Below are 55,959 nucleotides of genomic sequence, written 5' to 3' on the forward strand. Positions count from 1 at the left end.
TTTTAAATATAGTTATTCCACCTTGGGCAAGCACCGCCCTTGTCTTCAAACACACTTGAGAAAAAAATTCACATTCAACAAGGGTGAACTACATTATAAAGGCCAGTTTTCAGGACTTCAACTTATTCAAGAGGTTTTAAAGTCGTAAGCCCAACATACAGTTTATTTATATAGCACCAATTTACAACACGTCACAAAAATGTCAATTTAATCCAATCATACAGAAAGATTCTGGGTCAAGTATATACATTCAGTCTACACGACAGTTAATACGGTCCAGTTTTGGAGAACGAATACACATTTTCTCCTAGATGTTTCCCAAATACTTTTCTTTATGTTATATAAGAAATTTCTTTTTGTAGACCTCAGTTTTAGTTTCTTCAGTATAAATTTTTGGGAAAAAAATGCATTTTCAGTTGAACAAAAAATGGTTAATTTTGTAACTGTAATAGTTGCAAAAGGTTTGTTAATTTAGAAGATTAGTAACCTGACATTGAGTTTTTTTTCAAATTACATGTTTAAGTAAATAAAGTCAGTAATGACTTCCCCTCCCCTTAGAGCATGGGTCCTTATTTGCTATAGGTCTGCATAACACATTAAGTGTGACACACTATATTTACACCTTACATATGCACTTTACATAGACATAGACACACTAAAAAAAAAGTGCCTGTGACGCTTTTCTCACAATGCAGAAACTGCAAGAAAACATCTTAATATTGAAGGAATTGGGCAGTAATTGACAAATATTAGGATTAAAGATGTGATAAAAGACAATTGTGACACAAAATAAGCATATTTCAATGTTAAATTTTGCAAGTCCAAAGTTGCCCGGAAATGACGTCAAAAGGGAAGTCTCCGGTCATTCATCGTGTGAGCGTCAATGATAAACGGTTTGCGCAGAAGCCAAGTTGCGTTAAAAACAGCATTAATATGGTGAAACGGTACATTGATGGTGGTGGCAGCAAAACTACCACTGCAGCCGTTAGTCTGCACTACTTTCCTGAAGTGAAGAGGATCAGAGCTGCCTGGATCAGATCTGGATGTGAGATCTCTGCTGGCTGGTTCTGGCACTTCATTGTTCTCAGCTGCAACTCATCCAGCTAATGAGGTCATGGCTTTTTAAGACAGCTGCTGACACAGTCTGTTGCTGGAACATAGTCTCTGTTATGTGGACTTCTGTCAGCCTGCCTGATCGCTTGTTGTCCTGCCTTCCTGTCGATCTGCCCATCTGTCTGCCTGCCTGTCGCCATATGGAACTCTTCTTCAGGAAATCTGCACTGTAAATATTTCCACCGCCAGAACACTCTCTCTCTGCTCGGATCCTTGGGGCTTCCTCATCCTCTGGCTTCTAACAACTCTAATCAAGGTCTACCTAAGTTGGAACAATAAAACCTCATTTCAATCTAATTCTGTACATCGAATCTGTGTCATCTTCTGATTTGGTTATATTTCGACAACCTGAGTAAATTAATGATAGTATGTTCCAGCCAGCAGACATGTCGAAAAACAAATCAGATGAAGATGAACAGACCTCCTGGAGGGAACGCCTCCAATCCACTGAGACCATGCTTCAACAGTTGCTACAACAACAAAGGACGACAGATGCCCATCTCACGGAACTTGGTGGTATGGTACATGCCTTAAGTGAAATATTAACCAAACTCTCACCCGCTCCTTCCAATCCTCCAGTTCGTTCTGAGAATCCTCAGCCACCCACAACCCACTCATCCGGAATCCGAGAACCTGATTTCCGTCCGTCTGAACTTTTTGATGGCAACCCTAATAATTTTGGTGGGTTTTCTCTCCAATGTGAGTTGGCTTTTAGTCGTTCCCCCTCTCTGTTTCCGACTGCTGCTTCCAAGATCACTTTTATTGTTACCTCCCTAAAAGGATCTGCTTTACGCTGGGCGCACGCTTTTCTCACAACTAACCCTATTGAGTCTCTGAGTTATGCTGTTTTTTTCAGTCACTTCAAGGAAGTCTTTGATCAACCACTCCAACAGGAGACAGCTGCTAAGAAGTTACTTACCCTCAAACAGGGAAAGAGGGCATTGGCGGAGTTCGCCATCGACTTCCGGGTGGCAGCACAGGAGGTGGGTTGGGATGAAGCGGCACTCAAGGGTATTTTTGTGAATTCCCTTACAGATCAGATAAAGGACCAGTTGGTTTTAAGAGATCAACCTGCGAGACTGGATGATTTAATCAAACTGTCAATCCGTATTGACAACCGCCTAAGAGAGAGACAAGCAGAGAGGAATCATAAGTCAGAGTGGCAGCACTTTATGGCACCTCGGACCGCTTACCTTGATACACCCACTTCCTCTTCGGAGGGATCTGTGGAACCTGAGCCTATGCAGGTTGGTCACACTCGTCTCTCTCCTGAAGAGCGACAACGTCGTTTTGGGGCTGGTCTTTGTTTGTATTGTGGACAAGGTGGACATTATGTTGCAAGATGCCCTAAGAAGGGAAAAGAGGGGGCTCGTCAATAGGTCAGGGGACTTTGATGAGCATGTCCCATTTTTCCCCTATATCTCGTCTGTGTTTTCCAGTCACTATTATTATTGGCCAAGAAAAGTGTCCAGTGGATGCTTTTATTGATTCTGGTGCAGAACAGAATCTTATTTCCTTGGATCTAGTTGACAAACTTAAGATACCTTCTCAGTCTCTCAACCACCCCCTTTCTGTTTCGGGCATTACTGGTCAAACCATATCTCAGGTGAAGTTTAAAGTGCCCCACCTTCACATCATTACCTCAGGTAACCACCATGAATGGGGTGAGTTCTTTGTTGTCTCCTCTATCTCCCCACAATTGGTTCTAGGATTTCCGTGGTTGCAGAGACATAATCCCGCAATTAATTGGGTGGAGGGCAGAGTAGAGAAGTGGAGTGATTACTGTCTCCAGAATTGTCTAAAGACTGCTGTCTCTCACTCTAGCAAACAAATTGAACCACCTGAGCCTGTTGATCTGTCTAAGATTCCTCCTGAATACCACAATCTTGCATCTGTTTTTAGTAAACAGGGGGCTCTTTCTTTACCCATGCATCGCCCCTATGACTGTGCTATTGATCTCCTTCCAGGTGCTCCGTTACCATCCAGCAGACTATACAATCTCTCTGGACCGGAGAGAAGAGTCATGAAGGAGTACATTGAGGATTCCTTAGCATCCGGGATCATTCGGCCATCTACCTCCCCCGTTGGCGCCGGCTTCTTCTTTGTGGGGAAGAAAGATGGCACGTTAAGACCCTGCATTGATTATAGGGGGTTGAATCAAATCACAATCAAAAATAAGTACCCCTTACCACTCATTGATTCTATACATGACCAATTACACACTGCCAAGATTTTTACCAAGCTCGACCTGCGCAATGCGTATCATCTGGTTCGGATCCGAGAGGGTGACGAGTGGAAGACAGCTTTCAAGACTCCCCTGGGACATTTTGAATATTTGGTGATGCCTTTTGGATTGACTAACGCACCCGCTGTTTTTCAGGCTCTTATAAATGATATTCTCCGTGATTTCCTCAACCTCTTTGTGTTTGTTTATCTGGATGATATTTTGATTTTCTCTCAGAACATTGATCAGCATCACCAGCATGTCAGGACCATACTCCAGAGGCTTTATGAAAACCAACTCTTTGTAAAAGCCGAAAAATGTGAATTCGGTGTTTCTTCTGTGACCTTCTTGGGTTTTATTTTTGAAGCAGGCAGGTACAGAACGGATCCTGAGAAGACCAAGGCAGTGGCAGAGTGGCCTACTCCAACGGATCGCAGGCAACTCCAAAGGTTCTTAGGTTTTGCAAATTTTTATAGAAGGTTCATAAAGAACTACAGTCAGGTCACTGTGCCTCTCACTCAACTTACCTCCTCTCTGAAGACATTCCATTGGTCCCCTGAGGCAGAGAAAGCTTTTTGCAAATTGAAAACTTTATTTTCTTCTGCACCCATTCTGACTCATCCTGATCCTAGTGCGCAATTCGTTGTGGAGGTTGATGCTTCTGACATTGGAGTAGGGGCCATCTTGTCTCAACGTTCTCCTATAGACAACAAGGTGCATCCTTGTGCTTATTTTTCTCGTCGTTTGTCGTCAGCAGAGCAGAATTACGATGTGGGAAATCGAGAGCTTCTGGCTATCAAGTTGGCGCTTGAGGAGTGGCGGCATTGGTTAGAGGGGGCGGAAGTCCCTTTTCTCATTTGGACTGACCATAAAAACCTCTCTTACATCCAAAATGCCAAGAGACTTAACTCCAGACAAGCCCGTTGGTCCCTGTTTTTTGCTCGTTTTAATTTTTCTATCTCTTACAGACCCGGCTCCAAGAACATCAAGCCCGACGCTCTCTCTCGCCAATTTTCTCATTCTGAGCAATCCAAGACTGAAGCTTCCATCTTACCGGAATCCTGCATTGTGGGCGCCCTCACCTGGGCCATTGAAAAGGACATCAGGGAGGCACAACAATCTGAACCAGACCCAGGTACTGGTCCTGTAGGCAAACTGTTCGTTCCGAACTCTGTCATCAATAAAGTTCTGGATTGGGTTCATAATAATAAACTTACCTGTCATCCGGGGATTAATCGTATGATCACTTTTACCAAGAGGTATTTCTGGTGGCCCACTATGAATCCCGACATTAGAGAGTTTGTCGCAGCTTGTTCCACATGTGCCCGTAACAAGAACTCAAATCAACCTCCTGCCGGTCTTCTTCAACCTCTGTCTACCCCTAGTCGCCCATGGTCCCACATCTCTATTGACTTCGTCACTGGTCTCCCGCCATCTGACGGAAACACAGTCATCTTTACCGTTGTTGATAGATTCTCTAAGACTGTTCATTTTATTCCCTTAACTAAGCTTCCGTCTGCATTGGAGACTGCTCAACTTCTGGTTCTTCATGTCTTCCGTATTCATGGCATGCCCTTGGATATTGTCTCTGACCGAGGCCCGCAGTTCATTTCACAAGTCTGGAAGGAGTTCTGTAGGGCTATTGGTGCTACCGTAAGCCTTTCATCTGGTTACCACCCTCAGTCTAATGGGCAGACTGAGAGATGCAATCAGGAACTGGAAGTAGCATTGAGATGTGTGATTAATGACAACCCTTCTTCCTGGTGTAGACATCTCACTTGGATAGAATATGCCCATAATATTCATACTTCCTCTGCTACTGGTTTATCTCCCTTTGAGATTTCTCTGGGCTATCTACCTCCATTATTCCCCAGTATTGAATCTGACACTGTTGTCCCCTCTGTTCAGCATTATATCTCCAGGTGTCGTAAGATCTGGCGTCAGACCAGGAGGACACTTCTACGCACTTTGGAACAGAATAAAAGGTTTGCTGACCGTCACCGTTCCACCGCACCGGTCTACTGCATTGATCAGAAGGTCTGGCTCTCCACCAAGAATATTAAATTAAAGGATACTACTCGAAAGTTGGCCCCCCGTTTCATCGGTCCTTTTGTCATAGAAAGGATCATCAACCCTTCTGCGGTGAGACTCAAGTTGCCAGCTTCTATGCACATTCATCCTACCTTTCATGTTTCACAGATCAAGCCAGTCTCGGAAAGTCCCCTGAATCCACCCACCAAGCTCCCTCCCCCTGTTCGTCTCATTGATGACCATCCAGCTTACACGGTCAATCGTATCCTGGATGTTCGACGTAGGGGGCGTGGTTTTCAGTACCTTGTGGATTGGGCTGGATATGGACCTGAAGAAAGAACCTGGGTACCTCGTTCTCTTATCCTGGACCCTGATCTCATTACATCTTTTTACAGACGTCATCCGGAGAAACGTTCGGGATTGCCTGGAGGCAATCGTTGAGGGGAGGGTACTGTGAGATCTCTGCTGGCTGGTTCTGGCACTTCATTGTTCTCAGCTGCAACTCATCCAGCTAATGAGGTCATGGCTTTTTAAGACAGCTGCTGACACAGTCTGTTGCTGGAACATAGTCTCTGTTATGTGGACTTCTGTCAGCCTGCCTGATCGCTTGTTGTCCTGCCTTCCTGTCGATCTGCCCATCTGTCTGCCTGCCTGTCGCCATATGGAACTCTTCTTCAGGAAATCTGCACTGTAAATATTTCCACCGCCAGAACACTCTCTCTCTGCTCGGATCCTTGGGGCTTCCTCATCCTCTGGCTTCTAACAACTCTAATCAAGGTCTACCTAAGTTGGAACAATAAAACCTCATTTCAATCTAATTCTGTACATCGAATCTGTGTCATCTTCTGATTTGGTTATATTTCGACAACCTGAGTAAATTAATGATACTGGAAAACTGAGGAGGGACAGGTTGGCTGGTCCCACCAAGCACAGCCTAGTTGTGATCGGAGGACTTCTCGGCAAACTGCTTCGAATGAGAAACCTCTGAATTTGCAAGAGAAATGTTGGAAGTCGAGATATCTGACAGACCAGAATGTTGAATGCAGAGTCTATAGCCACATTGTTCAGAGCATCTGATGGAAAAAGATCACCAAAGAAAAGGTTGTTGCTGCTGTTGCCAAACAGATCAAGGCTCACCAGGTAAGAATACTTCCTTGTTGCAAAAGTACATATAGATATTGGCCCAAACACTCTCGGAAGGCAGAGAAAGGTTTAAAGATTTATTAAATACAATGATGATGAATATGAAGGAGATCTTGGTCCAGCAGGGTTCTTTCTGAACACAGAGCAGCAGCATCACTGAGGAGGAGAGGAGAGGGGAGCAGAGAAAATATAGCAGGGAAATAATGGTGAAGGAATGGAGAAGGCTTACTGATTGATGCAGAGGATGAACACCAGGGCGAATGAGAGGAATCCAGGGAAGAGGTCCAACTGGTGGCTTAGATGGTAAAAGGAGGGTGATGGTGTAGTGAGGAGCGGAGGTTTTGATGCAGGCAGAGGGTAAGGGGGAGCCTTGAGGATGCCAGCCGTGGAATGGTAATCAGAGAGTTATCGTTTGTAGTAGTTGATTTGTAGCTTAAGATCTAGGAGCACCCAGAGAAGCAACTTTGTGTCAGCTTGAGGATTGCCTTGAACAAGGAAAAACGAGAAGAGAATTTAACAATGTGAAACAAAACAAGAATCACTAAGAAGCTCGGAGGACTTAGGTTAACACTCAAGCATCAAAGGACTGGCAGTCAACTTCTCATATGCTCTCACAGGTGTCAAACTCCAGGCCTTGAGGGCCGGTGTCCTGCAACTTTTAAATGTGTCCCTGGTCCAACACACCTGAATTAAATTCAGTCTAGTTCTCCAGAGTCCTGCTAATCACCTAATTGTTTGACTCAGATGTGGTGAAGCAGGGGCACATCGAAAAGTAACACGACACCGGCCTTCAAGGCTTGGAGTTTGACACCTGTGCGTCTAGCTGATGAAATTGAGGATGATAATGAACTGGTGTGCAGAAGCACACCTGCTGCAGTCCATCCTTCAAAAAATCTAGTCACTCCAGTCTAACTGCACCCTCCAGTGGAGAACCTAAAACTCCACAAATATCTAAAACCAACCACTAAGACACAAAGCCCCAGATTCCTGACATACTTGTGCCCCTTTTCCACTGGCTCCATTCCACGGGACCAGGAGAAATGGGAAGGTTTTCGCGAAGTAGTGCAGAGAAAAGTTCATTAAATTCAAGAGTGACTACAATAATATTAAGGACCACAATGGCCAGAGGGGGTCATACCTAAATATAATATTACTATTTACAAATTATAAACCATTCCTGAAGGTTGAAAGAAAAGAAAAATAGTCACCATGTCAGCGATCTGAATTACACACAGATGAGGCTCTGTATTTAATAACATCCTAAATCAGCTGATCACACATAAAATGAGCTGTTCAGACGCACAAACATTTTCCCCATAACACACAAAACAAAACCACCATGAAACAGCGTGTTTGGTACAGAAATTTATTGACTGTCTTTAAGCGAACCACCGTCTGCAGGAGGAGGGAGCAGGTAGAGAACAGCTGCCCGTAATCAGACTACCTGCATCGGGTCAAACAGGAAGAAAACCTTCCTTGTGATCATGAATATGAATATATTATTTAAAATTTAATATTAATACTTTAATATTTTATTAAATAATATTGCGGTCTGTTAAGGGTTGTCCTGTGAAAACCAGCCAGATAAGGTGATGGTATCAGGACAAAATCAAAAGGGATGAGCCAAGCTCTTACATTATTCAACAGCAAAACTCTGCACACAGAATGAATTCACACAATTTCTTAAAATACAAGAATTTATTAACAAAAATAAGTCAACTCAAGTCAAACATATTTCAATCAACAAACTCTTTACAATGCTAAAACAATCCAACTAAACTACCAAGAATAAGGAAGACTAATGGCTATGTACAATATAAACAAGTTGATTAAAGATGGTTGAAAACCATGACCAAAAGAGTGATGCAACATTACCATGCAATGTTTATGTTTGAGAACCAAGGATTATCTTGAAGAATCTGGAATTGAAGTTAAGTTAGTCTTGGAACTAACTTAGGCAATAATTGGTATATCTTTAAACAACCATTCACAATGCAAGATCAGATAAAATTATATTTTAAAGAATGATTTGCTGAATAAAGCCAACCTTCTGGATGACTAATTCTAAAGGGTGTTTAATTAGGTGCCTTTATTTATAAAAATTATATTTAAAGAAATATTAAGGAAATTGTTAAAATAAGAACCAAATCTTTGAGAAATTGGGCTTAATGGTGTTTACTTGGTTATCAAGTTTAGTAAAATAATATTTAGGGAAATATTATTACCAAGATTGAAAACTAACAACCTTTTTGGGTAAATGATCTTAGTAGGCAAGCAGGTGTTCTTAGCTGTTAGCGATTAAAGCTAACAAAAGAAACTCGTAGCTTATCATCAGAATCAAACACATACCTTTAAAATACCATTAATATAAGGGTTAAAATGCATAAGTGCGGACGGAGCCGATCTTCTGTGTTTAAAATCACCCTTTAAATAAAGTTTGTCTTAACTGAAAATAAAACACAAACACAGAACACAAACTGAGCACATGTGCTGAGCAGATAATCTGCTAGCACTAAAATGGCTGAGTTTTCAACACCAACAAAACCAAACGTCATACAACGAAGAATGTTTAGATTATTTCATTCTAAACTACGTCTTTCTGCCCAAAACACAACTTCTTACGTGAACCGTGTTGAGAAAAAGTTGTCCGAGGCAACGAAGTTGAGGAAAGCATCCACAGTGAACAAAGGGTTAACTGCAGCTAACCTCCGTAGCTGTGGGGTGGGACGGCTTGTTCTGCCGGGCCGGCCAAACTGCACGTTACAGCTGTAACCACGGTGATGCCGTCCCATTGTCCTTCCTTCAGACCGGGAAAAACTGCTTCATTCGGCGTTGTAGAGACAGGGTCTCTGCTGGGAACTCTCTGGAACACAGTTTGCTTCGGTAGACCTCAGAGACAAAAGTCAAGCATTCGTACTTAACTTAGTGCATATGATCACGTGATCGTATGACACTCTTGGATCCAGTTTGAAGAGTTATGTCTATTTGCCAGCAAAGAGACATTAGCGCGCTGTGTCCCTCCGTCCAGTTCTGCTGGGGACCTGCGTGGAAGAGGTCAGTTTGTTGCAAAAGCGGAGTTTTTAGTTAGACAGTGACGTCACGGGAAGTCTGCTGTTATTCCCTGTTCCTGGCTGTGCTGGAAGTAGGTTAATGCGATTTATTTAGAAAGTTCCAGAAAAGTTCTTACTGGCCTTTCATGTTGTACCCATGGCTCTGGTCCCAATACCTTGCTGCATCCGCCGAGCGTGAATATCCAACCTAAAACTAACTTCACCACGGTCAAACGTTTGCAGTTTTGAGTTTTAAAGTCTGTAGCCTTGTTATTGCCATGGCTGAGACAAAAACTTCCTCATAAACCCCAAAATTATAACTTCTTCAGGCAAACTCTGCAGCTTCACCAGTCCAGACAGTGGGGTCTCTCCTCTGCTTCTTCTGCCATCCCCCCCACATTAGAACCCCTGAGCCTTATTTAAGAAGTTCTGGCTGGGCTGTGGTCCAGATAATTATCTGTGGATCATTTTATTCGTGAACAAAAAAAGAAAATATATATATGTATATAAGACATTCTTGCATATCCAATAATGCAAACATTTTTAGTATTTACTTTATTATATTTTGATTTTCTATTCATGCATTTATAATGTCTCACTCAGATTTCTTTAATGTGATAATGTCACTCATTAATGTTAATAGTGCCACAGCGAACGCACTACATTTACGGCTGGAGGCGGATCTTCTGCCGCCATAACTCCAGCCATCAGTGGGTCAGTGGAAACACAACAGGTACCATACCGAGAAGAGCGAGTCCGAGTAGAGCAAGTTCGAGTGGAGAGGAGCCGCACCGGCTACAACGAGCCAGTGGAAAAGGGGCATTAGAATCATGCTGCAGGACACTGATCTGAAGCACCAAAACAAAATGAAAGTTTTGAAGTGACCTAGTCAAAGTCTGGAATTAAATCCAGCTGGGAGGCTGTGGCATGACCATTGAATACCCATCAGTGTGGCTGAAATAAAGCAATTCCACAAAGAAGAATTGGCCAAACGTCTTTCACAGCATTGCTAGCAGTTTTTGTTGCTAAGGTTTGGAGTTCAGTTATTAGCTTGAAGGAGTAATTACTGTTTCACATAGGGCTGAGTCTGCATAGCTAATTCCTTAATGATGTAAATTATCACTTAAAAATTGCATTTGGTACCTACTCTGGTTATGTTTCTGTGATATTAATATTTATTTGATGATGTGAAACATTTTATTGTAACAAAAAAGCAAAAACAGACAAAAATCTGTTAGAAGGTAAACCAGTTCTCAGGGTACTGTGTATAGCATTGGCTATATGGACACATTATAGCCAATGCTACCAATCGATGTCCATTAAATTTGACTGACGTTTAGAGGGTTACGAGAAAGTGTTAATTTTTACATTTGTCAGTTGCTGGATTACATAGGCCCATAGACTCACTACATTGGTTGTGTGAGTTATGGAGAACAATATTCCTAGAAAGAGATTTAATTATATGTGGCCACAAAGTGCTCAAAGAATTACCATGTTAACATTTTCACCGAACAGTGACAAACAACCCACCTCCCCCATACAAGCACATGCACACACCTTACCCTAATGGCTGTTTTTTCCTTCTATAATGCCTCCTCTGTGCTCCAAGTTCATTTTCAGCTCTGACCATAGCTGTAGGTCTGGATTCACATAAACAGATCCTCTGTCAGCTGGAAAGCAGAGGAGGCCCACAGCAACCATTTTACCAGCTCTGCTCCAAATTCATCGACTGGGTGTGACTTTGTAAATGTACTTGTTGGTCCAAAATGTGTGTCCTAATGTTCTGTCATTTCTGAAGCTCAGGGAAAAAGAAGGGATCAGTGCTCCTTATAGACAGTTAAAAATAGTTATAAAACATTAACTTATATAACTTATTTCAACTGAAATGAGACTGTCGCTTGAGAAGTTGATGAAGGTTGACTCTTTTCTGCTTCTGGATTAAATGAGAGATTTTTCAGTACACTGTTCAGGTAAGTTTGCTTAAGATGATTTAAATTCTGAATTCTTATATCTGGTTTGTATATATAAAGAATACACTGCTGTCACTATGATATTGTCATTCTGTGTGTTTTTTTTATGCAGCTCAAAGCGTATAGTGAATTTAGCTCAATTAAAAACAGCAGTTTCTGTTTTTTGACCATTTGATCCTGTGGAGTACAGTACAAAGAGTACTTAGCAAAAGTTTAAAATAATTTTCTCATTTTTTTATATTTTCTTTTTCATTGACCTACAGCTTTGTCTCTTTGAAATCTTTGTAATTTCTATCTCAAAGATAATTTGTTCTCATTTTTTTTGAACCAATGACAAATATCACCTATAACTTAATTTGAAATACATAAAATCAATTAAATATGACAGGTTACGAGTCAGATCTTCTTCTGTTTCCATCTGTCAGCTACAGCATTTGCAAAGGTATTATGGCTCCGATCCAGTTTTCATTGTATTTGTTTTCTATTTTATCATTTTGAATTTTTTTGTGTATTTTTTAATGATTTTATCTGACAGTCAATATAAAAAAGCATATATTTGTAAAGTGGAATGTAAATGGAAAATTGTTTCATGTTTTTTTTTTTACTACTGAATCAATGCTTTGTAGAACAAGCTTTCTTTGCAGTTACAACTGTAAGTCATCAAGTATATCTCTACCAGCTTCACACATCTAAAGACATTTCAGTCAGATTGGATGTAGAGCATCTGTGAAAAGCAAAGGTCTAACAAGATATTTAGATATGTGATGTGCAGTTAGCTCTCTGCTACGCAGTGTTTTGCATTTAAGCCAGAAAATATACAAAAAGTTCTAAATACAAACACACACCATTCTATATTTCTGTTTGTAGCAGATTTTGATAACCACACATAATTTCATTATAATCATTTACATGATTATAATAAATTACATGATAATTACATCACATAAAATCTCATAAAATTATAGTCATCTGCTTTTCAGAGTTATTTTGGCCTGACATTTTTAACCAAATACTGCACAATGTGCTGCTAAGGTCAGGTTCAAAGACCCGACTCAATGCAGGTAAAGAAAATACCCAAACTTCACAAAGAGAAAATAAAATGGCCTAAATTTTTTTTACATATTGTGAAAGATTGAAAAACGATTTATAGCAACCACTTTAAAACATTACAGGGAAGCATGTCTTTTTCCGAAGATGACTGTAAAGAAACTGCAGATAAAATCCAATGCTAAACCCTTTACATTCATTTACTTCCAGAAAATTAGGACCTGAAGGCAATAAATGCCCCTGCTTCCATTAGAGATATTCAGTCTCACCCTAACAGATGGCATTTACACAGGTTTGGTTGAAATATTTCTTTTCTTCAAATGAACATTATGAATTAGATTTTTCTGCTCTTAAACACAGAATACTATTTGTTTGGTAACATTTTCAAAGAAACTGAGATAAAACATTCTTGAATCTGAAAGAAAAGTATCTGATCAGCTTCATGGTAAAGGTTTCAGACAACCTTTCTGTTAAGTATGTCTGAGCACAGTTTGTTGTTTCAGAGCCATTTGACAGCAACACTTCTGACCTCCATCCTGGGAGCAGTGCTCGGTCCCCTGCAGATTGGCTACCATACTGGCAATGTCAATGCTCCAGCCAAGGTAAAAGTAGAACACACAGGTGACAGTATATGTAGTAGATGTTCATTAGCATCTGTACATTACAATTCATTGTTATGAGTAAAGTCAGAAGTGAATGAAACAACAAACAAACAAGAAAAATCTGATCACATTCTTTTTGCATTGAAATCAAGCTTTTGTCATGATTCCCCTAAACAAAACATAGATTTAAAAGGACAAATAATATAACAAGCATTTTAGGACAAATCAAATGCTTTAGCCTTACTTAAAAATAATAATAATTTCAAAAGGAGATATGTAACAGTATGTAAGGTTTGTATCATTATCATTGTGAGCTATTTGGTTAGTTTAACTTCATTATAAATATTAACTATTACTATTACTACTAGTTGCAGTAGTTGTAGTGGTAGTAGCAATAATACTTTTTCTCATTAGTGTTTTAGCAACACACAGAGGGCATTCTGCATTACAGTACATCTGTCAGGGTAGCCAAAACACACAATGCACCCATCATTGAGACTTGAAAATTACTTTTCAGCAGTGTAAGCTTAAGACTTTCATTACAAAAGTCTAAAGAAAGTTGTGTTACAGTTCATTAGCTGTATTTACCCTTTAAAGTAGATGCTGACCTCGCTGTCTCTGACAAAAAGCCTTGTTCTGTATTAACAGACCCTCAGATAAAATGGCAGTAGTCCCATAAATATGACAAACTGGTAATAAGTTTAAAAGGTGAAACCAGACGGACCAGACGTAAGCATTAGCCGCTAGGCAAGCTAGTATTAGTATATTCGTGCTTCATTTTTAATGACTTTTGCTTCCATCTGCAGCAATACATTTGAGTTGCTGCATTTTATCAAAAATTAAAAAGACCTGGAGTTTTTAATAGTGTGTCATCAAATACAGCTTTATTGTTTAATCCATTTTAAAATAGTATTACTAACTAAATTTGTATGATACATTTTACCATTGTAATCATGAAAAGTAATAACTGCTTCATTCCCACTACATTAAAGTTTCTGAAAGAAAACATTAAAAACTAAACTGCTGCGCCTGAGCAAGAGCATAGAACAACAAGGCATAGAATGTGATTTACAGATGATCCCACAATCTCTATACATTGTCAGACTGTCAACATGCTCTAATCCTTCCTGATCTAATATTGTTACATCTCCGGCGCCATCTTTATCTTTGAAATAGTCCATGTAAATTATAATATGCAAAAGAAGTAGAGCACAAGTTAAAGTCTATTCAATGAAAAAAGTGATTATCCCTAGAAAAACCCAGATGGTACGACAATGGTCAGGGTCTTGGGAATATTTCAGAAAAAATCTAGGCAGCAAGCAGACTTCAAACAAAAATCCCACAACCTTGTGAAGTTTGTGGCTGAGGTCCAAAAGTGGTTCACTCAGTGAGCAGAGTTTCACTCTACTAAACATACACCATTGCCACAAACGTTCTTCATATGTTTCATAGCTTTTCTTTTATCACTGATCTTTAGATCATTGAAGAGTTTTTCAACTGCACATGGAGAGCCAGACACAACCAGTCAATGACAGATCACAGCCTGACTCTACTGTGGTCACTTTCAGTCAGTATGAAGGACTTTGGAGCTTTGCTGGGGTCTCTAGGAGTTAAATACCTGGCAGATTCATATGGCAGGTAAGAAATTTAGATTTCCAACATAATAGAAGATAGTAGAGTTTCTACAATCTAGATGAATATTTGTTTTTGTTCTCCCTATGCAGACGTAACTCCATCCTGATTGCTAACTGTCTGTCGGTGGCAGCAGCGTGTATTATGTTTGCCTCAAAAGAAAGTGAATTGTTTGAGGTTCTCATCCTGGGACGGATGGTGTTTGGCCTGTTCTGTGGTCTTGTAATGAGTCTCAACCCCCTTTACATCCAGGAAGTGTCCCCTACCAATCTGAGAGGAGCCTTTGCCACACTGAACCAAGTGTCATTAGCCTCTGGCACACTGATAGGGATGGTAAGGATAGTGCCAGTTATATTTTGTTTGGATAGCTTAACTTGTTCTGTGAAGCTTGCTGTACACCAATTTATGAGTTTTGCCAGTTCCTTAAATTCCTCACAAACTAACATTTTGATAGAGCGCGTGAAATAAAGTATGTGCTGTTTGCTACAGGTGGCTGGTCTGGAAACAACACTGGGCACAAAGAGTAACTGGGCGATGATGCTGTCCCTGTCTCTTATCCCAGCCCTGACACAGTATCTGGTACTGCCTTTCTGCCCTGAAAGCCCTCGCTACCTCCTGATAAACCAGGGAGAGGAAAGGAAAGCAGAGTCTGGTGGGTCCCACCACAGTGCTTCTTCTTCATTAGTCTCTCTTAGTAAATCACAGGAGAAAAATTCAATCTCAGAGCACCAATTGTTAAGGACAGATATTACTGTCACAGCCACAGAAAAAGTGCATGCACCTTTCACAATTCTGTTTTGTTTGTTTATATTCATTAACTTTTAGTTCCCGTGCTATGTTTCAAAATTGCATTGCAGATACTTTTCGAGTCTGTTCACATGCACAAAAGTGTAGAAAATGAAAGTTGTGTGTACAGTTAAAGATTTATTAGTCATGTTAAAAGGTTATGGGCAGAGAACATTTTAACATTCATATCTTACTTACAGTGTGGCGGGGCGGTTGTGTTAGGGTTGAAAACCCAAATCTAATTGAGGTGGTCCTGAAAGACGAGGCTTACAAAAACTCAGAGAAGAATCATTGTCATATTTGCATTGATTGTTTACTTACACGTGAACCACTATACTATTTTTTTCTTGTTACATCACTTTACTTTCCTTGTGGCGCACCACCCTCAACCTCCATTTGCTGTGTATGGAAATCTCCAACTTCTCTGTAAAGGAACTTCCAGCCCAAACCTGATAATGGTTTCAAAAAAGATTCATAAAAGAGCTTGAGCATTGTGAAGTTTTTAAAATTAAGTAGTTCCTAAAAGTCAGCTTTGGTCTTGACACTCTGCAGTTGCACTCAGGGACAAAGACCTTCACATTTGCCAAAAAATGGAATCAGCAAGCCTGAAAACACCATCGTAACAGTGAAGCATGGGGATGGCAGCATAATTTTGTGGGGATGAAGGGACTTGGGCTCTTCACAAAATAGATGACATCATGAAGAAACAACATTTTGTGGAAATGTTGAAGAAATATCTTAAAACATAAGTAAGGAAGTTCAAGCTTGGGCTCAAATAGGCCACCCAAATGCATAATGAACCTAATCATGAAGCCAAAGCAGTTACAAAGTGACTTAATATCAACAAAGTCAGTGTTTTGGAGTGGCCATAAAAAACCCCTGATCTCAATTCTATTAAGCATTTGCAAGCAGGACTGAAAAGGTATACTAAGGAAATTTACATAAATTCTTAATTTGAACAAAGGAAAAAGGGCAAATGCCAAATTGGCCAAATTTTAGAAAATAGAACAAAAATGTGTAATTTAACTGACCTAAAACAGGAAAGGTTTAGCCTGATTTAATTCCAGACAGTGAGGAAAAATGATTATGTGTCGATGTATTTAAATATCTGGTTTCAACTGTATATGACCTCAGCTAAATATAAGAAAAATAAATGGTGTGCAACAAAAATAAATATATTCTTTTGGTTTCCATTTTGATTAGCAGTGCAAATGGTTGCAAGTGAAACTGTTGCTTCATAGCAAGGGTTCAAATCCCTGCTTGGTGTCTTTTTGCATGGAGTTTACAGGTTCTCCCTGTGCATGTGTGGCTTCTCTCTGGGTTCTTCACCCACAGTCTAAAAACATGTATGCTAGGTTAATTAGTCTTTCTAAAATTAGCAGTGAGTATGTACGTGCATGATTGTTTGTCCTGTTTGTCTCTGAACTACCCTGCAATTGACTGACAACCTTTCCAGGGTGTACCTCATCCTCTCACCCAAAGATCACTGGAGATAGGCAATGCCTGGATGGGCGAGAGTAGCTGCTTTGTTCTTGTGAGAGACCGGGCCGGTCAAGCCTGAGGACACTAATAATTTTCAAGGAAAATGGGTTTTATTTCCTCAAAATAACCAAACTCAAACAATGGGTACAGGGCACTTAAAAAAGGTCCATTGAAGAAACTAAACTCAAGGCAAAAAAACAAACAAGGTTTAACGTAACAAAACCTCAAACTAACTGCTTGAAACGCACAAACTGACCTCCCACACAACAAACAAAGGGGACTTAAATACTGGCTGATCAGACCAGATTGACACACTGAGGAAGAGGGAAGGAAAGCATGTACACAAATTTAACTAACAAAAATAACTACACACAGTTGGCTTAAGAATGAACTTGAATGACTAATAACTAAACAAAATTGACAACATAAGCAAACCACAAAAGCAAAAATGAGAATAAAGACTCCTTGGTTTTCCTTGGTTTTCCCCCATGATGGAACTCCAGATGGTATCACCCAATCAATCAATCAGTCAATCTGTCAGTCAATATGGGATTGGAGCATGCCAGCCAGAGTCAAGTGCTTCAGTTCAAGGTACTCCCCCACAGCACCAGCAAAGAAAGCACAAAAAAATATTAAATATTTGACTAAATGAAATATACAAAAGTTAACCAAATGTGCACGCTACAATTAGAACTAATGTATTTCAATATTGCCAAATGAAAATATGAACAAAAACCCATGTATTTATGCTGCAGTGGATGTGTATATGAAAACTCAAAGTGAAAAATTGTTGGTGTGTGGGGTTACCAACTGTGTGGCTGCAGGTGTGGCCATCACAGTTCTGCTAATCAAATTTGAAAATGAATTGATCATTAGTAAATGTGACCACCATTATGTAAACACAATGCCAATATAGAAAAAATATCTGTAATGATCTTAAAGAAGCAACAATTGCTGGGCATTAATCTGGAAAGGGATTTGAGGGCACATTTCCAAATAATTTGGGGTCAGTCATTCTGCTCTGAAAACATAATAAACAGTTGCCAGTCTTTCCAGGTATACATGTCAAGGCAAGTTCAATGTGATTTCAAAGTGCAAAGAGGAATTTTAAAAACCCAACAGTTACCTGACAGACACCACAGTAACTATGTTAAATATTTACTATAACTGTCAGAAAAAGACAGAACAAGCAAGGCTTGTTTGTAATGTTTGTCATGAGCTCAACCAACTTTGGAGCAACTGTACAATGAACAAATTTACGACTGTGTGGCTAAAAAGTGTTGAATTAGGATGTTGTAATATTCCAAAGTCCAGTTTTAATTTCAGTGAAAATTGTGTGCAGAAACAGATGGCTGCAGACTTTGAGAAAATAAAGTAGCTCGGTGAAAACGTAGGGGAGGGGAGTTCTTACCTAATCTCAAGCAGTGGCTACCCAAAGTGGAACTACAAGCAACTAAATCATTCAGTGGTTCAGCTTTTTTCTTACTGCTTGTAAAGATGAGTTGAGCTTTTTTAATGGAGTCAAATCAGGGGATTATGCTGAAATGTTGTTTACCTGAGATTGCATTTACTCAGGTTTAGGATGTGGAAATATTTTTTTTTATGTCTTATGTTATGTCTTAATATGTAAAAGAAAATCACTTAGGGTGGGTTGTTACATTTCTTGTGATTGTAGTTAGGAGTTAGACAAACTAAACTGTTCTGAGAGAAGATTCTTATATAATCAAAACAACAGAACATGCCTCTAAAATATGCTTGCACAACATGTTTAGCTCTATAAAAGAACAATGTTGGTCATATCCTGCAGCCCTGCTGAGACTGAGAGACCATGCTGACAAGGTGTCCTGTGAACTGGAAGAAATGAAAGAAGAGGCTGCACACACCCAGACTGGGGTCACCATCTGTGATTTCTTCCAGAAACAGAGCTACAAGCAGCCAATCCTTATTGTTCTCCTTGTCAATTTAGGAAGCCAGCTTTCTGGATTCAATGCAGTAGGTCACCGTTGGAAAACACCTTCTCTTAACATAAAGACATTAAGTTCTAAGACATTTTTACAAAGGGAACATTTAAGATTAAATTGGATTTTATTTGCTAGATTTGCTCATAGTAAAAAAAGAAACTTCTATGATCCTGGGCAATTTTATTAGTTCAATTCAAAGAAACACATACAAAACTCCAATGTAATTCTGCTATTTTTTTTTCCAGATTATCAACTACTCCACTAAAATGTTCCAGGCCAAGTTTGATGATGCCAAATATCTGACTTTGGGTGTGGGAGTTGTCAATGTCATCTTCACTTTGGTTGCAGTGAGTACAAATGCCTGGTGTTCTGTCTGTTAATAAACCAGAAATCATTAAACTTGTGCAGAATATGCCAGTTGCATCAGAATTTGGGATAAAACTGACTTGTTGCCGCCACCAAATGTCATTGTTTTGACAATTTCTTGAATAAATTATTGTTGCATTTTATTTAGAAGTAATGAATCTAAAGTAAGCACACTGGGACCAGTGATCAGAAATTGATGTTGAATTAGGTAAAGACATCATCATAAGGCAAGTTCCACACTGCAGAGTATCAGATTAAAGCTGTGCAGCAAACTATTGTGCAGAAGTAAGCAGAAGTTATGTCACGTACTATCTCAGGCATGTTCAACAGAGTTCCTCCAGTTGATTCAGGGTCAACACATCTGTCATTTGGTACTCAAGACCGGTGGTTTTATAATGGCTCCTGTCCGAATGCACACAACCCGATCTCCCGCTGAAGAGCTGGATTTTGGCATAATAAAAATCTGTTTCATCCTGGAAACCCTTGCTTCTGTGCACAACTAACCATCAGAGATCCAGTCCGGCAGCCTGTTTAAATCTCTTTACATAACAGTCTTGGTCTTCTGGTATTTAATGTTCTACCTAAACAGTCACCAGTTAATCACACACAGACCACATTCTTACAGTAACATCGTTTTAAGCTAAACTGCCATCCTCGATTAATCTTTGCTGAAAATTGAATGAAGAAAAATCAGTATTCACATACAGTATTACAGTATAACCCACAATAAACATAACAACTGGAGCCTTCTGCTGTAAAGCATGATTTTGCTCTAATATGAACTAATAATTCTTCAACATAGCTTAAGTTCTCTGCTGCACAGACCGACATAAACTTACATGCACAATCTCAGCCTTAAATTGAGATCTGAACGTATCCAATGCTCATGTCCATTTGTATACATACTGAATTAATTACAAAATGACAATGCAGATTAATGAAAATCAATGTCCTTCTTATTCATCTCCAGTTCTACTTCATGGAGAGGGCAGGGAGGAGGAAGTTGTTGCTGATTGGTTTCCTCTCCATAGCAGTGTGCAATTTACTTATGACCATAGTTGATTCTGTTCTGGTAAGTCCATCATAGTTTGGTTACTTTCATGCTTGTAGAATGTACCTTCAAAAGGAAGCGGTGAATAGATAAAGGTTTCTTCTTTTCCTTCCAAACACTAAAAGTCCTCAGACATCTTTTTTATTGCTTTTTAAGGTTCACCTACACTTATCTTTGGCTTTATCCAGTCTACAAGTCCTATCCAAATTTAGCCAAAACAAAGTAATTTAAGGACAGTCTTAGTCAGCCCATTTGAATAACAGACTTCAATAGAGGTCTCCTTCTGAACTGGCTGTTAGCTTTGGCCTCTGGAACCAACTTATTTCTATACAATGAACATCCTTTTACATATATTTATGGGTCGTTTAAGGGTGGTCAGTGCTTGTCTTCATTGTGGCTGGAAGAACATGTTAAAATTTAGAGTCCACAGGTCCAGTCCACATTTATCCTAAATAACAATGTTGAAGGGCTGTCTTTGCCCATTTTAACCCAAACACATTAGACATAAGTTTATATGTTTGTTGATACCCTTTTAGCTCCCAACCAGAATTTCGCACTGTCCAGATGGAAGGCAATGATTTGTAATGTATGTCTAGCCAACACAACTTTGCACATTATGGCAAGTCAAGTTTATTTATATAGCGCTTTTCAGCAACAAGGCACTCAAGGTGCTGTACATCAGAAAAAACATTACAATGATACAGAAAACCAAACAACAGAGGTAATAAAAAAAAAAAAAATAAAAACAAAGAATAGAATGATGGATAAGAAAATGAAAGGTAAATTGGACTGAAAACTTTACTAATAATGTTTAGATGACACAGTCAAAGGCCACTCTAAACAAACAAGTTTTTAATCTTGATTTAATGCAACTTAGGGTTTCGGTGCTTTTACAGTTTTCTTGGAGTTTATTCCAGATTAGTGGAGCATAAGAACTAAAAACTGCTTCTCCATGTTTGGTTCTGGTTCTGGGTGTGCAGAGTAGATTTGAGCCAGAAGACCTGAGAGGTCTGGGTGGTTGATACACAAGGATGAAAAACTATATGTGAGCCATTACAGTCACTTCAAGAATAACCTTTGCTTCCTCCATACAGCATCTGGTCCCAGTACTGCGGAGCCTGCAGGTCCTGCTGGTGTTTTGTGTCATCTCAGCTTACGAACTGGGCCCTGGTCCCATCTCCTGGTTCATTGCTGCTGAACTGTTCGACCAGCCTGGGAGACCTATAGCCATGGCCTTTACCAGCATGGTCAACTGGGGAGGGAAGTTTGTCCTTGCACTTCTCTTTCCTCCTTTACTGGTAAGTTTTTATGGTTGGTTTACATGCAGCATGACCAAGCCAGACATCCGAGGAAACTTTGAGAGGCGAATGTCTTATTTTTGTTAGTCTTCTTGCACCTTAGAAACATTGCTCTTGAATACAGACTATAAACATGTCCAGCCTGCTTTATACTAGACATATATACTCAAAGTGTAATATAAATAAATTCTGTACAGTTAATGTTTAATACATATAAATCTCTCTCTTAAAGTCTAAAATATGATCATTTATTTAGTGATTGAATTGGGTGTTGGGGGAAAATGCATTGAAGATAGAAGTTTAGCAGCCTGTTTGGTTTTATGGCATCAGGTTTAATTCCTTCAAAACACATCAGGTTATTTAAAGGTAAAATGAAAAGCAATGAACATTGTAGCTTTGTCTTTTTTTGCAATCTCTTACAGAAACTCTGTGGGGCATACGTCTACTTGATTTTCATGGCTGTGGCTCTGCTCGCCTTTGCCTTTACGTGGCTCCGCCTCCCAGAGACAAAAGGCCGCACGTTTGATGACATTGCAGAGGAGTTCAGAGGAGCGGACGGAATCCCGCTACACAATAGCAGTGGATTCAACACTTTCACCTGAAGAGCCACTCATTCCTTCTTGATGATAAGCAGCCTAGCCTGCCAAAATAAAAAAAATAGATTTCTCAAATATTGCTGAAATACTACAATAACATTTTCATGTTTTTGATTTTGTTTTGTGTGGGATTTATCATTACCTTAAATTGCATTTCTCCTTTTAATTAAACATATAGCAAAAAGAAATGTACAGCTGTTATCAGTGCAAGTCGCCATTATGTAAGCAAAACAAAACTAATTTGACTCCAGGTGCACTGCTGGTTTTTATTCTTGCTGGAAAGGTCTGACATAATCAGAATTTCCAACAATATTATTCTGAAATATACATAACAGCTTAAATTAAGGATGTCTTCATGGTTTTCTTCGGCCCCCAATGCCAATCTGAGTCATTCACAAACAGGCATCCGTCTATACGGAGTATAGAACTCCGTATAGACAGTACTCATTTTGATACTTTATTAAAGTAAAATCAGTACCATATATACCTTGTAAACTCTATAACTTTAAAGTTCTGTAAAATAGCGTACTATATTTAATCTTTATACTGAACTCCCTCACCACTGACATCCTAGTTGTTTTATCTTGACATTTTATCCCAAACAGGAGCCCGTGCAGGACAGCGGTAATATCCTTTATATACATTATTAAAAAAAAAATGCCAAAATAGATATTGTTATTACATCCAATTAGAATATTTAGAGTACACAAAAAACATTTATTAGAAACAATGAAGCATTACATTTTTAGGGGATTTCAAAACAGTGTAATAATAGCAAAATAATAATCAAATTGCTAAAGTAGTGTATTAAAAAAATGCCCAATTCAGAATGGGAGTCAAAGACATAAAAATTACAGAAGGAACAGAGGCTGCTCTATTTAATTTAGTGTTTTTGCATAAACACAGCCACGGTTATGCAAAAGTACATAAAAACACAAGAAATGTCAAGGGACCCAGGAGGGTTAATGTAGATCACAAACCTTGACAGTAGGGGGACCTCAAGGACCATTTCTATCAGTCAAGAGCGTTGGTTTCAATACAGCAGTTTAAACTGTTACATTGCAGGAATACCCCCACATTTTGTTTTTAATATCTGTCTTAATCTTTGTTAGACTGGTGGTATCTTTCTGAAACAACATGGGTTCTGTCACTGTCAGAAAACGCATTATCTTCACATTACCACTCATTTTACTGTGGATGTCAGGTAATGCTGGCTCCTATGGTAAAATATTTTTGTGTCTGAATTAGACTTAGTTTGGGTAACAACATTATTGAATATAAAGTTAGCACACATTTGATGTAAGTAATGTCAACTTGGTTACCTATAAATACAGATAAAGTTATTATAGTGGGGGATTTTAACATTCATGTTGACGCTGAAAGTGATAGCCTAAATATAGCGTTTAATGCTATCTTAGACTCAATTGGCTTTGCTCAAAACATTAACAAAACTACCCACCTTTGTCTTCATTCTCTGGACCTTGAGCTGACATATGGCATTGAGTGTAAAGACATAACAATATTCTCTCATAACCCTGTCCTGTCTGACCATTTCTTAATAACCTTTGAGTTTAATTTAACCAAGTACTCCACACCTGAAAGAAAATTTCATTATAGTAGATCATTATCAGGCGATGCTGTAACAACCTTTAAAGAATTTGTTCCACTTTTAATTTCCTCATTATCACTGAAAAGCACAATGGAGGGCAATAATTCTGTTTCTGCCCCTTCACAAATTGATTCTTTTGTTCATATTGTTTCTTCATCATTGTGTGATGCATTAGACAATGCAGCCCCCTTGAAAAAGAAGGTAATTATTCATAGGACGCTAGCTCCTTGGTTAAATTCAGAGCTGTGTACTTTAAAGCACAATGTTAGAAAATTGGAGAGAAAATAGCGCTCTACACACCTAGAAGATTCCTACTTAATCTGGAAAAATAGCCTACTGTTGTATAAAAAGACACTTTGCCAAGCTAGAACAGCTTATTTCTCATCATTAATAGAAGAATAATCCTAGGTTTCTCTTTAGTACAGTTGCTAAACTTACACAGAGTCATAGCTCTGTTGAGCCATCCATTCCCTTAGCTCCTAGCAGCCATGACTTTATGGGATTCTTCTTAAATAAAATTGATTCTATTAACAATAAAATCTTTGACATACTCCCGAAGATGATTACTTCATCCTCAGCAAGTGAGACAACATTGGAAATAACTGTAGAACCTGATCTGTGTTTGGACTGTTTTGATCCTGTGAAGCTTCCTGAGTTATCAGAAATATTAGCTTAATCTGAACCTTCAACTTGTATGTTAGACCCAATCCCAACCAAATTATTTAAGGAAGTGTTCCCTCTGATTACCAGCCCCATTTTAGATATGATTAATCTATCCTTAGTAAATGGATATGCACCACAGGCTTTTAAGGTAGCTGTAATTAAACCTTTACTTAAGAAACCTTCGCTTGATCGAGGTGACTTGAAAAATTACAGACCTATATCCAATCTTCCATTCTTATCTAAAATTCTTGAGAAAATAGTTGCTAATCAAATGTGTGAGCATTTACACAGCAATGACCTGTTTGAAGAGTTTCAGTCAGGTTTCAGAGATCATCATAGCACTGAAACAGCTCTGCTGAAAGTCACTAATGATATTCTTATGGCCTCAGATAATGGACTTGTGTCTGTTCTGGTTCTGTTAGATCTCAGTGCTGCATTTGATACAGTCGATCATAATGTTCTCTTAAAAAGGCTGGAATATGCTGTAGGGATCAGGGGAACAGCGCTAGGCTGGTTTAAATCTTATCTGTCTGACAGATTCCAGTTTGTTCATGTAAATGATAAATCATCTTTAAACTCCAGGGTTAATTGTGGAGTACCACAGGGTTCAGTACTTGGGCCAATTCTCTTTACTATATATATGCTTCCAATAGGTCAAATTATCAGGCAGCATGGGATAAATTTTCACTGTTACGCTGATGATACTCAGCTTTACTTATCCATAAATCCTGATGAGCCCAACCAGTTAGATAGACTACAAGCATGTCTTGAAGATATAAAAACTTGGATGACTTAAAATTTTTTGCTTCTAAATTCAGACAAGACAGAAGTTGTCGTCTTTGGACCGGAGTCTTTAAAAAAGAAACTGCTTAGTCAATCATTTAACCTGGATGGCATTAAATTGACCTCCGGTAATAAAGTAAAAAACCTTGGTGTTATTTTTGACCAGGACATGTCATTTAAATCCTATATTAAACAGGTTTCTAAGATTTCCTTCTTTCACCTCTGGAACATTGCCAAAATTAGAAATATCCTATCTAGGAGTGACGCTGAAAAACTAGTCCATGCATTTGTTACTTCAAGGCTGGACTATTGTAATTCTTTACTATCAGGATGTCCACAAAATGCAGTTAAAAGCCTTCAGCTGATTCAAAATGCCGTAGCAAGAGTTCTGATGAAAATTAAAAAGAGAGATCATATTTCTCCTATTTTAGCTTCCCTTCATTGGCTCCCTGTTAAATTTAGAATAGAATTTTAAATTCTCCTCCTCACATATAAAGCCCTTAATGATCTAGCTTCATCATACATTAGAGATCTGATTGTTCCATACGTTCCTGACAGAGCACTTTGTTCTCAGACTGCAGGTTTACTGGTGGTTCCTAGAGTCTCTAGAAGTAGAATGGGAGGCAGATCCTTTAGTTATCAGGGTCCTCTTCTGTGGAACCAGCTCCCAGCTTTAGTCCATGAGGCAGACACCCTGTCTACTTTTAAGGCTAGGCTTAAAACTTTCCTTTTTGATAAAGCTTATAGTTAGAGTGGCTGAGTTTATCAGGGAGGGAGCCTACCTCCCTCCCTGTTGGTTGGAGTAAGGGGGAGTCAGGTTTAGCCTAAACCGGCTCAGTTATAGTTGAGATGCAAACACACCCTCCATTTCTGCTACCTGTATGACCCCTTCTCTTTTCCAGTGGTTATAATCAGTCTGACAGAGGGAGGTATCCCAATCCTTGTGGTTTTTAGTATAACAATGACCATCAGTGGGACCCTTTGTGGGGTTCCTTGAGACGACATTGTTGTAAATAAGCGCCGTTTAACTAAATAATCTGAACTGAAACTATCTGTGTAGTTATGCTGCTATAGGCTTAGGCTGCTGGAGGACATAACGACCACTTTCACCCTCTTCGCTACATTCTCACACTACTCTCCAATTTTGCATTATTTGCTGTTATTTCAGCTTTTAACCTTGTTCTCTCTATTCTTTTCCTAGAAGCTACACCTGGCCAGGCTCTGTGTCTACCTGTGACACCTTTCTGGAGAGGGGAATCGTCCGAGCTTCTACTGGCAACAACTTAATGCTCACCCTCTACCGATGATCCACATAGCCCTGTCTTTTAGTGTTTAACCCTTTCTCTCCCCTAGACATGGCGATTGACTGAGCTTAACTGTAACAAACTCTATGTGCTCTCTTTCAGACTCTAACCTTGAAAACTGGCTCAGAGTTTATCTGTTCTTTCTTTCTAGGTGAAACGACTAAAGGAGCTACATCCATTAACATTTACGTTTTCTTCCCATAGAAAATACTCCTGGATCAGTGCTTCTGTGTTCTTTTTGTGTCTCTGCTCTGTTCTCTCAAACCCCCAGTCGATCGTGGCAGATGGCCGCTCACACTGAGCCTGGTTCTGCTGGAGGTTTCTTCCTGTTAAAAGGGAGTTTTTCCTCTCCACTGTCGCTACATGCATGCTCAGTATGAGGGATTGCTGCAAAGTCAACGCCAGTGACTGTCCACTGTCTCTACATAGCTCATCCAGGAGGAGGGAATGCTGCAAGTCACTGACTGGATGCAATCTGTTGGGTTTCCTTAGATAGAAAAACTTTTTATCCAATTTGAATAAATAACTAACTGACTGATTGGAATGTATGTACCTGACTGTTGTGAAGTGCCTTGAGACAACATGTGTTGTGAATTGGCGCTATATAAATAAAACTGAACTGAATTGAATTGAAGACCAAGGGGACAACGGAGCACTAAGCTGCAGCTGCAAGGCTGCTTCAAAATACCAGATGCACTGGTACAGACCTGCAGCCTGGAGAAATGATGAAACCCATCGTATTCACAACAACAACAACCAAAAAGGAACATGACTTTGGATATTTAAGCACTAAGAAGTTCTCTGCCACAAAGCCGATGCTCAAAGTTGGACATTTACAGTGATTATTCTGGACTGTGATGATAATGGCCTTTATTTCTGTGCTGTGATCAAACTAGTGTATTCAACGGCATGTGAGGGGTGAAAACAAAAAAAAACATCGCTCGATCTGTCAGCCTTAAACCCAATAACTGTTGATCTGTAGAGTGTGGGTCTCACCACATAGAGGTTTAAGAAATTAGCAATGCCACCTGCAACAGCCTTCCTCTAAATGTATCAGTTATGGGTTTGATTGTGACGTAGAGATATTATAAAATACAGTTTGAATTACATATAATGTGGTAAAACATTAATCTGATTGAAATAGCAAATATTTGAAAGAATTTGTGTTCTAATTCATATTTCCAATGTTTGTGTTTTATTTCTGTTATCTATCAGGCCTGCCATACTAGAATAAAAATGAAAGGAATAAAGCATAGGTTGCTGCAAACCCCAGACTTCCTGTTTCTTTTCTAACTGAGACACAGTGATACAGACACCTTTTTGACAGCTCCCCCTTCCATTATGTTCAAACCAGATGCTGCTTCTAAACAAGCAGGATCTGAAATGAGAGCTAGCCTCATAGGATCACATCTTAACTACTTCAACATGTTCTTTATAGTCTGCATGTTTATTTTTCCACATTTACCTGAAATTAATGGTAAGAGAAAACCATTCTTCATACTACAACAATACAAAGATAAAACGGTCTCCATTTTAAAGTATTTTTTGCTTTTTCACAGGAACCTCTGACTCCAAACATGTCAACCAAACTCCTTTTTTCATCATTCGGGAAACTGGTGAATCTGAGGACAGAGATCAATTGTTCACACAACATACCCAACCATGATGTCATTCTGTGGTACAAACAAGACGAGCACAAAGCTCTGAAGCTCCTGGGATATCTCAATGTGAAATTTGTTAATCTTGAAGAAGAAAGTCAATGCAAAAACCTTTTTTCTTCTGTTGCAGTCACTAACAAGACACCTAAGGCCTGCTTCTTCAAATTGAATAGATTATCTCAATAGTTTTCTCCTGTAGTCACACTAGAATACAAGAACACAAAATTTATATTAAATATTTGAAATAAACTACTTTAGAACTTTACTCAGATAAACACGTTTGGCACATATTTATAAAATGTGTAAAAACTCTTCAATTAAATTCATGTATATGTGGAGAAGCCCATCATGTTCACTGCTAAATATGGTGGAGGATCTGTGTGTAAGCCTGTTTCTTCTCCAAAGGCACTGAGAACTACGTTAGATTCCACAACTTAATAAAGGCTTCAAAAAACTAAAAAGATTTTGAATAAAAGTTATGTGGCCTGCAAAACTAACTGGAAAATGGGTCATCACTGGGCTTTTATAGCAGCATAGTGATCCATAACATATGGCCAAATCCATACATGGTTCACAAGACACAAAACCAACCTTCTTTCATGGCCAACCCAGTCTCTATACCTAAATACTATAGAAAAGCTGCAAAGAAGAATGATATGTTACAAGAGAAAGATAAGTGCTGTCCCGTTGCCAAAAGGTGGTACAAAACATTGACGGCGACGTACCAATAACTACTGTACGTATGATAGTTTAAAAATAACTACTTTTTAATTAAGTATGTGACCATTTACTCATTAATACATAATGACCACTTTTCTTCACTCTGCAACATTCTCCTACTACTCTCCAATTTCGCAATATTAATAAAATGAACTTGACTACATCGTTTAACAAAAAAGATCAATTTGAAAAGTAATTCACTCAGAATCTGTCTGTATTAACTTTGTCTTTTTTTTTTTTTTAACCGTGTCCTGTCCGGCAGAGTTGTTGTTTGAGTGCCAAGAAAAAACAGATTTACTTTCACAAGTGGAGCATTACAGCTAACGCTTTAAAGCTTGGCTTGATATTTATAAAATAAACTTTATTAATTTATTTATTAGAAACTGCTTTGGGATTATTTCAGTTGTTACGGACACAGAGATAGAAATGAAAAGGAAAAAAATAAGAAGCACGAAAGAGAGAGAGGTGGGGCAAAAAGGAAAAGGGGAGAGAAGGAGAAAAGAATGGAGGAAAGAAAGAAGGATGAAGAGAATACAAGATAACACCCTGCTTGCTTCTACATCTGCAGAAACATTCATATTAACAGCTTTTTTTACCAAAAGGTGCACAGTACTTATGAATGCAAGATGTATTTAGTGGTAAATGCGGCTCATTATAGAACATTTGTGTATCTGTTAACACCAGAATCTAAACACCTGTGGGTCTGTGTGTGAGCGCGCTTGTGTATTCAAGGCTTCTCCATAAAAATATGCAATAGCGAGTGTGAGGAGCCACAGACCTGATCCCGTGGACCTGGGACAGATATGGAGGAGATCCGAGCCATAGACATCCAAAGGCCTCCCAGAGCACAGGCCCAGCCGGCAGCCGTCTACGCCCAAGCAGATCCATCCATAGACCCAGAGACCTGAGACCTTGGGACATATCACTCCCCAAGCAAAGGCCTGACAGAGCCCAGGGGTCCAGGCCCTGGCAAGCAGCAACCGGGAGTGAGCCGGCACACACCAAAGCATCCAGCCCCGGACACCGAGAACCACAAGTATACCAGACACCAACCACCGGCAGTTAGTGTGGTGGGGAGGAAATAGGCCCCACATTTGATGGGGGGCCTAATCTGATCCAGGAGAGGGAGCAGTCCAAGACCCAACCTGACACAAAAAACAGGCACACAGTCACAATCACACATTCCCACCCTCATGCGTACACATAAAAAAAACTCCCACCCACGCACCCAACGTAAAGACAAACAACAATGGATGTCGTACACCCACTCACACACCCAATACATACTCTATACTCCCAGGTCCCCAATATCCTATAGGGGCAATCAGCCCCCGGACCCAGGAGGTGGTCCCCTTCCCCCCGGGGTGGAGACAGGCAGACCGCCCCAGCACCTGAACTTGGGCTGGTGCCTAAACGTGAGTGAGCCTGACCCCCTGCCCTGACCCCAGTCCCCAACGACCCCCATCATCTTCATGCAAAGAGGGGGCTACATGGTCCAAACTAGCCTGCCAACCAGAGGTGCCACAGGATGAAGCAGTCCTAACCCACCAATTAATTCCAATCCTAACCCCATGAGCCCCCCGCCCCCAATGAACACCGACATGAATTCTCCCACAGGGGCACCCCCAACCAGGACACAGATATCGAACACATGCCCCTGAACCCAAACGCCATGAATCCCCTCCCCACAGTACAGGGGCACACCCCCACAGGTGAGCTCCAAGCACCCCCGCCGCATCCCACCACCACCACCCAGCGCGCTGTGACGGCAAGGCAAGGGCCCCGGGCCATTTTACCACACCCCTGCTGAAAAGGTGCAACAGGGCAGACACCACCAAGCACCGCGCCCACAACGGAACCCCCAACCCCACACCAAGATGGGATAAATTCCCCAGGCAAGAGGTCCCCGGCCAGCGGCAAGCACCCGGGGCCGGCGTCCCCCACCACGCCCGCCGCAACCACACAGGAATAACTGATTTGTAAAGTGCCTTGAATTGACATTTGTTGTGGCACTATATAAATGAACTGATTTGAACACTGAACTAGACTGAATGTGTAATTCTTTTTCTTAGATTTTTCCAAAATGTTTAGTGTGAGATTATGATACAGAAAATTTTTTTTTTTTTCTTCTTTATCCGGGATGCCAACAAATGTATCCACACGTGTAGTTGTAAGCATTTATAAAAAACCAGAAAAATCAAAAAATCTCTCCATTTTAACACACTATTAAAAATGTAACTGAAATTATATATATTTTTCTATTTTTATCAATGTTTTAAAGCCCAAAGCGATCCAGTTCGCGTGGATATAATACTCAAATAAAACATTTATATTTCCAAATCTTTAAGTAGGTCTAATACACAAGTTGTGACTGAGGAAATGCCCTACACAAAACATTAACTCACATTTGGTATACCCAGAAATTAACAAATGATAGTGAATGATAACCTTTGAAATTTGTGAAGTATTTTCTGAAATAAATATTTTTTATGAATGTTTTATTTTTTTATTATTTTTGTGCAGAATATCAGGTATCTACAGGAAATGCAAGAACAAAGGTGGATCTCTACAACCACATTTTCTTTGCTCTAGAGGTCCTTTTGATTGAAGAGCAGCAAACAAGATCACTTTACAAACTGAGCCATCCCCTTCCTGAAGCTTTTATATTTCTGTAACAACCTCAAACTGGGGGACTTTCAAAATTCATAAAGATGAATGCGTTCATCATAAAACAAGCTCTACTGCAATTATTGGCATCTTTACTGTGGTATTCAGGTAATGAAAAATAATCTTTTAACTTAAAAGATTTTTTAATAGTAAATTCCTAATTGTGTGTTGCATTTTTTTTATTATACACACAGGTTTTATTGATGGGAGTGATGTCACCCAGACCCCCTTGGTGTGGAAAAATAAGGGTGAAAATGCAACAATAGACTGCAGCCACACCAAAGGCGATTTATACTTCCAGATGTACTGGTTCAGACAGCTGCCAGGTGAAGCTATGACACTCATCGTCTTCACCACTACGGGCAGTAGCAAGCATGATTTTGGAAGTTTCAGCAAAGATAAATTTTCAGCCACCAAAACTGTTGCACAAAGTGGAACATTTACAGTAAAGAACCTGGAGCCCAAAGATGAAGGCCTGTATTTCTGTGCTGTGAGTCAACACATTGATACAGAGAGACAGGAAAGCTTAACAAAAACCCCAAAATGCAATAGCCTCATAAGTGCTAATTCTGATCTGTACTCTAGAGGGGGTACAAGTACCATGTGCTCATTCTCCTGCTTACACAAGAAATTGGACACATCCTTATAAAATCTTTAAAAGCACAGGAGTCAAAATACTCGGATATTTGTTAGTTTCACTTTTGATAGACATCAATAATTCTGTTCCTCATATATTTTTTAATAGTTAACTGTATTAAAGGTGCAGTATTTTTATGCAAAATCTAAAACAATTTGTCATGTAGAAAAACTTTGATCATGGAAATTTTAATCACTGACAAACTAATAATCTTTTGAATAGTTTTTTATATGACTAGACATTCACTCCTATTTAAATGTTTAATATATTTGATAAGCGAAGCTGTTCCTTTAAATGAAAGCACACATATACAAAGCTATAAATATAAATATTAATATGTATGTTCAAAAGTGTAATCATGTTGCAGCGTTATGCCATGTATTGGCAGCAGGGCAAGATGAAAAGTATATATATATATATTCCGCCCCTTGCCCATAGACTGTGGACTTGGAGATAGGCACCAGCGCCCCCGCGACCCACTATGGAACAAGCGGTAGAAAATGACTGACTGACTATATATATATAAATATGAGTGCAATAAAGTTTAGATTATCCTTTTCTGTGTTATTTACTTACAGTCATTATATTACAGTCATTAGGTGGCAGCATGTCTTTAGTCAGATCTTTGCACTGAGCTGAATTCTGCCAGGTGTTGGTGACATGAGGAGTATGACTAAAGAGAAGGAGGAGGATATTTTGACACCACCCTCTTAAGATGACTTAAACATTGCTGCAACGAAATCAGTATACGTGCTGATGCAAAAATAAACTGTGAATTTTATCAGTAACATCCTTATCTACCACAGAACAATTTCCTTTAACCAAATGTTTGGAAAGAGGAAAAAGTTCATCTTTTTAATTTGCTTAAGTTTAAACAATTTCCTTGTTTCAGGTAAACTCTTTAAGACTATTTTAACCTTTCTAAAATGGAATTTAGCTGCATGTCTTGACTGCAAAATGTTTCTGAACTCACAGTTGTTGAAAATTTCTGTTAATTCTTTCACAGGTTCCTCTCAAAATGACAAAGTCCAGCAATATCCATCTGAAATTTTCAGACATCCGTCTGACAGTGAAGCCCAAATTCAATGTTCACATTTTGATGACAGCTACAACCAAATCCTCTGGTACAAGCAATCAAAAGGAGACCTGCAGCTCCTTGGATATATGTACGGAGGGACTGAAACTCTAGAAAAGGATGTGAATGTGAAGATTGAAGGGGGAGCAAATAAAGGAGAAAACTGTACATTAAGAATTAAAGATCTCAGCATGAGCAGCAGTGCAGTTTACTTCTGTGCTGCCAGATACCACAGTGCTGCAAATCAATGCTCCATAATACAAAAACTTCCTCATTTCACGGTTGTGTGGTTATTACTTACAGTTGCATCTCCATTCAGCTGCATTCTTGCCAATATTTAACAAGGGACTTAAATAGAGGTTCTTTCTGCAGAGCGATGGGCCAAACCCTCATGCCATCTTCTGCAAATAGTAGCACGTTCAAACATTACAATTAGCATTAAAAATGTTCACCCTATGATGGGTTTGAATCTTCTCTTAGATAGAGATAGTCCTTTTGTTGTGGCTAGAAGGTTCAAGAGTAGAACACCATAGGATATTCTAGTAATCATGTGATGAAAACTCCAAACTTCCACATATTATTAATATATGAAAGTAATATTTCACTCTCCTCGGATGATTTTGTGTTATTTCTGAACTTTTTCAAACCCTATGGCCACTTTCTAAAGACCACATATTGTATTGAACTATCAGCTTCCTTGTCGCAGGTCATTGCCAGGATGTGACTATGCAACCTGACATCTGATGGAGTTCTGTAGCCCAGTCTGCAAAAAGGAATTTGCAGCCACAATAGAAAGGATGAAAAAGAAATCACTCATTTTTCTCTTTCCAGTAGATGGCACTGAAGCTCAATAAATGCTTTTCAACCTAAACTAGAGGTTTTATCATGCATGTAAATTCCCTGGAGACCAAGCTGGGAAGACCATTGGGCATGTGTATTACAGAAGCAAAGAACATGGAAAAACCTTTTGAAGAACATTTCAAAATTGCTGAAGACATGATTGGTGAGACAACAAAGAATGGCTCTCTTGTGAGCCTGTAAATACTGAACACCCTGCAGTTTACTACCATTGAGCTAGCTTTGCACATTGACAACAAACCCACTCTACTTCATACTAAAACTTGAGGCCAAGTTTTAATTAAGCCCCACCCACTTCTTGTTTTCATGCCATCAGGACTGTCAGACACCAGTTTTGACTTCAGTTTTTCTTTCAAAGCTCAGTCATCTTAGCTAAAGCTTAGCTGAATATGTCCATAAGATCAGCTAGGTCTACATTATACTACTGAAACTTTATGTTTCTTAAAGGCTTCAACTTTTTGAACTTTTAAACTTTTTTGGGGGTGGTCAATATGATTTGTTTGCTGTTTTGTTGGTCTTTGACAGGTAACTAATGACTGAAATAACAAAATTTCTGTAAATGTTAAATGCAATTTTGAAATTTTATTTACAAGTTTGTATTTTCTTCATTTGTTCAGCTGTTGCTCTGGGTCTTGAGGTCCATCAGTCCGACTCTGACCTCATCAGAAATCCTGGAGACAAAGTTCATATTTTCTGCAGCCATGATAAAACAGACTACAGGATGATGTTCTGGTATGAACGTCAACCCGGGAGCAATGCTTTGAAACTCATTGGATATTTGAACTACAAAGCTGTCGCAATAGAAGACGAATTTAAAGAGAGTTTCGGTCTTGATGGAGATTTAGGAGGAGATACTGCTAAGAATGGATCTCTGCAAATCCAAAAAGTAAAAGAAGAACACAGCGCAGTTTACTACTGTGCAGCTAGCAAAGCACAGTGGCAAATATCCTTTCTGATCTTTACAAAAACTCACTGACATTTTTTATCAACTGTGGTCTTCCAAGAATCTCAGAAGCACCTGCATTCATTTTTTAAATCTTTTTTTCTGTCTCAGTCTCTGTAGTCTTTATTCACAATTACAAGGTGGCAGCACACCCTCAATCAGAATTTACACTGATGTGGATATGGACCAGCACTGGGCTGATTCTGTGCCTCCAAAGCACTTTAACAGTGCTCCTGGAGAAGTTTCATATAACTTATGTGTTGATGTAAAAACAAAATATATTTTGCTGATATAAATTACCATGCTCTGCATCACATAATTTGTGCAAACAATATATCTCAAGCTGTATCTATTAGCCATGCAGCGTGATGCAAAAGCACATTAGTAGCAAATGCCAAACATGGTGACGTTGTACTTAATGTTTGATATCAAGCGTTAGCAAAAGGCCCAAATATATAGGGCCAGCCCCGAGAATCAACTCAATCAAAGCTCAGTATTACACAAATACAAACATGTTAGCATTAATATTTGGCTATTTAGCCGGCCAGTTAATAATAGATTTTGCTAGTTTTTAACTTGCGAGCTAATTTTCTATTCACAGCAACACAAATCTCAGATAAACGTTACATTATAATTTCAGTTATTCCTCCTTTATTCCTCTGCGCCTGTAGGATATGTCCTTTTTTGCGAAATAGTTTTGCCTAATTGCCTTCCACCTGCACTCTGTCATAAATATTGTATGACAAACATGGCCCTGTGGCCACTAGAGGGCACCCAAGAGAAATTAAAAAGCATATATTTTTGAATGTATGAGTAATGATTTCTACATGATCAGATACATTATAGCAATCCTGAGAGTCACTGGAGTGTTTTGAGAGTTGTAGTATCATGGGAATGTTCAGTTCACCATTTGTTAGTCTAACCATTTCCGTTTCCTATATATTTATTAGTGTATAGACTGTGAGACTGAAGGGTTATGAGTCTAACCAGGTAGTCAGCAGCACAGGAGCACCACAGGGGACGGTACTCTCACCATTCCTTTTCACTCTGTACACCTCAGACTTCCAGTACAAGACACACTCCTGTCATCTGCAGAAATAGTCGGATGATTCTGCAGTCGTGGGGTGGATCAGAGATGGACAAGAAGCTGAATACAGGAAGGTGGTGGACCGCTTTGTGGCATGGTGTGGAAACAATCATCTCATTTTGAACGTGAATAAAACAAAGGAGATGATTGTAGATTTTAAGAGAAACAGAAATAAGTCAAAAACTATTTCTATCATGGGAGAAGAAGTGGAGGTGGTGGAGAAGTATAAATACCTCGGTGTTCACCTGGACAACAGACTAGAGTGGAGATGTAACTGTGAAGCCATCTACAAGAAGGGGCAGAGCAGACTGTACTTCTTGAGGAAGCTTAGGTCCTTTGGTGTTTGCAGCAAGATGCTGCATATCTTCTATAGGTCTGTTGTGGAGAGTGTGATCTCTTCTACCATCATCTGCTGGGAAAGCAGCATCAGAGTCAGAGACTTAAAAAAGCTCAACAAGCTGATAAAGAAGGCTGGCTCTGTTCTGGAGACTCCTCTAGAACCTCTGGAGATCATTGTACAAAGAAGGATTCTTGAAAAAATTAAGAACATTATGGAGAACTCTGAGCATCCTCTTCATGAGACTGTCCTACAACAACAGAGTGTCTTCAGTCAGAGGCTTCTTCAGATCTGCTGTAAGACGGAGCGCTACAGGAGATCCTTCCTGCCCACAACTATCAGCATCTACAACGGCTTTTTGAGGAAACCTTCATAATATGAGCTACAACAACATTTAATTTCCCTTTGGGATTAATAAAGTATTTTTGAATTGAATTTGAAACTGAACAAAACAAAACTGGGTTGAAAGAATGTCCTGGTAGAAAAAACTAGTCACCTGAGTTCATTTTTAAACGTATGGTAGAAATTAACTTTGACTTCATAGTATTGGTTTTTGGCTAGAACATTAACATGGCAGTTAAACATCACACTGAAGGATGACTACTGACCTCTGACCTATTTGGATACAAACTGCAGGGTCTGAAGTATTTACTTTTAATTTTTTTCACATGAATTCACAAGGTTGTATAACCAATTTTCACATGAAACATTTTTAAAGTTAGAAAACCAAAAAAAAAGTTTTTTTTATTAAACTAGATGGTCCCTCTCAACCCCCAAAAGCACAATGTTGATCTGATTTAAGTTTCATAAACAGAAGCTGTTTTCAATATCTGGTTAATACATAAATGGATCATTGTGTTTCAACTATGCATTGATTTCCACAACAGATAATATTTGAATATAATTTTCTTTTAAAATCATTAGGAAATTTAGAATTTTTAATGATATATTTATCATGAATATTAAATATTTAGTAAATAGTAATGAGGTATTCAAATGAATGTATTTTGTTTTCTTTTTACACTTAAATAACTTTATATCAATATGTGTTTTCTCATTTTAACCTGATCTGTGAAAACACCAAATTTAAGAGTCTTTTAGGATTGTTGTGTTGCTATGGATACCAAGGTGCATCACTGCATTTTCTTATAAATAAACTCAGGTTCATCATCCCTTTTGAACAAAAATAAACATTTGCTGCTCAAGACAGACATTTTTTGCACCGTTCATCAATACTTTTTGTAAAACGATCGGCTATTTGGAGGACATTAGGCTTCCTGAACGTTTGCCAGAAACTAAAGCGATAAACTTTCAAGATGGCAAATGTGAGATTTTTAATCTTTAAAAGTCTGATTTAGTTTTTTGTGTTTCATTTACTGGTGTGACTTTTACTATTCTAAAGGTTTACTGGTATTTTGTCAAGAAAAGCTTTAAAACCATACAGTTAAGTAGAAGTTCATATGAGGCTAAATTAAGGGAAATAGCCATTCATTTTTCAAGTAGGTATAAATGTAGATGATCATTATTTCTGTAACATTTGATATTAGGTGTAAAAATTAACTTTTAATCTTTAACATTAATTGCATGCTTTGATTCCTGAAAATCAGCATCATTAGGAAAAACAGTTCTGATTTACAATCAGTGTTTCTGGAGAGACAAATGTGTTCTACAAAACTGGGAATTTTATGGGATTTTGGTTTGTATGAGAGTTGGAAAAATAAGCCTTTCACTTACTGAATATTTGGGTGGGTAAGTCATCTGTTAATCTCCTCAAGGTGACTAACGTAGTTTGTACACAAATATGCTCTAGATTCTGCCGACCTTCTCCAGAAGAAGGAATATTCCAAGGCAACCCGTCCCTGCAAAACATTTGTAGCTCCCTCTGTTCCTGAAGCCTCCTCTCCTGGGACCTCTGTTCCTTGACCATCCACCTCTCAGGTTGGATATCACATTATTTCACAATTAACTGAAGTTTGTTGTTGTACATTGACAACACACGACAAAGGTTGCTGTATAAATAATTATTCATTTCTCAACTTTTTGGAGAAGTTGGTTGAGTTCACATTTATATTTACATTTATATTGAAATATACTCATTGAGTAATCCCTATAAATAAGGATATGATATATAAAATTAGAATCCCTCAAGCACCAAATTCAATTCAATTCAATACGAAAATACTTTACTCATCCCAAAAGGAAATTAAATGTTGTTGTAGCTCATTATGAAGGTTTCTTAAAAGAGCCGTTGTAGATGCTGATGGCTGCAGGCAGGAAGGATCTCCTGTAGCGGTCTGTATAACAGCAGAAGCCTCTGACTGAAGACACTCTGTTGTTGTACAACAGTCTCATGAAGAGGATGCTCAGGGTTCTCCATAATGTTCTCCATTTTATGAAGAATCCTTCTTTGTACAATGATCTCCAGAGGTTCCAGAGGAGTCCCCAGAACAGAGCCAGCCTTCTTTGCTGTGGGAAAAATTGAATAAGCCCTTGTTTATAAGCTTTGTCAATGAGGATGGGTTTACAACCGTGAATGTATCCTATGGGACATTTCCTTCCCTTCTCTTTGTGGACATTTTACAGGAACCAATGAGGGGAAACTAAACTGATACTTGAAAATCAAACAAGACAAACTTTGTAAATACTTATATAACTTTAAGTTTACGGATGAAACTTCTTCAGATCAAATACCACTTCTTTCAGGAGGGTCAAAGGACAGTGCAGAGTTTACATCTACCTGCAAAACCCGCACCCTCAGTCTAAGCAACAGAGTTTAGGTCATTCTATAAAATGTCCACCTCCAATTCCACGGCAAAGTTTCACCTTGCAGACAATCCACTTTCAGTCTGCTTTGCAGTTTTCTCCACACTCCGATTCCACTACAGTTTCTTCCCGAAAAATCTTGAACTTCCAAAACATCCACGGTCATTCTCCACTACAGAGTTTTCAAAATTTCTAGCATCAGCAGGTTAGCATCCACCTGCAAAACACCAACAACCATTTTCCAATGCAGAGTTTCCATGATCCTGCCAAACAAACACCATATCCACTGCAGAGGTTCCACTGCAGAGTTTCCATCAACCCTCATATCCTCCATCCTTAGGTCTATCCCGAGAGTTTCTATCATCCAGCAAAAGCTCCACCCTCATTCACCAAGACAGAGTTTTACCATCATTTTGATGATAAAAAGGCTGTGTTTGATCATATAAAAAGACACCCAGAATCTGCAGGTAGGTTTATATCTCCACAGTTTTCCTGGTCTACACTTGGTTATATTGAAATCTATTAACTGTTATTCTTGTGGACATCAGTCAGAAGCTTATTTACCTTCCAAGCTACTTCACATTTTGTTACTTAACTTCAGTGAAGCTGAAGCCTTTGTCAGTCCCTCAGTCTAAATTACAGTTTATATCATCCTTTAATAACTCCACCCTCTGTCTCCTTTGTAGAGGTGCTATCATCCTGCAAAACAAACACCATCAGTCTCCACAGCAGGATCTTTATCATGCTACAGATTTCCAGATTTCATCTTCAACAACCAAGTTTAAATCCTCATTAACAACCTGTGTTGATAAAATACAAAATGATTTGTCTCCTCATTTTCTGCTGTCTGAAAGGAAAATGTTTGTAGTGAAAATGTTTTGCTTTGCTTTTAAACGTGGAAAAGCTTCTTGTAATATTGTTCTAATGTTTTCTTTTGTCTTGTTTCAGGTTTTTTGGGAAATACCCATTGAGCTTATTGGTCATTTGTATTTAAAAGAAGTGACAATGGGAAATGAAATGGATAAAAAATTCAACATTTCTGGAGATTTAAGTGGGAACACAGCAAAGAATGCCTCTCTGATATTCAGCGCAGCAGAAAAGACGCACATTGCTGTTTATTACTGTGCAGCACGAGAAGCTCACTAACAGAGATCCTGTTTGTGTTTCACAAAAACTGCACTCAGTTTTTCCTCATCATCAGTGGTTTGCAAAAAGAGAGGAAATAGCTTTGAAGCACCTGCCACTGTGGTTTTATTTTGGTTCAATATTACAATATCATTGTTGGTAATGTATCCTTGTTTTTGTTATTCTTCAATTTCAGTAGCATTTTATGTAATAAAATCAGATCAAATTGATAAAAATAAATACTTTTCACTTAACACTGACCTTTCTTTTCAAAGGTTTTGTGCTCTGGTTTTCAGGTATCTGTTATATGGTGAACAAAATATCTTCTGTTGCTGGTATGAAATTGACAAACAGTATTTTTCATATAACAGTTATTTTATTTCCACATAGTTAAAATTCTGGATGCCATTTTAAAACATTAGTTACCCACAAATTGATCATTTTCAAGCTAAATATTTCCATTATAGTTATAATTAATGAATAACGTTTGCCTATTTCTTGGGCACAGCTCTTCATGCCAAAAATCTAGAACGGTGACTGCCAAAGCTTGGGTCGGGTCCCAATGGTGGATCATAAAACACCAAGTGGAAGGTCCATAGATGAATGCCAGACATTATAGAATATTTTCAAACAGCATATCTCTGCAAATGTTGCCAGGCAAACAGTAAGTATTAATAGCTAAAATAATTTACTGGTTGCTGAGAATGTTTGTGATGTCATGAATTGCTGTTTTTCTCGGGTACAATGTTTGAATCTAACAATCTTAGAAATAACCTCCTTGACCCCGCCCATTGTCCCCATGTTCAAACACTGCTGCATTCTTCTCCACTTGAGTAGAACAAACAGGATCTCAAATGAGAGCTGTATTCAGAGGATCAAATCTCAACATCATTAACATGATACTGATTGTCTGCATATTTAGTTTCTTTCATTTGCCAGGAAATGGTAAGAAGACAAATACAAACGTTATAAAAGAAACGAAGATGAAAACTTAAATGTTTTAAACTATTTTCTGATACTCAACAGGTGCTTCCGACTCCAAAAATGTCGACCAAACTCCTCCTTTCATCATTAAGAAAACTGGTGAATCTGTGGACGGAGAGATAAGATGTTCACACAGCATACCAAGTTATCAAGTCATTCTGTGGTACAAGCAAGATGAGCACAAAGCTCTGAAGCTCCTGGGATATCTGAGTATGGAATATCCTAGTCTAGAAGAAGATGTGAAAGGAAAAATCAGCTTTGATGGAGATGGCCGCAAACAATCCAGCTTCACTATTTCTAATCTTACACTGAATGACAGTGCTGTGTATTTCTGTGCTGCCAGGTTGGCACAGTGCTGCAGGTTTACTGAAAGTCAATGCAAAAACATTCCTTTATCTGGTTGTCTCAACACCTGCAGCCACTCTCAGGTTCAGCAAAGATTTACAGGTCCTTCTCAAACTATTAGCATATTGTGATAAAGTTCATTATTTTCCATAATGTCATGATGAAAATTTAACATTCATATATTTTAGATTCATTGCACACTAACTGAAATATTTCAGGTCCTTTATTGTCTTAATACGGATGATTTTGGCATACAGCTCATGAAAACCCAAAATTCCTATCTCACAAAATTAGCATATCATTAAAAGGGTCTCTAAACGAGCTATGAACCTAATCATCTGAATCAACGAGTTAACTCTAAACACCTGCAAAAGATTCCTGAGGCCTTTAAAACTCCCAGCCTGGTTCATCACTCAAAACCCCAATCATGGGTAAGACTGCCGACCTGACTGCTGTCCAGAAGGCCACTATTGACACCCTCAAGCAAGAGGGTAAGACACAGAAATAAATTTCTGAACGAATAGGCTGTTCCCAGAGTGCTGTATCAAGGCACCTCAGTGGGAAGTCTGTGGGAAGGAAAAAGTGTGGCAGAAAACGGTGCACAACAAGAAGAGGTGACCGGACCCTGAGGAAGATTGTGGAGAAGGGCCGATTCCAGACCTTGGGGGACCTGCGGAAGCAGTGGACTGAGTCTGGAGTAGAAACATCCAGAGCCACCGTGCACAAGCGTGTGCAGGAAATGGGCTACAGGTGCCGCATTCCCCAGGTCAAGCCACTTTTGAACCAGAAACAGCGGCAGAAGCGCTTGACCTGGGCTACAGAGAAGCAGCACTGGACTGTTGCTCAGTGGTCCAAAGTACTTTTTTCAGATTAAAGCAAATTCTGCATGTCATTCGGAAATCAAGGTGCCAGAGTCTGGAGGAAGACTGGAGAGAAGGAAATGCCAAAATGCTAGAAGTCCAGTGTCAAGTACCCACAGTCAGTGATGGTCTGGGGTGCCGTGTCAGCTGCTGGTGTTGGTCCACTGTGTTTTATCAAGGGCAGGGTCAATGCAGCTAGCTATCAGGAGATTTTGGAGCACTTCATGCTTCTATCTGCTGAAAAGCTTTATGGAGATGAAGATTTGTTTTTTCAGCACGACCTGGTACCTGCTCACAGTGCCAAAACCACTGGTAAATGGTTTACTGACCATGGTATCACTGTGCTCAATTGGCCTGCCAACTCTCCTGACCTGAACCCCCGTAGAGAATCTGTGGGATATTGTGAAGAGAACGTTGAGAGACTCAAGACCCAACACTCTGGATGAGCTAAAGGCCGCTATCGAAGCATCCTGGGCCTCCATAAGACCTCAGCAGTGCCACAGGCTGATTGCCTCCATGCCACGCCGCATTGAAGCAGTCATTTCTGCCAAAGGATTCCCGACCAAGTATTGAGTGCATAACTGTAGATGATTATTTGAGGGTTAACGTTTTTTTGTATTAAAAACACTTTTCTTTTATTGGTCGGATGAAATATGCTAATTTTGTGAGATAGGAATTTTGGGTTGTCATGAGCTGTATGCCAAAATCATCCGTATTAAGACAATAAAAGACCTGAAATATTTCAGTTAGTGTGCAATGAATCTAAAACATATGAATGTTAAATTTTCATCATGACATTATGGAAAATAATGAACTTTATCACAATATGCTAATATTTTGAGAAGGACCTGTAGATTGGGTTGATCACATATATTTTGTTCCTGAAGACATCAAACTTAGATTAAAGGATCACATGTTTAATGTTTAAATGATAAATACAAAAAGTGAAATTTCCTGTAAATAAATTTGAATCTGCTTGAATATAATTAGATGATGATGTTGATCCATTTGCTCTTTGAAAAAGTCCTTTAAATATTGTAAAGTATATCTGAAAATACATATTACTGAGCCTGAATCATGACGCAAGTTCTCCCACAACTATTTGCCTCTTAGGGAATGTTAAAACAAGACATTTACTCAAAAAATTTTTGAGTACTACCAACAATCAGAATATAATTGTTTCTATGTAAAATACCTTTCAACCTGTAAGGACTGCTAAGTTTTTCAGAGTTACACTTGAACAAACTACAAGTTGTCTGGAGCAGTGACCTTTGAAGATAAAATATCAGGTATCTACAGGAAACGCAAAAACAAAGGTGGATCTCTACAACCACATTTTCTTTGCTCTAGAGGTCCTTTTGATTGAAGAGCAGCAAACAGGATCACTTTACAAACTGAGCCATCCCCTTCCTGAAGCTTTTATATTTCTGTAACAACCTCAAACTGGGGGACTTTCAAAATTCATAAAGATGAATGCGTTCATCATAAAACAAGCTCTACTGCAATTATTGGCATCTTTACTGTGGTATTCAGGTAATGAAAAATAATCTTTTAACTTAAAATATTTTTTAATAGTAAATTCCTAATTGTGTGTTGCATTTTTTTTATTATACACACAGGTTTTATTGATGGGAGTGATGTCACCCAGACCCCCTTGGTGTGGAAAATTAAGGGTGAAAATGCAACGATAGACTGCAGCCACACCAAGGGCGATTCATACTTCCAGATGTACTGGTTCAGACAGCTGCCAGGTGAAGCTATGACACTCATCGTCTTCACCACTACGGGCAGTAGCAAGCATGATTTTGGAAGTTTCAGCAAAGATAAATTTTCAGCCACCAAAACTGTTGCACAAAGTGGAACATTTACAGTAAAGAACCTGGAGCCCAAAGATGAAGGCCTGTATTTCTGTGCTGTGAGTCAACACATTGATACAGAGAGACAGGAAAGCTTAACAAAAACCCCAAAATGCAATAGCCTCATAAGAGCTAATTCTGATCTGTACTCTAGAGGGGGTACAAGTACCATGTGCTCATTCTCCTGCTTACACAAGAAATTGGACACATCCTTATAAAATCTTTAAAAGCACAGGAGTCAAAATACTCGGATATTTGTTAGTTTCACTTTTGATAGACATCAATAATTCTGTTCCTCATTTATTTTTTAATAGTTAACTGTATTAAAAATGCATTTTTATGAAAAATCTACAACTGTTTGTCATGTAAAAAATGTTGATCACGGAAATTTTAATCACTGACAAACTAATGACCTTTTGAAAAAAAAATTTATTTGACCTGACCTTCACTCCTTTTCAAGTGTATGATATAGTTTTGATAAGCAAAACCGTTCCTGTGAATGAAAACACACACATACAGAAATATAAATGGAAATATGATTAAATGTATTTTACTAAATATTTAATCATATTACTCCTGCGAAAACATATGCTTTATGCTATGTTTTGTCAGGAAGGTAAGATGAAATATATATATCTATATACATATATATCTATATGTATATAGATATATATATATATATATAGATATAGATATATTTCATCTTGTCCAGGGGTTGGACAATGAAACTGAAACACCTGTCATTTTAGTGTGGGAGGTTTCATGGCTAAATTGGACCAGCCTGGTAGCCAGTCTTCATTGATTGCACATTGCACCAGTAAGAGAAGAGTGTGAAGGTTCAATTAGCAGGGTAAGAGCACAGTTTTGCTCAAAATATTGAAATACACACAACATTATGGGGGACATACCAGAGTTCAAAAGAGCACAAATTGTTGGTGCACGTCTTGCTGGCGCATCTGTGACCAAGACAGCAAGTCTTTGTGATGTATCAAGAGCCACGGTATCCAGGGTAATGTCAGCATACCATCAAGAAGGACGAACCACATCCAACAGGATTAACTGTGGACGCAAGAGGAAGCTGTCTGAAAGGGATGTTTGGGTGCTAACCCGGATTGTATCCAAAAAACATAAAACCACGGCTGCCCAAATTCGCGGCAGAATTAAATGTGCACCTCAACTCTCCTGTTTCCACCAGAACTGTCCGTCAGGAGCTCCACAGGGTCAATATACACGGCTGGGCTGCTATAGCCAAACCTTTGGTCACTCATGCCAATGCCAAACGTCGGTTTCAATGGTGCATGGAGCGCAAATCTTGGGCTGTGGACAATGTGAAACATGTATTGTTCTCTGATGAGTCCACCTTTACTGTTTTCCCCACATCCGGGAGAGTTACGGTGTGGAGAAGCCCCAAAGAAGCATACCACCCAGACTGTTGCATGCCCAGTGTGAAGCATGGGGGTGGATCAGTGATGGTTTGGGCTGCCATATCATGACATTCCCTTGGTCCAATACTTGTGCTAGATGGGCGCGTCACTGCCAAGGATTACCGAACCATTCTTGAGGACCATGTGCATCCAATGGTTCAAACATTGTATCCTGAAGGCGGTGCCGTGTATCAGGATGACAATGCACCAATACACACAGCAAGACTGGTGAAAGATTGGTTTGATGAACATGAAAGTGAAGTTGAACATCTCCCATGGCCTGCACAGTCACCAGATCTAAATATTATTGAGCCACTTTGGGGTGTTTTGGAGGAGCGAGTCAGGAAACGTTTTCCTCCACCAGTCTCATGTAGTGACCTGGCCACTATCCTGTGAGAAGAATGGTTTAAAATCCCTCTGACCACTGTGCAGGACTTGTATCTGTCATTCCCAAGACGAATTGATGCTGTATTCGCCGCTAAAGGAGGCCCTACACCATACTAATAAATTACTGTGGTCTAAAACCAGGTGTTTCAGTTTCATTGTCCAATCCCTGTATATATATATACTGCTAAAAAAAATTTAAGAAACACTTTTTAATCAGATTGTAACATTGAGGCAGTTAAACTTGTGGAATATTAATATTAATCTGGTCATTTCAGTAGTAGAGAGGGTTGGTAATCTGTGTCAGTTGTTCTGATGTAAATGGAATTAACAACAGGTGCACTAAAGGGGCAACAATAAGATGACCTCAAAAACAGGAATCCCTCCTTTTTTTTGTACCTCTTTTCAGTAGTTTACATTTGACCAGGGTCAGTGTCACTACTTGCAGCATGTGGAAATACCTGTACCCTACAGAGATTGCACAGGCAGTCCATCTCCGCCACGACTGTACATCAATACGTGCCGCGAAAGAAGGTTTGATGTATCTTCCAGCAGAGTCTCAAGAGCATGGAGACAAACAGTTACTCTAGGAGAGCTGGACAGGGCAGTCAAAGGTACTTAACCCATCAGCAGGACCGATATCTGTTCTTTTGTGCAAGGAGGAACAGGATGAATACCGGCAGAGGCCTACAAAGTGACCTCCAGTGGGCCACTGGCATGAATGTCTCTGATCAAACCATTAGAAACGGACTTCATGAGGGTGGCCTGAGAGCCCGATGTGCTCTACTTGGCCCTGTTCTCAGTGCCAAGTACGGTGGAGCTCAAATGCCATTTGCCAGAGAACATGGGAATTGGCAGGTTCACCACTGGTGCCCTGTTTTTTTTCACAGAAAGAGCAAGTATACTCTGAACTCCTGAGACAGAGGTAAAAGGGTCTGGAAAAGTTGTGGTGAGCATTGCTCAGCACAGTTGGTTTGGAGCTGGGCCAGTGTTAGTCTGGGTTGGCATATCCATGGAGGAAGGATGCACAGATCTGTACAGGAGAAATGATGGCACCCTGACTGCCATTAGGTATCAGGATGAAATCCTTAGAGCCATAGATCCTTTGCTGTTGCAGTGGGTCCTGGCTTCCTGGTGCATGATAATGCCCGACCTCATGTGGCAAGAGTAGGCAGGTCCTGGAGGATGAAGGTATTAATGCCATTGACTGGCCTCCATGCTCCCCCGACCGAAATCCAACAGAACATCTCTGGGACATCATGTTTAGGTCCATCTGGTGGCACCAGGTTGTACCTCAGACTGTCCAGGAGCTCAGTGATGTCCTGGTCAGGATCTGAGAGGACATACCCATGGACACCATCCATCATCTCATAAAGAGAACACCTCAATGTTGTCAGGCATGCATACAAACAAATGGGGGTCATACAAACTACTGAAGACCATTTTGAGTTGCTGCAAAAACATTTCAACAAATTGTACTAGCCTGCTGCATCAGGCTTTTCCAGCTTAACTTTCTAAGTGATTTTGAATTAAGCCCTCTGTGGGATGATAATTTTAATTTTCATCAAATGATGTTGCATCCTTCTGTTCCTAACACATTAGCCTTTCCACATTAATAGAGATATCTAGCATGATTTTTGTTTCCAACGGAAGGTGGACCAAACCAAAACTTTACGTCAGCAAATATATTTTCTAACTGAAATAATGCACATCGCTTCCTCTGCCCCTGACTAAATTATTCACCTGAAACATCCTGTGCTGGAGAAAAATATTATGTTTATTTAATGCCGGAGAGCGCCTGGTGGCCGGGTTGCTTCTCGCGGGACCCGGCTGGGCCAAGCCCGAACGAGAGACGCGAGGCCATCCCTCAGTGGACCCACCACCTGCAGGGGGAACCGTGAGGATTGGGTGGCGGACGAAGGTGGAGACCTCAGCGGCCCAATCCCCGGATGCTTAGGCTGGCTCTAGGGACGTGGAATATTACCTCGCTGGGGGGGAAGGAGCCTGAGCTTGTACGGGAGGTTGAGAGATATCGACTAGAAATAGTCGGGCTCGCCTCCACGCACAGCGTGGGCTCTGGAACCCATCTCCTTGAGAGGGGTTGGACTGTCTTCTACTTTGGAGTGGCCCACAGGGAGAGGCGGCGGGCTGGTGTGGGTTTGCTTGTTGCCCCCCAACTCAGCCGTCTCGTGTTGGGGTTTACCCCAGTGGATGAGAGGGTCGTATCCCTGCGCCTTCGGGTTGGGGAGAGGTCTCTGACTGTCGTCTCGGCCTACGGGCCGAGCGGTAGTGCGGAGTACCCGGCCTTCTTAGTGTACCTGTCGGGGGTGCTGGATAGCGCCCCTCCTGGGGACAGTGACACCTGGAGAGGCGTGATCGGGAGGAATGACCTCCCCGATCTGAATCCGAGTGGTGTTTTGTTATTGGACTTCTGTGCTAGTCACGGATTGTCCATAATGAACACCATGTTCAAACATAAGGGTGTCCATCAGTGCACTGGGCACCAGGACACCCTAGGCAGGAGGTCGATGATCAACTTTTTGTTGTATCATCAGACCTTCGGCCGCATGTTTTGGACACTCAGGTGAAGTGGCCGTGGACCACTTCAGGTTCTTAGGAACCACCATCTCTGAGGACCTGACATGGTCTTCACACATAGACACGGTTCGAAAGAAGGCCCAGCAGAGACTGTACTTCCTGAGGCAACTCAAGAAGTTCAACCTTCCACAGGAGCTGCTAGTTATCTTCTACACTGCCATAATTCAATCTGTCTTGTCTTCATCCATCTCAGTGTGGTTTGGCTCATCCACAAAACAGGACAGGTCCAGACTGCAACGAATAATCAGGACTGCAGAGAGAATAATCAGAGCTGACCTTCCCTCCATCCAGGACTTATACAGGTCTAGGGTCAAGAAAAGAGCTGCCAAAATCTCTGCAGACCCCACACACCCTGCACTTAAACTGTTTAGAGTTTTACCTTCAGGCCACCGCTACAGAGCACTGCTTACTAAAATCAGCCACCACAGAGACAGTTTCTTCCCCCAGGCTGTTTCTCTGCTGAACATTCAATAGAGTACAGAACAACAGCATACACATATTGCAAATGCACCTTTTCTATTAGATATGTGTATATTGTACATTGTAAATTGTAAATTGTATATTCTGTAATGCAAAAACAGAACAAAAGAGCAAAGTGTACCGGAGTCAAATTCCTTGTTTGTATGCACGAACTTGGCAATAAAGCTGATTCTGATTCTGATTCTGAAGAGAGGGGCTGAGCTGTCCACTGATCACCACCTGGTGGTGAGTTGGATCCGCTGGAGGAGGAGAAAGCCGGACAGACTTGGCAGGCCCAAGCGCATAGTGAGGGTCTGCTGGGAACGCCTGGCGGAGCCCTCGGCCAGGGATGTATTCAACTCCCACCTCCAGGAGAGCTTTGACCAGATCCCGGGGGATGTTGGAGACATAGAGTCCGAGTGGACCATGTTCTCCGCATCTATTGTCGATGCTGCTGCCTGTAGCTGCAGCAGTAAGGTCTGCGGTGCCTGTTGCGGTGGCAATCCCAGAACCCGGTGGTGGACACCGGCAATAAGGGATGCTGTCAAACTGAAGAAGGAGTCCTATCGGCTGTGGTTGGCTTGTGGGACTCCTGAGGCGGCTGACGGGTACCGTGAGGCCAAGCGTGCTGTGGCCCGGGCTGTGGCAGAGGCAAAAACTCGGGCCTGGGAGGAGTTTGGTGAGGCCATGGAGAAGGATTACCGGTTGGCCTCGAAGCGATTCTGGCAAACCGTCCGGCGCCTCAGGAGGGGGAAGCATTGCTTTGCCAACACTGTTTATAGTGGGGGTGGGAGGCTGCTGACCTCGACTGAGGACATTATCGGGCGGTGGAAGGAGTACTCCGAGGATCTCCTCAATCCTGCCATCACGCATTCCGTGGTGGAAACAGAGGCTGGGGACTCGGGGTTGGACTCTTTCATCACCCAGGCTGAAGTCACCGAGGTGGTTAAAAAGCTCCGCGGTGGCAGGACTTCGGGGGTGGATGAGATCCGCCCTGAGTACCTCAAATCTCTGGATGTTGTTGGACTGTCATGGTTGACACGCCTCTTCAACATTGCGTGGCGGTCGGGGCCAGTGCCTCTGGACTGGCAGACTAGGGAGGGGGGACCGGAGGGTGTGTTCCAACTACAGGGGGATCACATTCCTCAGCCTCCCTGGTAAGGCCTACGCCAGGGTATTGGAGAGGAGAGTCCGGCCGATAGTCGAACCTCAGCTTCAGGAGGAGCAGTGTGGTTTTCGTCCCAGCCGTGGAACACTGGACCAGCTCTATACCCTCTACAGGGTGCTTGAGGGTTCATGGGAGTTTGCCCAATCGGTTCACATGTGTTTTGTGGACCTGGAGAAGGCATTCGACTGTGTCCCTCGTGATGCCCTATGGGGGGTGCTCCAGGAGTATGGAATCGGGGGCCCTTTATTAGGGGCCATCTGGTCCTTGTACGAGCGGAGCAGGAGTTTGGTCCGCATTGCCGGCACTAAGTCGGACCTGTTCCCTGTGCATGTTGGACTCCGGCAGGGCTGCCCTTTGTCACCGGTCCTGTTCATAACTTGTATGGACAGGATTTCTAGACGCAGCCAAGGGCCGGAGGGGTTCTGGTTTGGGGACCAGTGGATTTCGTCTCTTCTTTTTGCGGATGACGTGGTCCTGCTGGCCCCCTCTAGCCAAGACCTACAGCATGCGCTGTGGCGGTTCGCAGCCGATCTTCAACGGCTGGGTTGAAGATCAGCTCCTCCAAGTCTGAGGCCATGGTACTCGACCGGAAAAGGGTGGCTTGTCCTCTTCAGGTTGGAGGGGAGTTCCTGCCTCAAGTGGAGGAGTTTAAGGATCTCGGGGTCTTGTTCACGAGTGGGGGAAGAATGGAGCGGGAGATCGACAGACGGATCGGTGCGGCTGCCGCAGTAATGGAGGCGCTGTGCCGGTCCGTTGTGGTGAAGAGAGAGCTGAGCCGAAAAGCAAAGCTCTCAATTTACCGGTTGGTCTACGTTCCTACCCTCACCTATGGCCAAGAACTTTGGGTCATGACCGAAAGAACGAGATCCCGGATACAAGCTGCTGAAATGAGCTTCCTCTGTAGGGTGGCTGGGCACTCCCTTAGAGATAGGGTGAGGAGCTCGGCCATTCGGGAGGGGCTCAGAGTAGAGCCGCTGCTCCTCCACACCGAGAGGAGCCAGTTGAGGTGGCTCGGGCATCTATACCGGATGCCTTCTGGACGCCTTCCTCGGGAGGTGTTCCAGGCACGTCCCACCAGGAGGAGGCCCAGGGGACGGCCCAGGACACACTGGAGGGACTATGTCTCTTGGCTGGCCTGGGAACGCCTTGGGCTCCAACCAGAGGAGCTGGAGGAGGTGTCTGGGGAGAGGGACGTCTGGGCGTCTCTGCTGAGTCTGCTGCCCCCGCGACCCGGTCCCGGATAAGCGGAAGACGACGAGTACGAGTACGAGTATTTAATGTTTATAATGAAAAACTGGAAGGTACAAGAATGTTCAAATTATTAAAAAGTCCACCAGAATCTATCTAATGCAGCCTTCACCAGCACCTAGTGAAGCTGCCAAAAATAACTTCACACAGTACTGAAATCAAGAGAGCGTTCTTTGGTAGAAACAATAAACAGTAGACGCTTATAGTTCTGGGGACACTGGAGTGAATATTACTATGGAGGAGAATGTAGCTAAAGGTGAAACATGGACTTTAACAATTAAGTGAGTCTTCTTGATAAGTAGTGTTGTTTACTTCTGTGCTGCTAGATACAGAGATTTTCCTTCTCTGTATTGTTTACTTACAGTCATTAGGTGGCAGCATGTCTTTAGTCAGATCTTTGCACTGAGCTGAATTCTGCCAGGTGTTGGTGACATGAGGAGTATGACTAAAGAGAAGGAGGAGGATATTTTGACACCACCCTCTTAAGATGACTTAAACATTGCTGCAACAAAATCAGTATACTTGCTGATGCAAAAATAAAGTGTGAATTTTATCAGTAACATCCTTATCTACCACAGACCAATTTCCTTTAACCAAATGTTTGGAAAGAGGAAAAAGATCATCTTTTTAATTTGCTTAAGTTTAAACAATTTCCTTGTTTCAGGTAAACTCTTTAAGACTATTTTAATCTTTCTAAAATGGAATTTAGCTGCATGTCTTGACTGCAAAATGTTTCTGAACTCACAGTTGTTGAAAATTTCTGTTAATTCTTTCACAGGTTCCTCTCAAAATGACAAAGTCCAGCAATATCCATCTGAAATTTTCAGACATCCGTCTGACAGTGAAGCCCAAATTAAATGTTCACATTTTGATGACAGCTACAACCAAATCCTCTGGTACAAGCAATCAAAAGGAGACCTGCAGCTCCTTGGATATATGTACTTAGGGGACGAAACTCTGGAAAAGGATGTGAATGTGAAGATTGAAGGGGGAGCAAATAAAGGAGAAAACTGCACATTAAGAATTAAAGATCTCAGCATGAGCAGCAGTGCAGTTTACTTCTGTACTGCCAGATACCACAGTGCTGCAAATCAATGCTCCATAATACAAAAACTTCCTCATTTCACGGTTGTGTGGTTATTACTTACAGTTGCATCTCCATTCAGCTGCATTCTTGCCAATATTTAACAAGGGACTTAAATAGAGGTTCTTTCTGCAGAGCGATGGGCCAAACCCTCATGCCATCTTCTGCAAATAGTAGCACGTTCAAACATTACAATTAGCATTAAAAATGTTCACCCTTTGATGGGTTTGAATCTTCTCTTAGATAGAGATAGTCCTTTTGTTGTGGCTAGAAGGTTCAAGAGTAGAACACCATAGGATATTCTAGTAATCATGTGATGAAAACTCCAAACTTCCACATATTATTAATATATGAAAGTAATATTTCACTCTCCTCGGATGATTTTGTGTTATTTCTGAACTTTTTCAAACCCTATGGCCACTTTCTAAAGACCACATATTGTATTGAACTATCAGCTTCCTTGTCGCAGGTCATTGCCAGGATGTGACTATGCAACCTGACATCTGATGGAGTTCTGTAGCCCAGTCTGCAAAAAGGAATTTGCAGCCACAATAGAAAGGATGAAAAAGAAATCACTCATTTTTCTCTTTCCAGTAGATGGCACTGAAGCTCAATAAATGCTTTTCAACCTAAACTAGAGGTTTTATCATGCATGTAAATTCCCTGGAGACCAAGCTGGGAAGAGCATTGGGCATGTGTATTACAGAAGCAAAGAACATGGAAAAACCTTTTGAAGAACATTTCAAAATTGCTGAAGACATGATTGGTGAGACAACAAAGAATGGCTCTCTTGTGAGCCTGTAAATACTGAACACCCTGCAGTTTACTACCATTGAGCTAGCTTTGCACATTGACAACAAACCCACTCTACTTCATACTAAAACTTGAGGCCAAGTTTTAATTAAGCCCCACCCACTTCTTGTTTTCATGCCATTAGGACTGTCAGACACCAGTTTTGACTTCAGTTTTTCTTTCAAAGCTCAGTCATCTTAGCTAAAGCTTAGCTGAATATGTCCATAAGATCAGCTAGGTCTACATTATACTACTGAAACTTTATGTCTCTTAAAGGCTTCAACTTTTTGAACTTTTAAACTTTTTTGGAGGTGGTCAATATGATTTGTTTGCTGTTTTGTTGGTCTTTGTGTCGGGGGAGGATCTCGGGTCGGACCATAGTGCAGACAAGAGCTCGGTAGCCGCATCACAGTTTATTCCTCAAGGCAAAAACGTAACAAAAACACTGCAGATATGAATCAGAGTCCAAAATACAAAACATACAAAACTCTGCAGGTACTAATGGCAAAACGTAGCATAAAATCCAAGCGAAGCATAAACAAAGCATAGACGTGGTAGGGAACGGGGTAGTAACAGAACGAACCAGCGAGGAACTAAGCAAACAGAACTACTAATATACACAGAGCACAAAGAGGGGAACAAAAGGCAGGTAATCAAAGAAACAGAGAACAGGTGTGACATGGACGCAGGGAGACAGAGGGAGCAGGTGAACTTAATAAGACTAAGACATGAGGAAAGGGACTGATTGACAAAACAGTGAAACAGACCTAAACGAAAACTACAGACCAAGATAAAACAGAATCAAGAATAAACACGAACTAAAGGAAACTGAGAACTGGAGGTAACACAACAACCTAAGATCTAAGGACTAGCAAAATAAACCATAAAGTCCAAAAATGTCACTCCATGACATTACCCCCCCTTCAAGGTCGGATTCCAGACGACCACTTGAAGACCAAAACAATAGTTCAAAACAACCCGACCAGGGCGGGCGGAGGGGGCCCCGGAAGGAGGGCAAGAGTCCAAAACACAAACCACCGAAACAGGGTGGGCGGAGGGGGGCCTTGGGAGGAGGGACAGAGTCCAAAACAAAAATAACTCCCAATAAACAAAACAACAAAACCAAAGTCCATAATCTCCAGGGGAGCCTAACAAAATCCAGGAGGCCGATGATCAGGGGGCTCGCGATGACGCAGCCAGCGAAGTGGCTGATGATCCGGAGGCCGGCAGTGACGAAGCAGGCGGCGAGGATGCAGGCGCCTCGGAGGTCTGCGGCGAGGATGCAGGCGCCTCGGAGGTCTGCGGCGAGGATGCAGGCGCCTCGGAAGTCTGCGGCGAGGATGCAGGCGCCTCGGAGGTCTGCGGCGAGGATGCAGGCGCCTCGGAGGTCTGCGGCGAGGATGCAGTCTGCCTGGAGTCCGACAGCGGAGATGCCAGGCAAACCCACGAAGCGAGGAGTCAGGCAGAAACCCTGAAGACTTGGCCCTGGCGTCCAACTTGGACCCAGGCTGCAACGAGTCGGGCAAAGAGTCGGGCAAAGAGTCGGGCAAAGAGTCGGGCAAAGAGTCGGGCAAAGAGTCGGGCAAAGTCAAAACGTCAGTCCGTATCTCCAGTAACACCCCCAGAGGAAACTGAGCAGGTGCTCAGGACCAGGTCTTGGAGGCAGTCCGCCCACGGGCTCCTCCGTGTCATGACGAGGCTCTGTAGACCCGGCGGCGGCCGGCTGAGGCTCTGTAGACCCGGCGACGGCCGGCTGAGGCTCTGTAGACCCGGCGACGGCCGGCTGAGGCTCTGTAGACCCGGCGACGGCCGGCTGAGGCTCTGTAGACCAGGAAGGATCTTGTCAGGATGTGACATTTTGGACTTTGTTTTGGGTTTTTGTTTACTTTAGCTAGAGGTTTCTTGTTTTTGGTTTGTATTCATGTTTGGTTATTTTTTGTTTTCCTGACTGTTCTGGTTTCCTTCTCCCTCCCAGTGTGTTCTCCTCTCACCCTTGTTCCCTTAGTGAGGCTTCCCTACTTAGAATGGTTTCTTTATTATTATTATTATTATTATAGTTTTCTGGTCCCTTGGGTTTGTTTACTGTTTGTCTTGTCTGGCTCCTCATTTGGTTCACCTGCCCCTCTGTCTTGCTGCACGCCTGTTCCACACCTTTGTCTGTTTTCCCTAATTACCT

General features: G+C 40.7%; 1 protein-coding gene and 4 long non-coding RNA genes across 5 annotated transcripts; 3 read left to right on the forward strand and 2 right to left on the reverse strand.

The window, feature by feature from the left end:
* Nucleotides 1-6,573: 6,573 nt before the first annotated feature.
* Nucleotides 6,574-11,253, reverse strand: LOC124855133. The gene is made up of 3 exons (XR_007035017.1): nucleotides 11,124-11,253; nucleotides 6,741-6,996; nucleotides 6,574-6,667 (listed from the first exon to the last, which is right to left on the reverse strand). It is a non-coding gene; the product is annotated as an uncharacterized LOC124855133 (long non-coding RNA).
* A 99-nt stretch (nucleotides 11,254-11,352) lies between these two features.
* Nucleotides 11,353-22,697, forward strand: LOC124885021 (solute carrier family 2, facilitated glucose transporter member 1). The gene is made up of 11 exons (XM_047393184.1): nucleotides 11,353-11,531; nucleotides 12,789-12,870; nucleotides 13,082-13,180; nucleotides 14,658-14,818; nucleotides 14,905-15,145; nucleotides 15,302-15,464; nucleotides 18,888-19,072; nucleotides 19,287-19,388; nucleotides 20,378-20,479; nucleotides 21,553-21,756; nucleotides 22,179-22,697. The coding sequence occupies exons 2-11, from the start codon at nucleotides 12,856-12,858 to the stop codon at nucleotides 22,356-22,358; spliced, it is 1,452 nt and encodes a 483-aa protein (XP_047249140.1). The 5' UTR covers nucleotides 11,353-11,531; nucleotides 12,789-12,855; the 3' UTR covers nucleotides 22,359-22,697.
* Nucleotides 22,260-38,632, reverse strand: LOC124885022. The gene is made up of 3 exons (XR_007042566.1): nucleotides 38,428-38,632; nucleotides 33,770-33,869; nucleotides 22,260-22,396 (listed from the first exon to the last, which is right to left on the reverse strand). It is a non-coding gene; the product is annotated as an uncharacterized LOC124885022 (long non-coding RNA).
* LOC124885023 lies at nucleotides 37,894-40,692 on the forward strand. Its single transcript, XR_007042567.1, has 3 exons — nucleotides 37,894-38,018; nucleotides 38,504-38,631; nucleotides 40,405-40,692. It is a non-coding gene; the product is annotated as an uncharacterized LOC124885023 (long non-coding RNA).
* A 157-nt stretch (nucleotides 40,693-40,849) lies between these two features.
* Nucleotides 40,850-41,696, forward strand: LOC124856046. Its single transcript, XR_007035228.1, has 4 exons — nucleotides 40,850-40,916; nucleotides 41,090-41,245; nucleotides 41,419-41,526; nucleotides 41,608-41,696. It is a non-coding gene; the product is annotated as an uncharacterized LOC124856046 (long non-coding RNA).
* Nucleotides 41,697-55,959: the final 14,263 nt, after the last annotated feature.

Source organism: Girardinichthys multiradiatus, chromosome 19, assembly GCF_021462225.1.
Source record: "Girardinichthys multiradiatus isolate DD_20200921_A chromosome 19, DD_fGirMul_XY1, whole genome shotgun sequence".
NCBI classification, from domain to species: Eukaryota; Metazoa; Chordata; class Actinopteri; order Cyprinodontiformes; family Goodeidae; genus Girardinichthys; species Girardinichthys multiradiatus.

Coding starts and splice junctions, on each gene's coding strand:
- LOC124885021 (XM_047393184.1), top strand. Junction 19,073..19,286: donor AGCTTTCTGGATTCAATGCA/GTAGGTCACCGT, acceptor TTTTTTTTCCAG/ATTATCAACTACTCCACTAA. Junction 21,757..22,178: donor TTCTCTTTCCTCCTTTACTG/GTAAGTTTTTAT, acceptor AATCTCTTACAG/AAACTCTGTGGGGCATACGT.